This window comes from Littorina saxatilis, linkage group LG5 (genome assembly GCF_037325665.1).
Source record: "Littorina saxatilis isolate snail1 linkage group LG5, US_GU_Lsax_2.0, whole genome shotgun sequence".
Classification (NCBI taxonomy): Eukaryota; Metazoa; Mollusca; class Gastropoda; order Littorinimorpha; family Littorinidae; genus Littorina; species Littorina saxatilis.
In genome coordinates, this window is record NC_090249.1 from 60,434,548 (window position 1) to 60,506,636 (window position 72,089).

The following is a 72,089-nucleotide window of genomic DNA, read 5'->3' on the forward strand; positions in this document are numbered from 1 at the left end:
AATTGGGACCAGTCAAACACACGGTTAGGGAGTTATTGGTGGATTAAGATTCTACAAGGACTTATAGAGGGACATATTAATGGTCAAAGGGAAATAACCTTCTCAGTTGGTGGCAGTGAGAATGGTAAGGACGGGGGTGTTTTTCCTACCTCAGAGGAATTTCTTGGTTTTTTATGCCTTATAGTACAAGAGAGTACAAGAGAACAATGAAAGGACAAAAATACACGGATTGGAAAAGTGCAATGGAGACAAATCAAATGCGAAGAAAAGCAAAACTTGCTGTATTGTACTGTTACTATTATTTAAATTAAAAAAAAGTAAAAATTATGTGTCAGAAGTGGGGTTCGAACCCACGCCCACATTCGTGGACCAGAACACTCAAATCCCAATCAGGGAAGGATAATCCTTGAGTCTGGCGCCTTAGACCACTCGGCCATCCTGACATCCACATACACAAAGAGAAAGTTATAGTTTATAAATAAGTGCAATGAGATAACTCGCTTACCCCGCCTCAAAAAATCAATTTATGATGAATTATTGCACGCAGTACTCAGCACACATATTCTGGGCAATAAAAATTCGATTCTGACTTCTAAATCGTGTCGCCAAAAAGACCGACTCATGCATCTTTTTATACAATGTTTCAGAAATTAAGATTGATGCGCATAGACATAGAGCCACAAAACCATAGCACTATCAAACCAACAGATAGATGCCAGATTTAATACTTTTTATATATTTCATAGTTATTCCAAAGATAAACAACACCAACAAAAGTGCATGAGTATTCAGAAATATATTTATTTTTAGAGTTGGGTGAGTCGACAATTACCATCCACTTGTCAACTTCCGGTCATAAGACCTCTCTTCCAATCCAAAACAAAACGAAGACTTCACGACTGACTGCTTCGCGACTCTGATAATGACAGCATTTGACCTGCTACAATGAACCCATCACATTTTCCTCAAGTCTTAAGAGGAAGTCGGAGTCGCAGCCCATCGCCCGTGTCTCGTCGTCGTGTGCACAGCGATGTCGGGTCTCCAGTGCCAGAGCACGAATTTCCAGGGCTAATGACAGTGGGTGAAAACCTGCTTTCCGTCCCAGACGTAGAAGTTGGAGGCGGCAGATGCGGACGACAGAGAAGTCGCAGCGACAATGTTGTCCGCCCGTCGCAGCATACACCAGGTCGTCGTGGTGTTACTGCGGGTAGGTGTTGAACATCAACAGTCGATTGTTTCTTCTTCTTCTGTTTAACTTTAAGTTTAACACTGGCACAACTTTCATTTTCAAAGTCAAAATGAGGGTAACCGAATTAATATGAGCTGTGACAGTATTCAGTCCGAGTTTGTACTTCTGCTTGACAGAGTACCTTTGTTTACTTGGTACAAAGAATAAGCCCCTCCCCTCTCTCTCTCTCTCACACACACACACGCACACACACGGTTCTATTTACAGTGTTTATAAATGACTTACCAGATGTGGTTAGTGGTATAGTGAAGATATTTGCGGATGATACAAAGCTGTACAATAAAGCAACAAACAGTTCAGTCATGCAAAAAGACATACACTTACTTCAGGATTGGACAAATAAATGGAAATTATTTTTTAATGTTTCAAAGTGCAATGTTCTGCATTCTGGTAAAAAGAATCCCAAATATGACTACGTGATGACTGTCAATGATGCTATTGAAAAAATAAATGAATGTGATGAGGAAAAGGACATCGGTGTTGTTTTCGACAGCAATTTGTCATTCGACCCGCATATTCGAGGAGTTGTGTCAAAAGCTAATCAGAGGATTGGCATTATCAAACGAACGTTCTCATTTCTTGACAAGGACACCTTCTTAAAGCTATACAAAGCCTTTGTGAGACCACTGGTGGAATATGCAAATGTGGTGTGGAGCCCATTCCTCAAGAGACAGTCTCAGACAATTGAGAGGGTGCAGCGTCGAGCAACTAAAATTCTAAAGGAGTGCCGGGATAAGTCTTACGCGGACAGACTCAAATACCTAGACCTCCACTCTCTGAAGGGAAGGAGGACAAGGGGTGACCTAATACAAACATATAGAATTATAAATGGGGTGGATGATATTGACATGCACAAAATATTCACATTCAAGCAGACAGACAACACCAGAAACAGCCAGGGAAAAATCTTTGTTCAACACTGTAAGACTAACAAGCGCAAGTTTTCGTTTTCTCAAAGAGTTGCTAACAATTGGAATGCACTACCCGCTAACATAAAATTCGCACCCACAGTAGACGCCTTCAAAAACTTCTTGGACAATTCTCCAAAATTTCTTAACCTTTTTTACGACTTTGATTGAAAGAATAGGGATTTAGGCATGCAAAGTATCTGACAAAGAAGGGGCACCAATAAGGCCTCGCGGCCTTCGGCTAACAAATATAGCCGCCCCTATATACTACTACTACTACTACTACTACTACACACACACACACACACACACACACACACACACACACACACACACACACACACACACACACACACACACACACACACACACACACACACACACACACACACACACACACACACACACACACACACACACACACACACACACACACACACACACACACACACACACACACACACACACACACACACACACACACACACACACACACACACACACACACACAAACAAGGAAGAGGACAGAGAATGAAATTCAAGGCACAGAAAGCTGGGACTTTCGTCACAAAGCATTCAACAACTCACAAACATTGCACACCCAACACAAATATGGGGGTAAACATCACTGGTTCTCAGAATTAATTGTTCATTATTACATTATGTTTTTTTACACCCCCGGTATAGGGGTGTGTATAGGATTCGGTCGATGTGTTTGTTTGTTTGTTTGTGTGTTTGTGTTCGCATATAGATCTCAAGAATGAACGGACCGATCGTCACCAAACTTGGTGAACAGGTTCTATATATTCCTGAGACGGTCCTTACAAAAATTGGGACCAGTCAAACACACGGTTAGGGAGTTATTGGTGGATTAAGATTCTACAAGGACTTATAGAGGGACATATTAATGGTCAAAGGGAAATAACCTTCTCAGTTGGTGGCAGTGAGAATGGTAAGGACAGGGGTGTTTTTCCTACCTCGGAGGAATTTCTTGTTATTAATGTGTTTTGCTTTATAGTATGATTAAAGCTTGCATTTATTGCAAAAAAGCACAGGGGGCTTCTTTCAGGGCTTAAGGACCGTGGCATTCTAGACTCTTATTTCGTATCGTGATCCAGGGGATGCTGACAGCAGCTAGCTGATACAATAAGATCGATTTTCCATGCGGGTATTTCTTTACATGAACAATTTCTGGCATCTTATACAAACCAGTCACCCTGTTACTCCACCCAGTAAAACCATGTCTAAAGCAAAGAGGTTTGATTACATGATTTGTCAGAAAGTAAGTGGTCTCATGAAATATTAAGTATTGTCTGACCAGTTATCAGTGTATTTTTTAGATTATTTTTAATTTTACATGTTAGCAGGACCACTGTGATATCATTTCCTAGGGGAGTCATTACTCTTAGCAAGCTGGAAATGGCATTAGGCCCCCCCCCAAAAAAAAGGTCTGTTTACGGTAACATAGGGTGAAAAAATAGGGTCGGCAGGTCGGCTTTTTTTTTTTTTCTCCCCTCTCTATGATGTTTCACAGTTCATTTCTTCTCATCAATCCCTGTTTTTGCCCAACATAACTATAAACAGTACTTTGAGCTTACTTCCCTTCTGTCGTCTGCAGTTTGAGCGCAAACAGCTCTATTTTGGATGCGGTTTTTTTTTTCAGACGATCAAAAAAAAAAGATTAGGGTCGGGCCTAAAAACTAGGGTCGGTCGGGTTACCGTAAACAGACCTAATTTTTTTTTGGCATTAAAAGTCTGGTTAGGCCTAAAAGAAAAAGTCAGTGTTTCCGGTTCCACGACCAACTGTTTTTTCCTCCTGACAGTGGAACTTTAAAATGAAAACTTAATTAAAAAATGATACAAGTCACCTTGCAGACTTTACAAGAAAAGCTTATCTTCTTTGACACTGAGGGGTTATAATACAGACTGCATGAGTTGTGGCCAATAAAAAGCCAGTGCATGCACCTAATGGATGAAAATACAATGACTTTAGTCCTGAAAAAAGAATGTAATTTGTAACTGACCAATTAACTTTCAAAAGGTGAGGATGGGGAGTTACAGAGAAGAGAGACACTGTGTTTTTGTCTGTGGAAGATCAAGAAAATAATTAAGGAGTTATTGAGTCGATTGACCAAGTAAGATTGGGTCAGACAACTGCTTCTTTATGCCACCATTGCAATACAATTGCACCGTTGTCACCTGCACACAAAAACGGATTTTGACACAGAACTGATATTCCTTACTGGTGTGAATAATTAGTGTGTATGGTTTTTGTGTGTGTGGTGTGCTGGCTGTTAAGAATTGATTCCCTCTACTAACCTTTAAAACGAAAGAAAGAAAAGAAAAACAACACCAACCAACCAAACGCAAGGAAAAAACCCACACTTAAGGCGTTTACAAACACACAAGTAAAGCATTCATTAGGCAGGGATTAGTCCAGGATTTTTTGCAGAAGTTCACATGACAAATTTTATCATTGGAATATATGTCAATCGGTCTTTTTCTTTAGATCAAATGATCCTCTTTTAACATTACACATGCGCACATACGCATGCACACAAACACACACACACAAACACACACACACACACACACACACAAACACACACACACACACACACACACACACACATCTTTACTCCTGTAGAACTTGAGGTTGTGCACTGGATTCATTTCTGTGATTTAGAAATAGAACAGTGGTTCATATATTATATGGTAGTGACTCCCCACACAAAAGTTATCTAATTATTTATGTGAAATTCACTTGTACAAGTCATAGGGTTTGTTTGGTTTCTGATGAAAGGGACTTAAACTCAATAAAAACAAAGAGACAACTAGACATTTTTTGCTGCTTAAAAATAAATGTACACATGATTTTCACATGTGACGGGTTTTTCTAGTAAACAAAACCTCTAATACTTATAATGATAACTGAAGTTTTAAGTCGATCACCAGAGTACTGCAGCACTGATAATAATGTTTTTGTTTTTTTCAAAGTAACTACAGCTCAAGCACAAGATCAAAAAGTTTAAGTTGTACTTTTGACTTGGTGATAATGAATGCAGCTAATGATAACCATAAAGTTGTATTGGGTCAGAGTTTGTTTAGCATGAGCCAAGGGTAATATGCACAGTTCAAACGTCAAGTGATACCTGTCTTGTATAGTAGGCCACAAGAGACTGGTCTGACATTGACAGCAACAGACCGATGAGTTGAAATACTGGGACTGTTATGATATATATTGATACTGAACTATTATTAGACTTTGATGTGTTTTAAAATGAACTTAACATTATAACCAGCATTCATATAAATTGATGAGCATTTACGCCCAACGAATGGTTGTGTGATGCGCCCGCAGCGTGTTGGCATACATACATGTGCTTGTCACATCCCGCTTTCAGCCTTCACCGCCGGCTAGCCAAGCTGCTTGCAGCACCGGCGAAAAAGAGAGCAGCCTTGCGTAAGTCTCTCCCTGCCAGTAAGCCTCTCCACAACAAGTCCTATGCAAGCTTTAAAGCAACCCTCCACGAGGTGTTGGGTGGTAACTGGGGGCCTTATGTCCCCAGGCAGAATTGCAAGGGCGCGGAGGAGGTTTGGCCCCGAACATGCGGCAGTGCAGGCCCACCGGTGCGTGGACACGCCCTGGCGCCCATGAACCAAACCCCCAGGTATGGGTTACCTACAAAGACTCTACGTCCCAACGGCTGACCAGGCGGACGAGGAGAGTGTACTCCCAACGGCTGTGAAGGCGGAAGAGGACCCTTAGTCTCACATCCCAACGGTAAAACAGGCGGACGAGGAGCTCCCAACGGCTGTTTTAGCGGATGAAGATGCCCCATGTTTTTGCTGCTTTCACAAGCGCCGGGTTGGAAAGACTCGTCAGCCCTGATAGGCAGCTTTCCTAGGAGAAGGACACTCGGAAGACAAACCCGGCCAGATGAGGGCCGATAACCGTGTGATGAGCATTTACAATAAAAGACTGCTTTCCAGCAAATGAATGTTTTCTAATTGTAAGGTCCTCGTAAGACACCCCCCCCCCCCCCTGCCCCCCCCCTCCCCCTACACACACACACATTCATAACAGAGAAAGACTGAAATGAAGTAAGGCGGCTGTGGCGAAAAAGAATTAATACATGTCATACTTAAAAGTAATTTTGACTTTATGGCGCAATGTACGTCATGTGTAACATCCGGCAAGTTCCTTGATCACTAAGACACATACAGTGACAAGTCGATATATACACAGGCTTTTCTGACTCAAAGGAAAGGGGGATAAACCTGTTTGTTCAGGTTTTTAGGCCCGCTTCTGATGTAATGAAGCCAAGACTAGTGTCAGTGCATCTTTTACTGTTTATCTTTCTCCTTCTGATGTAATGAAACCAAGACTAGTGTCAGTGCATCTTTTACTGTTTATCTTTCTCCTTCTGATGTAATGAAACCAAGACTAGTGTCAGTGCATCTTTTACTGTTTATCTTTCTCCTTTCTTGATCTGGTCATTTTGTAAACTTTTTTTTTTTTTAACCAGTTTTATCAGTTTGTCCTTGTATTACATTATCAATACAAAGATATATCCTTGTTTAAAAGAGAAGTAAACACATTTTTTCACCTGCTACAGTGGAACCCCCCTTTTAAGACCTCCAACATTCTGAAAAAAATCAGGTCTGAAATGGGAGGGAATCTTTAAATTGGGGTAAATTTACAGAGGTTATGAACAGACAATCTGAGAAAACAGGGTCTTAAAAGGGAGGGAGTTTGGGGGGGGGGGGGGGGGGGTGTCCTTAAAATGAGGGTTCCACTGTACTTACGATATTTTTTATGTCAGGTGTATAGTTTTCCCAGTGGGCACTTTCTTTTTTGTTGGGAGTTGTAGTCATGTGAGAGGGGGAGGGGTCAGACAGGTGTTGGTGTGTGTGCTGTGCGGACAGCTTCAATGTCATTGTTGTTGGCCAGTTTGACACATTTGTGGCATGCAGCTAATGTTAGTCTACATCAGCTTTAAGCTCCGCCTTTTTTTCTTTCTTTTTTTCCAAATTGAAGGTCAAGATTTGAAGCAGCTGTTTTTCTCGTGTTCAGCTTTGAATGTCTTCATAGTAATAGTTGATGATGAATTCTCGTCTGACGCAGCTTTTTATTCTCGTGTGACATAGCTTCTTAGTTGCCGAGTCTAATCTTTGGGATCTTATTTCACGAAATTCTACTTGGACTTCTCTGTCTCATATTGACATGTATTATTGGTGAACTTTGGTACTGGTACATATCATTGCCAGATCAAGACATGGACATTTGTGTGTACACCGCTGCACATTGCCACCTTTTTCTGTATTTTTTCATCAACTTTAAAACGGTGAACAGGCCCTCAGGGGCTCCAACCACTGATCAAGTCAAGGCAAATGAAAGTGCAGGTTCTTTTGTTTTGAATTCCCGTTTCATTTTGGGTGTTCATTGCTAGGGTTGACCCCACCTGCTGTGTATAGATCTACATGACATTTTGGCCTGTCACTTGGTGATATATTTCTCTGCATGCCTGTGTGGATACATTTCTCAGGATGTGGGTGGGTGTCCTGTGGGTGTCGTGTGGGTGTCCTGTGGGTGTCCTGTGGGTGTCGGGTTGCTATCACACATGATTATGGATTGCATATCATTGTTGTTTTTCAAGCCCTTGTGTTGACACTGAGAGCTTTGACCTTTCCTCTGTGATTTGGCTCTGTTCTTGCCATCCTTACTGTTAGCTTCTGTGTTAACCAGCTCTGCAGGAAACATGTAAAGAGAGTCAAACAGCCAAGAGAGACAATGCAGAATCAGAGAACAGTGGCAGCACATGAGTCTTCGGGTCTATTTGAAGCGTGTTCTGTGCCTATGCACACACGACTTTCATTTTCACAGCCCAACAGAGATAATATTGTTAGTTCATCAGTTAAAACATCATCTGTGGACAGTGGATTTGAGGTCACTAACTCAGACTGCATTTATGGGGCTTCAGGATTGAGCTCAGCAATAACAGTCCAGAGAAGTAATGGATGCGCACATGATGGAGAAAGTGGAGATGCAAGTGATCGACCAGGTGAATTATTATTTGTTTTTCTTCTGTTCTTGTTTTAGAGGGTATCGGTGTAAAAATGGGATTTGCGAAGGGCATTCTTATTTGTCCAACATTAAATGTCGCGAGTGGTTGTTTTCATTTCAACAAAATGAGTTTAGAATGAAAAGCTTTGCTGAACATTCCAGAAGGACTTTTTTAGTGAAGAACACACAAGAGTGCGCAACCAGACGCCCTAATGCGAATGACACAATATCTATATATATAACTGGGAAATAAGGAATTATTCAAAGAAAAACAAAAGTAACCTAATAAGATAAAACAAACACCACTGTCAAAATGTTGGCTTTAGTTTAGTCTGTTTGGTTGATTGATTGGATTTTGTTGTTCTTCCTATTATTTGTTCACATTTTTACATTTAGTCAAGTTTTGACTAAATGTTGAATCGAGACGAGGGTTGTGGTGTATGTGTGTGTGTGTGTGTGTGTGTGTCTGTCTGTCTGTCTGTGTGTGTGTGTAGAGCGATTCAGACCAAACTACTGGACCGATCTTTATGAAATTTGACATGAGAGTTCCTGGGAATGATATCCCCGGATGTTTTTTCGATAAATACCTTTGTTGACGTCATATCCGGCTTTTTGTAAAAGTTGAGGCGGCACTGTCACACCCTCATTTTTCAATCAAATTGATTGAAATTTTGGCCCAGCAATCTTCGACGAAGGCCGGACTTTGGTATTGCATTTCAGCTTGGTGGCTTAAAAATTAATTAATGACTTTGGTCATTAAAAATCTGAAAATTGTAAAAAAAAAAAAAAAAAATTTTTTTAAACGATCCAAAATTACGTTCATCTTATTTTTCATTATTTTCTAATTCCAAAAAACATATAGATAAGTTATATTCGGATTAAAAACAAGCTCTGAAAATTAAAAATATAAAAATTATTATTAAAATAAAATTTCCGAAATCGATTTAAAAACAATTTCATCTTATTCCTTGTGGGTTCCTGATTCCAAAAACATATAGATGTGATATGTTTGGATTAAAACAACGCTCAGAAAGTTAAAAAGAATCGAGATAAAGAAAAGCGTGCTATCCTTCTCAGCGCAACTACTACCCCGCTCTTCTTGTCAATTTCACTGCCTGTGCATCGAGCGGTGGACTGACGATGCTACGAGTATACGCTCTTGCTAAAAGAAATGCAGTGAGTTCAGTTTCATTCTGTTAGTTCGACAGCTTGACTAAATGTTGTAATTTCGCCTTACGCAAATTGTTTCTTGTTGTTGTTGTTGATTGAGTGAGGGAGCTTATTCATATAACTGTGAAGGCATTGTTTTATTCACTTTTAACTCCTGCACTGTGCATGTTCAATAGATAATAATTATCACACAGTCTTTGGCTGTTGTATGTATCACCATACGTGCACATATCACCATACGTGCACATATTTGTTGCCTCGGGGACTCAGATTACTGCACTGTGCATGTTCAATAGATAATATCACACAGTCTTTGGCTGTTGTATGTATCACCATATGTGCACATATTTGTTGCCTCGGGGACTCAGATTACTGCACTGTGCATGTTCAATAGATAATAATTATCACACAGTCTTTGGCTGTTGCATGTATCACCATACGTGCACATATTTCTTGCCTCGGGGACTCAGATTACTGCACTGTGCATGTTCAATAGATAATAATTATCACACAGTCTTTGGCTGTTACATGTATCACCTTACGTGCACATATTTCTTGCCTCCGGGACTCAGATTACTGCCCTGTGCAGACGTTTTCTGCAAAAGAACACTTAATAGATCTATAACACAATGTTTGCTGTTCTACTTATCTCCTTGATCAGCGTTATCATCACCCTTTAACCTTGTTCCATTGAGATCAGGTGAAGTAATAGAGCCCAGGTGTGTGCATAGTAATCTCACTCCAAACAAAATGCATCTGATCTAGATACAGTGGAACCCCCCTTTTAACACCTTCACAACAATCTGAGAAAATCACGTCTTAGAATGGAGGGAGTCTTAGAATGGAGGGAGTCTTAGAATGGAGGGAGTCTTAGAATGGAGGGAGTCTTAGAATGGAAGGAGTCTTAGAATGGAGAGAGTCTTAGAATGGAGAGAGTCTTAGAATGGAGGGAGTCTTAGAATGGAGGGAGTCTTAGAATGGAGGGAGTCTTAGAATGGAGGGAGTCTTAGAATGGAGAGAGTCTTAGAATGGAGAGAGTCTTAGAATGGAGGGAGTCTTAGAATGGAGAGAGTCTTAGAATGGAGGGAGTCAGAATGGAGGCAGTCTTACAATGGAGGGAGTCTCAGAATGGAGGGAGTCTTAGAATGGAGGGAGTCTTAGAAAGGAGGGAGTCTTACAATGGAGGGAGTCTTAGAATGGAGGGAGTCTTAGAATGGAGGGAGTCTTACAATGGAGGGAGTCTTACAATGGAGGGAGTCTTAGAAAGGAGGGAGTCTTAGAATGGAGGGAGTCTTAGAATGGAGGGAGTCTTACAATGGAGGGAGTCTTAGAATGGAGAGAGTCTTAGAATTGAGGGAGTCTTAGAATTGAGGGAGTTTTAGAATTGAGGGAGTCTTAGAATGGAGGGAGTCTTAGAATGGAGGGAGTCAGAATGGAGGGAGTCTTAGAATGGAGAGAGTCTTAGAATGGAGAGAGTCTTAGAATGGAGGGAGTCTTAGAATGGAGAGAGTCTTAGAATGGAGAGAGTCTTAGAATTGAGGTACACTTACAGAGGTTGTGAACAGAACGTCTGAGAAAACTGGGTCCCTTAAATTGGGGGAGGGGGGGGGGGGTCTGAAGAGGAGGGCTCCACTGTACTGTAGTAATCTCACTCCAATCAAAGTACATCTGAACTATACACACGAACACAGAGTGGCTGAGCTGTAATCATGTGAATGGTGTGTCCTGTGACTGATTGCACTGCAGTGGAACCCCCGTTTAAGACCCCCCGTTTAAAGACTCCCTCCCTTTTAAGATCCTATTTCTTCAGATTTTCTGTTCATAAACTGTGTAAATTTACCCCCATTTTAAGACTCCCCATTTTAAGACTCCCTCTTTTTGAAGACTTGCGTTCCTCAGTGTTTTGGGTGTCTCAGTAGGGAGGTTCCACTGTATCGCAAGGACAAAAGGATACAGGTATTGTGCTGGCTTACAACTCTTGTTGCTGTTGATGGTGTTATTGTTTCTTCACACACAGGTGTTGTGTTGCACTTTATGCAGTGTTGTGATATTTAATACAGGTATGTTCTTCTTTTCTTACGCAGCTGTTCATGTGCTGCGTTGGTTAAAACATTGTTTTGTTCAATCGTCTGATATTGATTTCGGGGGCATTTGAACTCTGTGGACATGTATGTTCTTAGTACAGGATCAAATAGTCTTTTGTAATCTTGTGTGTGTGTGGGTGTGTGTGTGTGCCTTTCTCTCCTTTCCTCCCTCATTCTCTCTCTCTCTCTCTCTCTCTCTCTCTCTCTCTCTCTCTCTCTCTTCTCTCTCTCTTCTCTGTCTCTCTCTCACTCTCTCTCTCTCTTTCCCTCCTCTCTCTCTCTCTTTCCCTCTCTCTCTCTCTCTCTCTCTTTCCCTCCCCCCCTCTCTCTCTTTCCCTCCTCTCTCTCTTCTCTCTCTCTTCTCTCTCTCTCTCTCTCTTTCCCTCCCTCTCTCTCTTTCCCTCCCTCTCTCTCTCTCTTTCCCTCCCCCCCCCTCTCTTTCTCTCTCTCTCTTTCCCTCCCTCCCTCTCTCTCTCTCCCTCTCCATCTCTCTCTCTTTCCCTCCCTCTCTCTCTCTCTCTCTGTCCATCTGCCTTTCTATTTTTCTGTCTATATCAGTCTCCACTTCCACTAGTTTCAGCTAAGGTTGTTGAGTCTAAGTTAAACTTTTGGCTTGACTGAAAGAAGGAAGGAAGAGTTATCTTGAGCACTTGACTTGGTGTTGTGATATTTGTACAATGCCTTGCATTTAATTTGGAAGTTGAATGAACTTCCGCCTTCATCCCCTTTAAGGCGGACTCTGCTTCACGAAAACAATACCTAGCTCCCCTTCTCAGATCTGGTCATGCTTGTTCATGGGATATAACATCCTCCCTGCTCTTGGTCACATGCAAAACGCCAACAGCCTGGGTGCTCTGGTCACATGCAAAAGGCGAACAGCCTGGGTGCTCTGGTCACATGCAAAACGCGAACAGCCTGGGTGCTCTGGTCACATGCAAAACACGAACAGCCTGGGTGCTCTGGTCACATGCAAAACGCGAACAGCCTGGGTGCTCTGGTCACATGCAAAACGCGAACAGCCTGGGTGCTCTGGTCACATGCAAAACGTGAACAGCCTGGGTGCTCTGGTCACATGCAAAACGTGAACAGCCTGGGTGCTCTGGTCACATGCAAAACGTGAACAGCCTGGGTGCTAGTGGTCACATGCAAAAGGCGAACAGCCTGGGTGCTCTGGTCACATGCAAAACGCCAACAGCCTGGGTGCTCTGGTCACATGCAAAAGGCGAACAGCCTGGGTCAGTGGGTGCTCTCTATCAGTCTATGTGCACAGTGCTATTTGTTTTAAAGAATTAATTTCGTATTTAAGGCACTGGTAGTGGTACCTTTTTGAGTCACTTGAGAAAAAGTGACTCTATGTAATCGGTCAGTGTTAGTCTGTCCGGCCGGCCGTCCGGCCGGCCGTCCGTAGACACCACCTTAACGTTGGACTTTTCTCGGAAACTATCAAAGCGATCGGGCTCATATTTTGTTTAGTCGTGACCTCCAATGACCTCTACACTTTAACGATGGTTTCGTTGACCTTTGACCTTTTTCAAGGTCACAGGTCAGCGTCAAAGGAAAAATTAGACATTTTATATCTTTTCTCGGAAACTATCAAAGCGATCGGGCTCATATTTTGTTTAGTCGTGACCTCCAATGACCTCTACACTTTAACGATGGTTTTGTTGACCTTTGACCTTTTTCAAGGTCACAGGTCAGCGTCAAAGGAAAAATTAGACATTTTATATCTTTGACAAAGTTCATCGGATGTGATTGAAACTTTGAGGATTATTCTTTACATCAAAGTATTTACATCTGTAGCCTTTTACGAACGTTATCAGAAAAACAAGGGAGATAACTAGCCTTTTCTGTTCGGCAACACACAACTTAACGTTGGGCTTTTCTCGGAAACTATAAAAGTGACCGGGCTCAAATTTTATGTGAACGTGACTCATTGTGTTGTGAATAGCAATTTCTTCCTGTTCATCTGATGCCTCATATAATATTCAGAACTGCGAAAGTGACTCGATCGAGCGTTTGCCCTTCTTGTTTTGAAATTAATTCATAAAAAAAATTCCAACTCACTAAAGCAAGCAGTCAGGGTGTTGATTGTTGGTGTGTGACCAAGTGGAGGGCTGGTCTTATCCTGTGTAAAAGGTATGTGACCAAGTGGAGGGCTGGTCTTATCCCGTGTAAAAGGTATGTGACCAAGTGGAGGGCTGGTCTTATCCTGTGTAAAAGGTATGTGACCAAGTGGAGGGCTGGTCTTATCCTGTGTAAAAGGTGTGTGACCAAGTGGAGGGCTGGTCTTATCCCGTGTAAAAGGTATGTGACCAAGTGGAGGGCTGGTCTTATCCCATGTAAAAGGTATGTGACCAAGTGGAGGGCTGGTCTTATCCCATGTAAAAGGTGTGTGACCAAGTGGAGGGCTGGTCTTGTCCCATGTAAAAGGTGTGTGACCAAGTGGAGGGCTGGTCTTATCCCATGTAAAAGGTGTGTGACCAAGTGGAGGGATGGTCTTATCCTGTGTAAAAGGTATGTGACCAAGTGGAGGGCTGGTCTTATCCTGTGTAAAAGGTATGTGACCAAGTGGAGGGCTGGTCTTGTCCCATGTAAAAGGTGTGTGACCAAGTGGAGGGCTGGTCTTGTCCCATGTAAAAGGTGTGTGACCAAGTGTAGGGCTGGTCTTATCCCATGTAAAAGGTGTGTGACCAAGTGGAGGGCTGGTCTTATCCTGTGTAAAAGGTGTGTGACCAAGTGGAGGGCTGGTCTTATCCTGTGTAAAAGGTGTGTGACCAAGTGGAGGGCTGGTCTTATCCTGTGTAAAAGGTGTGTGACCAAGTGGAGGGCTGGTCTTATCCTGTGTAAAAGGTATGTGACCAAGTGGAGGGCTGGTCTTATCCTGTGTAAAAGGTGTGTGACCAAGTGGAGGGATGGTCTTATCCCATGTAAAAGGTATGTGACCAAGTGGAGGGATGGTCTTATCCCATGTAAAAGCCTGACTAGATCTGAGACTGTGAGGCCGACTGGAGTGGGTCTGCCCCACATCTCTCTCCGGCACGGTTGGCCTAGTGGTAAGGTGTCCGCCCGGTGATCGGGAGGTCATGGGTTCGAACCCCGGCCGGTTCATACCTAAGACTTTAAAATTGGCAATCTAGTGGCTGCTCCGCCTGGCGTCTGGCATTATGGGGTTAGTGCTAGGACTGGTTGGTCCGGTGTCAGAATAATGTGACTGGGGGAGACATGAAGCCTGTGCTGCGACTTCTGTCTTGTGTGTGGCGCACGTTATATGTCAAAGCAGCACCGCCCTGATATGGCCCTTTGTGGTGGGCTGGGGTTAAGCAAACAAACAAACAAAAACCACATCTCTCTCCCTTTTTTCTTTTTCTCCAACCCTGACCTCTCTACTTCCTTGTTACTGACACACTTTCTGCTGCTTGCTGGTACAGTGGAACCCTCCTTGTTACTGACACACTTTCTGCTGCTTGTTGCTACAGTGGAACCCTCCTTGTTACTGACACACTTTCTGCTGCTTGCTGGTACAGTGGAACCCTCCTTGTTACTGACACACTTTCTGCTGCTTGCTGGTACAGTGGAACCTTCCTTGTTACTGACACACTTTCTGCTGCTTGCTGGTACAGTGGAACCCTCCTTGTTACTGACACACTTTCTGCTGCTTGTTGCTACAGTGGAACCCTCCTTGTTACTGACACACTTTCTGCTGCTTGTTGCTACAGTGGAACCCTCCTTGTTACTGACACACTTTCTGCTGCTTGTTGCTACAGTGGAACCCTCCTTGTTACTGACACACTTTCTGCTGCTTGCTGGTACAGTGGAACCCTCCTTGTTACTGACACACTTTCTGCTGCTTGCTGGTACAGTGGAACCCTCCTTGTTACTGACACACTTTCTGCTGCTTGCTGGTACAGTGGAACCCTCCTTGATACTGACACACTTTCTGCTGCTTGCTGCTACAGTGGAACCCTCCTTGATACTGACACACTTTCTGCTGCTTGCTGGTACAGTGGAACCTTCCTTGTTACTGACACACTTTCTGCTGCTTGCTGGTACAGTGGAACCCTCCTTGTTACTGACACACTTTCTGCTGCTTGCTGGTACAGTGGAACCCTCCTTGTTACTGACACACTTTCTGCTGCTTGTTGCTACAGTGGAACCCTCCTTGTTACTGACACACTTTCTGCTGCTTGTTGCTACAGTGGAACCCTCCTTGTTACTGACACACTTTCTGCTGCTTGTTGCTACAGTGGAACCCTCCTTGTTACTGACACACTTTCTGCTGCTTGCTGGTACAGTGGAACCCTCCTTGTTACTGACACACTTTCTGCTGCTTGCTGGTACAGTGGAACCCTCCTTGTTACTGACACACTTTCTGCTGCTTGCTGGTACAGTGGAACCCTCCTTGATACTGACACACTTTCTGCTGCTTGCTGCTACAGTGGAACCCTCCTTGATACTGACACACTTTCTGCTGCTTGCTGGTACAGTGGAACCCTCCTTGTTACTGACACACTTTCTGCTGCTTGCTGGTACAGTGGAACCCTCCTTGTTACTGACACACTTTCTGCTGCTTGCTGCTACAGTGGAACCCTCCTTGTTACTGACACACTTTCTGCTGCTTGCTGGTACAGTGGAACCCTCCTTGATACTGACACACTTTCTGCTGCTTGCTGGTACAGTGGAACCCTCCTTGTTACTGACACACTTTCTGCTGCTTGCTGGTACAGTGGAACCCTCCTTGTTAAGGACACACTTTCTGCTGCTTGCTGGTACAGTGGAACCCTCCTTGTTACTGACACACTTTCTGCTGCTTGCTGCTACAGTGGAACCCTCCTTGTTACTGACACACTTTCTGCTGCTTGCTGCTACAGCACAGTCTCTGGTCATGTGCATGCATTTTCTTGAAAATACAAAACTGTAAAGAGGATTAAAAAATTATATTGAGTTAAAAGATAATCCGTCATATGTCAGCTACTCCTGCTGCATAATTTAGAATATGACAACATACAGTCTGACTGTAGGTCAGAGAGGCTTAGGATATCGTTCAGAATAGAATGGCTGCAAATAGAATGGCTGAATGGCTGCAAATAGAACATTAATGCCACAGTGGAGCCCACCTTTTTACACCTGAAACATTCTGTCAAAATCAGGTCTTGGAGAGGGAGTGTCTGAAAATGGAGGAAAATGTACACTACATTGGGGTGTGCACGTTAAAGATCCCACGATTGACAAAAGGGTCTTTCCTGGCAAAATTGTATAGGCATAGATAAAAATGTCCACCAAAATACCCGTGTGACTTGGAATAATAGGCCGTGAAAAGTAGGATATGCGCCGAAATGGCTGCGATCTGCTGGCCGATGTGAATGCGTGATGTATTGTGTAAAAAAATTCCATCTCACACGGCATAAATAAATCCCTGCGCCTTGAATATGTGCGCGATATAAATTGCATAAAATAAAAAAATAAAAAAATAAATCCCTGCGCTTAGAACTGTACCCACGGAATACGCGCGATAATTAAGCCTCATATTGATTGATTGATTGAAAATGTGGAGGTGGTGAACAGTAAGCCTGATAAAGCATGGTCTTAACATGGAGGAGGAATGGTGGTAGGGGGGGGAGGGGGGGGTTGTGGGAGTTATGTTCTGTCCCCTTTAAGGCCTTAAACAATCTGAGAAAATCAGGTCTTAAAAAGGAGGGAGTCTTAAAATGGAGGTAAATTTACAATGCTTATCTGAACAAGCGAAGTCTTATAATTAAGGAAATCTCAAATGGGGGGGGGGGTTCCACTGTATCATGGGATCAGGAGCTGCTCTCTTCTCTTGTCTTTAACAGGGAGCTAATGAGACTCCGAGGATCTCCTTTGTTAGGAAAGGGGTGTGTGGCTTACAACCTACTTGAGTGGGAAAGTTTGAAAAGGATCTAGGAAGTAACAGTTTCTAATTTTAGTGATCAATTTTTGTAAACATAATACATTTGTTTCAGTTTATGTGACTTTACTCTTTCTGTCAACTAGATCATGATAATTTTAGTGGAAATTTTTTTTATTTTGACATTTTTTTAATTGTTTGATGAACTGAAATATGAATTATTCAGATTTTGCATATATACAGTGTGTTTGGAAACTGAGTTTTAGAGACAACAAAAGAAACTAAAACACATACATGTGCACACTACTCACGCACACACACACGCAGACATGATGCACTCATGCATACACACTTGCATGCATGCATGCACACACACACACTAACACGCACACACAAAAATGATCTGACTCAGTGGATAGCGATCATGACACTCAGTGTGGGATTTTAAGTGTAATACTTTAGAGTTAGGCTTGTCTGGTCATTGAGAGTCTCAATCAGACATGAGCATAGAAACAAAGCTTCATTTCCTCTACAGTTGATTTATGAGGAAAAAAGTGACAATACTTCAGCACACAAGTTATTTTTGTCTTTTGAAATGCATTTTGAAAATGTAGAAACTTTGTGTAACCTTGAGTGTTTGTCAAAAACAAGCTTAAAGGACAGAGAAGAAGACAAACAAAGAAAGAAAAGCAGATGTTTCCTGGCACAGAACTGAGTACATTGTACTTCTTCACAGACAGTTTCTTGAAGCTCATTGTGTTGAAGACGAACGCTAAGATTATTCAGATCCCTTGAGTTATACATTATTGTTTTTACTTGTAAGTGTAGCAAACTTAATTGCTATTAGTGGTCGTATGGGAAATTGGAACGTTTGGACTGGTAAGTGGTGCATCTGTTTTTGAGAGAGAGAGAGAGAGAGAGAGAGAGAGAGAGAGAGAGAGAGAGAGAGAGAGAGAGAGAGAGAGAGAGAGAGAGAGAGAGAGAGAGAGAGAGAGAGAGAGAGAGAGAGAGAGAGAGAGAGAGAGAGAGAGAGAGAGAGAGAGAGAGAGAGAGAGATATGCAGAGGTACCATGTCTCACAGCTAGATCCTAAAAGAGAGGGAGAGATAGTAGTGAATGTGTAAGTGTGTGTGAATGTGTGTGTGTGTGAATGTGTGTGTGTGTGTGTAAGTGTGTGTGTGTGTGAATGTGTGAGTGCAATGTGTGTGTGTGCATGTGTGTGTGGATGCTTGTGTGTGAATGTGTTTGTGTGTGTGTGTGAATGTGTTTGTGTGTGTGTGTGTATGTGTGTGTGTATGTGTGTGTGTTTGAAGATACTGTTCTCTTTCTTTTTCTTGTTCGTGGATAAGAAGAATTCATACTGTTCACCATCAGACAGACATTAGACAGACAGACAGATACAGAGAGAAAAAGAAAGTGCATTTCTTGTGAACTACTGATCTGTCTTCATTTCTGATTCATTCGCTTGTGACTTCCTAGCAAGCGGCCGAACATTCCGTCGAGCTAAGTTTTGTTTACTCATTGTTTATCCGTGCACTTAAAAGACCGGTGGGTCGATATATTTGTGACCGGAACGTATTGTTTTGTCAATAACAAATGTTCCAACTACTTATCTTTCTTGTTTTTTGATTCTTCAGTTTTGACAGTTTCTTTTATATGTAACCTATGTGTAACACATTTGTAGACACAGAGTCACACATGCACACACACACACACACACACACATCCACACACACACACAAACAAACAAACACACACACACACACACACACACACAAACACACACAAAAACAAACACACAGACACACACACACACACACACACACACACACAAACACACAGACACACACACACACAAACAAACACACACACACACAGACACACACACAGTTGATTAAGCCTCCCCCACCCCCTCCCGTCTGTTCAACCCTCCACCTTCCACACTGTGACTGAGGTTTGTTTAAAATACCAGGAGAATGTTTAAGGTTGCAACTTTCCTCTTCCTTGACTCACTGCTTTTCATAATCCTCCTAGTTCGACTGAGGAGGGAATGACAAGGAAAACGCATGTATTGACAGTGTCCTTGTGTCTTGTGTAAGACGTCCTAACTGTCAGCTCTTTAGGTCAAATGTATACAGATAATTCTTTACATTTTGAATAGCAACTTATCCATTGTTTTAGAATAGCAACTGGCAGCTTTTGGTTTAATTCTGTGGCCAGGTTTGAGGACATTAGCTGCTTTGAGCAAAGTTATTGTGGAGTTTTCTTCAGTGTTCATCTATCGACAAGGAACATTTCTTTTTAGCTACTTGGGTTTTTCTGAGTGAAACCTGTGTCATAACAGTGTGAACATAATGAAACCTTTATGGCGTAGATAGTGCCCTAGGTTACATTCAAACAGGATGTAAAAGTATCTGTTCATTTGAGGGTTTTTTTTACACCTTTCAGAGTTTATACACAGTGACCCAAGCATGAGAGTTCACATGTTTATACTTGAACCAAACTTTTTCTCTCTCAGGATTGTTATATCCTGTTTCTTTTAATTATTCTATGGTTTGGGTTGTAGCCTTGCGCAAGACTTCCTTGACAGTCCTTTAAACTTTATGAATGTTTCCACTGTCACAGTGTGTGTTGTGTGAAGACTTTACTGTACCGACTGTTTGGACTGTTTTACTGACTGTTTGGACTGTTTCAGTGACTAGAATTTTAGCAAATGCTTGTGGTTTACAGTGACATAGCAGAAAATCAAAGAGACACGGTCAGGGGTGACAGGAATGATTTGACACAGTTTGTTTTGAATGACAGCCAAAACTTCCTGTGCACCCGATTATACATAACCTACAGTGGAAATCATGACAAGGAAACAGAGTTTGGTTTGTGGAATTTAAAGTGACGTCCATTGCCAGAAACTTTGTTCAACATTGTGTGATCCTGGCAAAGAGAAGAGTGTTACTGTTAGTAGTACTGCCTGGTGTTGTTTAGACATGGCACAGGCATGGGTACAACTGAATGTGAAAGGTAAGTTTCTGTGAATTGCTATATATGTTCTATTGTTGTATTCCTAATGTTTAAAGCTCGGAGGTTATAAGATATGTTTGAACAGGGAGAAGAGGATTTATAATGAATAGTTACACATGTAGAGACCTGCACTACTCAAAGACCATACACCAGCCTCACTTTTCCTCTGTCAAGGTGTGTGTTTGTCCGGGGGGGGGGGGGGGGGGGGGGGGGGGGGGAGGGGGGGGGGGGCGTGGTCGCGGTCGCGGTGATGGGTTTGATGGATGAGTGTCTGTGCACATACACCAGCCTCACTTTTCCTCTGTCAAGGTGTGTGTTTGTCGGGGGCGCGGTGATGGGTTTGATGGATGAGTGTGTGTGTACATGTATGCCCCGATACATGTGTGTGCCTGTGGGTGCCTTCAGTTAAAAGTGTAAAGCTATTTTATGCATTGAACAGCGTGACACAATATAATTAGAACAGTACAATGCACAATCAGTGCTCAGTGCAACTGTGCAATGCAGTTCAAACAGTGCAATGAGTACCAGCTACAGTAGTACTTACTTTACTGCCCGTTATGCCGGTTGGCATGTTAGGGCAGCAGAACCAGCTAGTGCAGTGCAATTACTATTTCAGCTTATGTCTCAACTTAGTCACTGGCATACATTAACATTTACATTGGCTGTTGAGTATGGATGGGTGCTGGTCAAGTCAGAAGTTGTGATTGACTGGTCGAGAGGGGTTTAGACTGACCCTTTGATGTTGAAGATAACCTGCTGATGTTACATTACAATTCCTCTTCTTCCTCTGCGTTCGATGAAGATGTAAATACAATGAATAAGACGAACAGGGATTTGAGGATGAAAGTTCCATGTTCATGTCAATGCTTGTTATTCTCTCAGGTGCCAGGAGACTGGTTCCGCATAACTCTCACTTACTCTATTACACATGTTGTATGCAGACCGCTTACTTCCCTTGGTTTGTCGGATAAGACAAACTGGGATTCTGCTAAAAAGGGCCGTGACAGTTTCAGGCGGTTTTGGGAGTTGACAGATATTCCTCTTGAACACCCTCCCCTCCATCCTCACCTCTGATGAGCAACATGGGATAGATCTGCTGTACATGTATAACTGCAGAGCAACATGGGATAGATCTGCTGTACATGTATAACTGCAGAGCAACATGGGATAGATCTGCTGTACATGTATAACTGCAGAGCAACATGGGATAGATCTGCTGTACATGTATAACTGCAGAGCAACATGGGATAGATCTGCTGTACATGTATAACTGCAGAGCAACATGGGATAGATCTGCTGTACATGTATAACTGCAGAGCAACATGGGATAGATCTGCTGTACATGTATAACTGCAGAGCAACATGGGATAGATCTGCTGTACATGTATAACTGCAGAGCAACATGGGATAGATCTGCTGTACATGTATAACTGCAGAGCAACATGGGATAGATCTGCTGTACATGTATAACTGCAGAGCAACATGGGATAGATCTGCTGTACATGTATAACTGCAGAGCAACATGGGATAGATCTGCTGTACATGTATAACTGCAGAGCAACATGGGATAGATCTGCTGTACATGTATAACTGCAGAGCAACATGGGATAGATCTGCTGTACATGTATAACTGCAGAGCAACATGGGATAGATCTGCTGTACATGTATAACTGCAGAGCAACATGGGATAGATCTGCTGTACATGTATAACTGCAGAGCAACATGGGATAGATCTGCTGTACATGTATAACTGCAGAGCAACATGGGATAGATCTGCTGTACATGTATAACTGCAGAGCAAACAAGGTCGTCATGTCATCAAGTATCATTACTGTGTAATTGCAGAGCTGGAGAACATGGCCAACGTGGAGGTTGTCAACGGTTACCACAGCATCAACGACAACGACCACACCTGCCACCTCGCCTCCCACGGGGAAGAGGAGGGGGCCAATGACCCTGACCCTGACAGAATTTACACCACCCAGCATTGCTTCGTCGACAGCTGCCCCGGCCACTGTGACGGAATGGACGCTCGATCTCGGAGTCGGACTTACGGTGGCACGGAGCAGAATCCTGAAACTCACGACTCCAAGAAATGCTCCGGATGCTTCACGCCTGACCAGGTGGATCAGCTCCGGCGGAGGGTCAAGTTCTTCTTCATGGATCCCTTCAGCAAGTTCAAGGCCAGGCGACACCTGCCGTGGAAGATGGGTTTGCAGTTCCTCAAGATCGTCATCCTCACCATCCAGGTGGGTGCATTTGAGAACAAGCTAGTTAGCAAGCACAAGAATAAACTCCTTATTTAAAAAAAAAATAAAACATTCTTAAGGCATGCCTCACAAAAAACGAAAAGACATCACTCGTAGCGTTACTGTCAAATCTGTCTGTGCTCCCTTGTGAGTGGGATAGGGCGCAAAAAGCTTCCAAAGTTAACCACAAAAGTATGAGGCAGTTTTCTTTCTACGGCTGCTCACTTTCCCCAGGGAGAAAAGAGCTCAAATTTGTAAAACCTCACAGATTCTATGAAATGACCTTATCTTGGCTGGTCTCCTCTCACATCACGGTGAGGGGCGTAGAAAAACTGATCATCATTAGTGTTTGGTTGGTGTCTTTGTGTTGTGACAACTAAATGCAACATCCATCTCTCACACACACGTACACGTCTGTGGAAAGATTGTCAATGGTGATGAACCCTACACTTTATTTTGCAGCTGGTTCAGTTTGGCTACCAGCGCTCGGAGGTCGAAGATTTTCAGTGGTCCTAAGTCATACACTTTATTTTGCAGCTGGTTCAGTTTGGTTACCAACAGTCAGAAGTCAAAGATTGCCAGTGGTCATTAGTTGTACACTTTATTTTGCAGCTGGTTCAGTTTGGTTACCAACAGTCACAAGTCAAAGATTGCCAGTGGTCATTAGTTGTACACTTTATTTTGCAGCTGGTTCAGTTTGGTTACCAACAGCAGGGCCTCACATCCACGTCGGACATCGGACATATGAGGATATTTTTTCCAAATGTCATACATTTTTCATGCAGGAGGACAAATGTCCTATTGTTTTTGTCACAAAGTGGTCAATGTCCGATTATTCTATCATTTGATCCGGACATCGTCAGTACTTCTTAATTTACAGTAGTTTGAATGCTATGTTATCGATGTATTGCGAAACGATGTGTAGCAGACGATATTAGACACTTTGTGCCTCTAGTACCAAAGAGTTTCCAAGGCTCGCAACTCGGAATGCTCGAAGCCAGTTGAGAGTTGCCTCCCTTCGCGCTTTCCCCGAAAATAACAAACATGCCGCCTAAACGAAAACCGCGATCCCAGAAAAGGGACAGAAGAAATTACACTTCAAGTCCCTTCCCTCATCATCTGTCAGTAGCACGGAAACTGAGCTTCCTCCAGCCCCAGAGCAGTTAGAGCCCGATCGCCCAGGTGAGAATGTCGATCGCGATAGTCAAACATCGGAGCCCCACGCGTAACTTCGTCTCAGTCAAGCTGGGCGACATCATTCCCGTGGATGTCGCATGACCCAGAGAGGAAACTTATGTTTTGCACCTCATGTCAGCACACAGGGAAGTCCAACACTTTTACCGTTGGCTGTTCCAACTTTCGCAAATCGGCCCTTACCGATCATCAAGAAACCAAAGACCATGCTGTTAGTGTGCTTGTGCCATCTCTCCAGAGAGACAAGGAGATAGTTGAAACCCGACAGCTGACAAAACAAGAAAAGGGGGCAGCTGTGGCAGTCAAAGCTGCTCACTTTTTGCCAAGAAAAGTATTTTTGTTCTTTTACCCTCGTGCCAAGAAACTAGTCAAGTTTAATCATATTTACGTTTTGTTACGGGAAAAAAATGTCCTATTGATTTGTTTTTGTTCAGGACAAATGTCCTATCACTTTTACATTGGCCAGGACATTTGTCCTATGCTACCTCTCATGGATGTGAGGCCCTGTAACAGTCAGAAGTGAAAGATTGCCAGTGGTCATTAGTTGTACACTTTATTTTGCAGCTGGTTCAGTTTGGTTACCAACAGCCAGAAGTCAAAGATTGCCAGTGGTCATTAGTTGTACACTTTATTTTGCAGCTGGTTCAGTTTGGTTACCAACAGCCAGAAGTCAAAGATTGCCAGTGGTCATTAGTTGTACACTTTATTTTGCAGCTGGTTCAGTTTGGTTACCAACAGTCACAAGTCAAAGATTGCCAGTGGTCATTAGTTGTACACTTTATTTTGCAGCTGGTTCAGTTTGGTTACCAACAGTCAGAAGTCAAAGATTGCCAGTGGTCATTAGTTGTACACTTTATTTTGCAGCTGGTTCAGTTTGGTTACCAACAGTCAGAAGTCAAAGATTGCCAGTGGTCATTAGTTGTACACTTTATTTTGCAGCTGATTCTGTTCGGTTACCAACAGTCAGAAGTCAAAGATTGCCAGTTATAAGTCCTACACTTTATTTTGCAGTTGGTTCAGTTTGGCTACCAGCGCGGGGAGGTTGTGGAGTTCTTTGAGCGCAGTCAGAAGGCGTTGTCTCACCTGATGCTGAAGGACTGGGACCCCAGCTATGAGACAATGCCCTATCCCCCTGCCACGGGGACCTACGCTCTCTACAGTGTGGATGCTCTGTTAGACCACATTGACTATGCATGGGGACAGGTGTGTGTGTGTGTGTGTGTGTGTGTGTTTGTGCGTCTGTGTGTGTGTGTGTGCGTGCGTGTGTGTGTGTGTGTGTGTGTTAGTGTGTGTGTGTATGTGTATGTGTGTGTTTGGAACCCCCACCCCCCCTGTTTATACCACACAAAAATGTGAGAAATGTGTGTCCAAGACAGCAGAAAGTGTTAAGATAGAGGTAAAGTTAGAGATTTAGGAACAAAAATTATGTAAAAAGCAAGATCTTTATAGGACAATCTTGAACTTGAACTAGGGCATCTTGGGGGAAGGGGGGGTGGGGGGAGGCAAGGCTTTGGACTGACCTTCACCTTGGATGAACTTAGGGGAGTAAGCGGTCTTAATGCATACAACATTAATTTTGTTAATAATTTATTCCTTTTTTTTTTTTACAAAAAAATGACGAAGACGAAAAGTGGAAACTAGTTCGTGTTTATGTATTCATGTTGCTGTTTTCTGGTGTGTACATTTTTATTGTTATCTTGGTTTAATTTGTTTCATAATCAATTTCATATGATGCTCTAAATGCTTAAAATAACACCCCCCCTCATTTGTTCAAGAATTTCACATGGGATGTGCATGCTTTTGTTCAGTACCACAACTTGTCTCATCGTGCGCTGGCCTACGTGACCTTGCTGAAGGACAACAAAACGAAGATGGACGTCCCCATCAGGATGTGCACCAGGTTCAACAACTACACCGACTTTAACAACGGCTCATACCTTGTTATGTCTGGAGTGGGTCACAGTGAGTAGGCTTTTCAACTTGGTTTCGGCTTATTCTCGTATACATATGTGTAAAGTTTTAGTGGCTAAAAGACGACTACGGCGACCATGTTCAGCCGAGCACTTACTTGTGAGATCCCTGTCGGGCGACATACGTCTGTAGTTGTCTGTGGTATAAGGTCAACTGCGATCCTCCGTTAGTCGAGAATCTGCACGTCATTTCCACTGCGTCATTCATTCCCTATATTATTTACCTCTACTGTCTTGGTACACCCAACCCTCTTTATAGTCTCAGTGTCTCTTGCATCCCTTCCCGTTTTATCAAAGACCCTTCTTACAATGAATTATTATATCCCAACCCAAATCGTACAGTTCATATTCACATATATGTAGACTAGAGGAATACCCGGCTTCGCTGGGGTGAATCGCGAGACAGAGACAGACAGCGTGGCGGTTCACCACAATCACCTTTGAAGGCGAAGTCCTGTCAAACGGGATTGAGAATTATAGAGCTTATTTCTTAGCCCTATATTATCTGTTATGGCTTCTCAAATGCCAGAACATACTGACTGACAAAAGCCGCTTGACCCCATCACAAACAGAACTCTACAATCCACAGGTGTGCCCACACACAAACACACACACACACAGAGAAGCCTATATATGTATATATCTATATTTATAAATATATAGAGATAGATGACAGTGTATTTTTCGCGTGGCTATAAATTGATTCGACCTTTTCACTTTTACAGTAAGGACAACTTACGGGTACATGCAAGGAAAGCCCACAACTTCTAAGGTGAACAACTCTGCAGAGTCTGCTGTGAAGGGCGACGGTAGTCTCCCTGTCACACTCGACCCCCTTTGAATGAACTTAAATCCCTCCCAGGTGGAATGGGAACAGCACAAAAATGATTCAGTGACCAAATCACCACAATCACTATTGAAGGCGAAGTCCACTCAAACGGGATTGAGAATAACTGTTATGGCTTCTCGAAGGAAGGCTTTGTTTGTTTGTTTGTTTAACGCCCAGCCGACCACGAAGGGCCATATCAGGGCGGTGCTGCTTTGACATTTAACGTGCGCCACACACAAGACAGAAGTCGCAGCACAGGCTTCATGTCTCACACAGGTGTTGCCCACACACACACACACACACACAGAGAAGCCGTATATATATATGTATATCTATATCTATAAATATATAGAGATAGATGACAGTGTATTTTTCGCGTGGCTATAAATTGATTCGACCTTTTCACTTTTACAGTAAGGACAAGTTACGGGTGCAATCGTGACATTCTAAAAATAGTAACGTAGTAACGGGAATATGGATAGACGCCACACGAAGGAAGGGAGATAAACGCTGAAAACACTGGAGAAGAAGAGGAAGAGTTACTGGGAAAAACCAAAATCGGTTCAGCGCTGCGCGCTGAGAGCACGTGTTGAAATATCTCATCGTTGAGGTTGTGTCCGGGGTGTAGCTGAATACGGTCTCCAAATTTGAAAAAGATCCACCGAGAAATTTGGCTTGGCATCGCGGACACACACACACACAGACAGACAGACAGACAGACACAAGTCGGATATATATATATATATAAAATCACTTCTGTTTCTGGTATAAATGAATGTGGACATTTGGGTATACACAAAGGGCTGATTGTAAACACTCATACATTGAGGTGCTAAGTGCTCTGTGGATACAACTTTTATGAGATAATGCTTCCCTATTTGTGATTAGCTTGCTTTGTTTGTTTGCCGGTCACTTCTTGCCGGAAGATGTGAACTGATCACTGTGTGTTTGACTTTCATCTCAGATTGTACCGACCTTGATCCACTGGCAGGACCCAAGAAATATGACATCCGTACATACTTGACACAGCATAACATCTCCATCCCATTTAAAAAGTGAGTATATTTGTGTTGCTCATGCTGTGTGTGTGTGTGTGTGTGTGTGTGTGTGTGTGTGTATTTTTGTTGTTTCTCATGCAGTGTGTGTTTGAGTGTGTGTGTGTGTGCCAGTGATGGGGGTGTTTGTACTACTACTGGTACTGAAGTTTATGGACATGGCGGCATAGTCATGTGAATTAGGTACTTGATTTGAGATGTAGATTGATCTGACAACAGCGTATGGTAATGCTGTAGATTGATCTGACAACAGCGTATGGTAATGCATTCTTATTTTGTGATGCTATTTCTTCCAGGTTGTTGGATCTAACACTGGAGTTTCCTTTCAAGACTTTCCATCTGAACTTGATAGAGACACACTACGGTCCCACATGCTACAATGTCAATGCTACGGTAAGTAGCAACATGTAGTATGCCTCTCTCTCCCCCCCCCCCCCCCTCTTAATCAATGATACGATTTGAATAACTCCTTCTCCTTAATCAGTGATGTGATTTCCATAACTCTTTTTTGTATAACTTTATCAGTTTAACATGTTTCTCTCTATAATGTAACATATCTTTGTTGTATTCAGATTAAATTCACAAACTCTGATTTGAATAATTCTTTTCTGTTTATCTTTATATTTTAAAAATGTTTCTCTTTATAATGTAAGGTATCTTCGTTGTCTTCAAATCAAATTCACAAATAAATAACTCCTTTCTGTATGTTTTTTTTCTGTTTAAAATGTTTCTCTCTATAATCAACATATCTTTGTTGTTTTCAGATCAAATTCACAAACCAGGAGCAGAGTGGTCAGATACTAATTGCGTTGTTACTGCACAACTCGGAAAGGAAGTGCGTAGGCAAGATTATGTCCCTTGATGCAAAAGGTGAGTTGCTTGTGTCCTTGCTACATAAATGAAACCTATAAATGCGCGCAGGTTTTTATCAGATTGCAGCATTTTCAACATGAATTTTAAGATTTGTTCAGACCCCCTTACCTAGAATTTCAGGGATTATTGCTTATGGGAGGCCTCTTCATTTAGTGTCTACAATAGACAAGTTCCGGAAATAACTGTCGGGTTCGTATGGGTTGTGAAGGAGTGAATACTCTTGCTTTTAGTGAGTCAAACTTTCCCACATGACATATAATAGACGAGTCGCTAGCGAGGGGCGTGTCTGAAACACGTGGAAAAGGAGAACGTGTAGAAAGCTTGCCTCACAAAATGCAAGAATAATCACTCTTTCACAACCCATACAAACTCGAGTTATTTTGGGAATTTGTCTATTGATGCTTCTTATTGGGGAGTGTGGCCTGTGATGAAGTTGAACGAGTTGCTGTATGTTCATTTCATGCCGCTTGCCCTGCTTCATTGAGTGTTTTGGCAGTTGTAGTTTGAATGACTGGAGCAGCATGGTGTTCAGTAATACAGTGTTTTGGCAGTTGTAGTTTGAATGACTGGAGCAGCGTGGTGTTCAGTAATACAGTGTTTTGGCAGTTGTACCGTAAAAGTCGACCTATAAGACGCACCTGGGTATAAGCCGCAACCCCCGATTTTTAAAAAAAATTCAGAAAAATCCATACACAAGCCGCTCCGGCATACAAGCCGCGCCTAGAAGCAAAGTTCAAGTCAAGAAACATCGAAAGTCAACGAAAAAAACACACACACACAAAAACGAACCGGCTAACTTGTCAGATGCTGAAAATCCGCTGAAGTCGGACTCCTCAGTGTCGGAGATGAACAAGTTCAGAATGGCTTCTGGCACAGAGTCACCGGAAGTGTCACTCTCGGCCTCACTGTCAGTGGCTGTCGTGTTGTCTGTCGCGTCGTCTGCTCCAGTGATGATCTCAGCCTTTCTGAAGCCGTTGATGATCGTTGACTTTTTGACGGCATCCCAAGCTTTCAGGACCCACTGGCACACATCTGCAAAGGTTGCTCTACGCATGCGGCCAGTCTTTGTGAATGATTTCTCGCCATCCACCATCCACCTCTCCCACTCATCCCTCATCACCACTTTGAAGGGCCGGTTCACACTGATATCGAGGGGTTGCAGGTACTTTGTTGTGCCACCCGGGATGATAGCGATGATGGAGTTGGTGGCAGTGACTGACTTTTTGACCTTCTCAGTGATGTGTGCACGCATGCTGTCCATGACTAACAGAGCTTTAGTGCGACGGAAGAAACCCCCTGGCCTTTTCCCATAGCATTCTGTCAGCCAGGTGTCCATCATCTTCTCATCCATCCACCCCTTCTTGTTAACCTGCACGACGATCCCCCTCGGAAACTTTTCTTTCGGCATTGTGATTCGCTTGAAAATCACCATCGGCGGAAGCTTTTCACCCGAAGCCGTGCACGACAAAACACAGGTGAAGTGTGTTTTTTCATGTCCCGTTGTTTTCAGTGCCACAGAAGACTCGCCCTTTTTGTTTACTGTGCGTGTCAATGGAAGGTCAAAGGTCAACGGAACCTCATCCATATTTATGATGTTCTGTGGGCCAATCAGATTCTCAGCTACCTGCTCTTGTGCGTAGTTTCGAAATGACATCATTTTCTCCTGGAAGTCTGGCGGCAGCTGTTGGCACAAAGTTGTACGTGCACACAGTGACAGACCTTTGCGCCTCAAAAATCGGCAACACCAAGATTGACCGCCTTTGAAGTCGTCTATCTTCAGACGTGTTGCAATGGTGCGTGCTTTCAGACGAAGCTGAACAGTTGAAACACCGCGACCATCCGCACGTTGTGTGTTGACCCAGTCCTCCATTTCGTTTTCTAATTGGGGCCAGCGTGCCTTGCAACCACGGAATGCTTTTGTGGATTTCTTGCATTTCACAAGTTCGCCTCGTTGCTTTCGCCAACGCCTAATCATGCTTTCATTGACGCCGATTTGTTGAGCAGCAGCGCGATTGCCTTTTTCAACAGCCAAGTCTATGGCTGCAAGTTTGTAGGCTGCATCATAGGCCTGCCTCCGTGTTTTCGGCATCGTGGTCAGTTGTACGTTGCTTTGTTTTAGGAGATGTGCGTGTTGCTGTTCTCTGTAGTAGCAATGCGAAGTGATCGATCAAAACCGGTGTATGCCAACCCATTACTGTGTGAGTTATTGTCATGCTTCAAACTTCCGAAAAGAAGGTGAGTGAGTGAATTGAGGTAAACACAGCTGATTCAAGGCCATTACACAGCGGCGATCCAACTTCCGGAAACTAGGTCACTGAGCGAAGTCAGATACACGCCACTGATTCAGAAAAAGTCATTCATAAGCCGCACCGCCTTAAAAGCCGCAGGGGTCCATTTAGGAAAAAAAAGTCGCGGCTTATAGGTCGACTTTTACGGTAGTTTGAATGACTGGAGCAGCATGGTGTTCAGTAATACAGTGTTTTGGCAGTTGTAGTTTGAATGACTGGAGCAGCATGGTGTTCAGTAATACAGTGTTTTGGCAGTTGTAGTTTGAATGACTGGAGCAGCGTGGTGTTCAGTAATACAGTGTTTTGGCAGTTGTAGTTTGAATGACTGGAGCAGCATGGTGTTCAGTAATACAGTGTTTTGGCAGTTGTAGTTTGAATGACTGGAGCAGCATGGTGTTCAGTAATACAGTGTTTTGGCAGTTGTAGTTTGAATGACTGGAGCAGCGTGGTGTTCAGTAATACAGTGTTTTGGCAGTTGTAGTTTGAATGACTGGAGCAGCATGGTGTTCAGTAATACAGTGTTTTGGCAGTTGTAGTTTGAATGACTGGAGCAGCATGGTGTTCAGTAATACAGTGTTTTGGCAGTTGTAGTTTGAATGACTGGAGCAGCATGGTGTTCAGTAATACAGTGTTTTGGCAGTTGTAGTTTGAATGACTGGAGCAGCATGGTGTTCAGTAATACAGTGTTTTGGCAGTTGTAGTTTGAATGACTGGAGTAGCATGGTGTTCAGTAATACAGTGTTTTGGCAGTTGTAGTTTGAATGACTGGAGTAGCATGGTGTTCAGTAATACAGTGTTTTGGCAGTTGTAGTTTGAATGACTGGAGTAGCATGGTGTTCAGTAATACAGTGTTTTGGCAGTTGTAGTTTGAATGACTGGAGCAGCATGGTGTTCAGTAATACAGTGTTTTGGCAGTTGTAGTTTGAATGACTGGAGCAGCATGGTGTTCAGTAATACAGTGGAACTCCCCTTTTAAGACCTTGATTTTTCTGATTTTTTGTTTATAAAATCTGTAAATTTACTCTTTTTAAGAACTGATTTTCCTGGAGTCTCTTTGTTTATTATCATGACCAAAATATACCTGTTATGACAGGACACCTACAATGTAGGGACACTTTTGACTGGTTCTTTCATCACAGGCACCACTGTATTATATTAGTAGTAGTAGTAGTACAGTCGGACTTGTCTATAACGGCCAACCAAGACACCAAGCAGAAGTCTTCATCTTGGACAGGTGGTCACTATGGAAAGGACGAGTTCTATAGTGTAATCTCCCTTTAAAGACCTTGACAAATCTGAGAAAATCAGGTCTTAAAAAGGAGGGAGTCTAATTTACACAGTTTATGAACAAAAAGTCTGAGAAAACATGGTTTTGAAAGGGAGGGAGTCTGATAGTGGGGGGTCTTAAAGGGGAGGGAGTCTGATAGTGGGGGGTCTTAAAGGGGAGGGAGTCTGATAGTGGGGGGTCTTAAAGGGGAGGGAGTCTGATAGTGGGGGGTCTTAAAGGGAGGGAGTCTGATAGTGGGGGGTCTTAAAGGGGAGGGAGTCTGATAGTGGGGGGTCTTAAAGGGGAGGGAGTCTGATAGTGGGGGGTCTTAAAAGGGAGGGAGTCTGATAGTGGGGGATCTTAAAGGGGAGGGAGTCTGATAGTGGGGGGTCTTAAAGGGGAGGGAGTCTGATAGTGGGGGGTCTTAAATGGGAGGGAGTCTGATAGTGGGGTGTCTTAAAAGGGGGGTTCCACTGTATAGGGGAAACACTTGTCGGGGATCGTTTGGGATGGTCGTAAGGGCAGGTTGGAATGTATTATTATTATGATGAGTCAGCATGATGCAGACCTGGGAACCCATATGATTTCGCCGTATTTTGTATGCATGATTGTCTAGAATACGAGCAGTACGGTTAGTGGACAAAAATACGCCGAGAAAAAATCCTAGACTCCTTTGCTTCACAAGCTCATCCCAAAACCAATCGAACATTTTGACACATGATTACAATTTGTGTCAGTAAACATCGAAAGAAGCATTTGTTTTAAACGTTTTGGTAAATTTGATAAACGGTGCAACGGACGCGTGTGAAATATGTTTGAATTACGGATGTTCAAATGCTGTGTGGAGTACGCTGATTTTTCTGAAATACACCAAGTTTGCTTGAGAATACTCCAAGTGCAAAACAGGGGTTCCTAGGTCTGATAACAGTTGATACTGATGGTTTCAGCGGAGGAATTGGATTCCCAGAGGCGGAGCGTAGCAGTGGACTCTGTGGTGATCATCGTCTGCAGTCTGTCCACCGTCCTCTGCATTCGATCCCTCGTACGCTCCTTCAAGCTCAAGCGGGTGAGTCATATTTGGTATATCGGATTGTTTTGCTTCGTTCATGGGCTGAAACTCCACTCGTGCAAAAACATGAGTCGATTTTTTACTTGTATTATCTTTTTTCCCCGTCATTCAGGTAGCATACGCCGGGGCGTGCTATACCTGGGGATAGTGTGCAGTGACAGAATCGCACTACCCATTCTTGTTTTTTCCTGCATGTGTGTATTTGTGTTTTCCAAGGCCTGACACTTTCACTGTGACCTTGGAATGTTTATCCTGCGCATGCGTGCACACAGGGTGTTGTGACACTAAGGAGAGTCTACACAAAGTTGACTCAGGGAAATAAATCCCTTGTCAAATGTGGGTGTCAAACCCATGCCACTAGCGACAACTGGTTATATATATACGTGTATTCTCATTATGTGTTGACATTTGTACACACTTTCTTCTTTCTCTCATTGTCACTGTGTGCATAAATGTAGATAGCAAGTTTGTATACATCGCTCTTGTTACCAGGAACAATTGTTATTATAAGTGTTCAGACAGACAAATGAAAAAATAAAAAAGACTTAGCTGCGAGTATGCCTGTCCACTCTACAGACTTTTGGGACGATGTACTTGTGAATGTCTAGTTTTGTCAAATATTAAAAATTCCATTAACTAACAATTTTTGTTTTTTTTATTCTGGATTTTGGAACGTTGGCAGTCTGTCTGATTTTGTATTTATGATAATTGGAAGAAAAAGTTTGCATTGTGTCGAAACATTTTCCTTGCTAGACGCACACAGCTAATTGTTTCTTCTGTTTCAGAGGGTTGAACAGATGTTCAAGACTCGTTATGGGAAGACGCTGTCGATGTCTGATCGCATGGAGTTCGTCAATCTGTGGTACTTCCTCCTCATAGTCAACGACATCTTCACCCTTGCTGGCTCTGCCTACAAGATTCAGCTAGAAACCAGAGTGAGTGTGTGACCTTTGTTATATTCTTTGTCATTCAAATGTTATGATGTGGTCACGATATTTTTATCCGATATTTGTTTTGGGTATTGACAACAATGTCCTTCCCTTTTCAACTGTATTTTTTGTTATTTTTGGCTCACGTAAGTGTAGCCTATGCGATCGTAACTTTGTCTGTGTGCGTGCGTGTGTATGTGCGTGCGTGCATGTGTATGTCTGTGGTAGAAACTCTAACATTTGAAGACGTCACATTACATTGACGTCACATTATGACGTAAGAGGGTTAGACGTCACGCGAAGGAAGTACTGAAAGTCTCGGTCATTATTATTTTGAGCGGGCCGAGACTAGTTGGCAGTCGTGTCCCTGTAAGTAGGCCAGAGACTATAGAGTATACACTCTATAGTCTCTGAGTAGGCTACATGCAGACAGACAGATCTAGATCTAGTGTCTCGCTTTCTTGCACAGTTTCACCTATGCTCTTTCTGTGTGTGTGTGTGTGTGTGTGTGTGTGTGTGTGTGTGTGTGTGTGTGTGTGTGTGACAGAGTGATTGAGTTTGTGTTACTGTTTGTCGATTTCTTACGTGAGCCTTGATGGCTTCGCCTCTTGTTACTGAGTGCTCTCTTCTTTTTGGGCATTCCCCTACAGGCATGTATGTTGTCAAAGATGGGCATTCCCCTACAGGCATGTATGTTGTCAAAGATGGGCATTCCCCTACAGGCATGTATGTTGTCAAAGATAGGCATTCCCCTACAGGCATGTATGTTGTCAAAGATGGGCATTCCCCTACAGGCATGTATGTTGTCAAAGATGGGCAAATTTGAAATCATTAAAAAGCAGTGTGTATGCGTGTATATATGCATAATGATAGCTAGGCATTCTCGTTTTTTTGTTACAATGGAACGCCTCATTTAAGATCCCCCCAATTGAATACTCCCTCCCTTTTAAGACCCTGTTGTCTCACACTCTGTGTTCATGACCTCTGTAAATTGTCCCCCATGTTAAGACCACCTTCACTTTAAGAACGGATTTTCTACGATTGTTGGAGGTGTTCAAAGTGGGTTTCCACTGTATTGACTCTGTTTCACCTCACTTTGGTATGCATGTTTCAGACGGTGACGATCACGTCCTTCAAGTATGACCTGTGCAGTCTGATGCTGGGTCTGGGCGGTCTGCTGGCCTGGATCGGCTGTCTCAGATACCTCAACTTCTTCAAGACATGCAACGTAAGTTAGCGGGGACCAGAAGGGTTGTGGGGAAGCAGTGTTGTCCCAGACTCCGAGGACAATAGGTCGGTTGACCTGGATCAAAAATATGTATACAGACCTGTGCTCATCTACGGTTTCTCCGTAATTTCTCCGATTTTTATATGCAGAATACGGTGCTACGGATTTTTAATTAAAATTCTGAAATTCAGATGTTTTACTCACACACAAAAAATTTGTACTTTTTTTCTGTTTTAAGATGTTTTGACCAATTTGTTGGCCTTTGCGCTGAAAAGACGTTCTCCGATTTACCGGAAGCGCGCGTGTTCTCAGCATTGAATCTTTGTTCTTAGACTTAGTTCGTCCAGCGTCAGCGTGGCAACTTGTGATTGAAGTGAAACATGGAAAAGAAAAAAAGAGTGCGAGATTCAGATAGTGAAGAGGAGACACCAGCTCTCTCACCAAAGAAGAAGAAAACAGCACAACAGTGCTGGAAGTCCAGTTATTCTCAAGACAGTCCAGTGATGAATGAATGTCAGAATGACGAGACCAAAGACATTTTCAGAACAAATGTTACAACAGTGTTGATGTTTCACCTTGGCTTGTTAATAAATAGTAATTCCCATTCTACTGCGTCATAGTGTTTCAGTTTGTGAGCAGAATTATGTCTTGAACTGTCGTTACAGCTTACTACTCATCTACTGAAACATTTTAAAAACTACTGAAATTTGGTTTGTTTACTACTGATGAGCGTTTTGAGTGTGCACAGGTCTGTGTATAGGTCCAAATGCTTTGGGCTGAGAAAGATTAGGTAGAAATACGGCAGACTAGCTGATGGATAATTACGTGTTGTGTTATTGAGTGTGTGTGTGTGTGTGTGTCTTGACTGTGTGTGTGTCTGACTGTGTGTGTCCGTGTGTGTGTGTTTCTACATAAACCAGTATGCAGAAGGAGACCGATTCTTTAATCCGTGTGATATTTTGGCCAACTTTGTGAGTGTAACCTGACAAAAAGTGTACATTTCAACAGATCCTGATTCTGACGCTGAAGACTGCGTTTCCCAACATGCTGCGTTTCATGGTGTGCGCGCTGACCATCTACTTCGGCTTCATGTTCTGTGGATGGGTGGTGCTGGGACCATACCACATCAAGGTACAACACGCACACGTTGGCCGTTTTTCTCACACAGTGGAACCCCCCTTTTAAGACCTCCACACATCTGAGAAAATCCGGTCGAAAAGGCGAAAATACAACATTTAGTCAAGCTCAGTCGAACTCACAGAATGAAACTGAACGCATTGCATTTTTTCCGCAAGACCGTACACTTGTAGCATCGTCTGTCCACCGCTCGTGGCAAAGGCAGTGACATTAACAATCCAAAAAAGCGTCGTAGCGGTTGTGCTGAGGAGGATAGCACGCTTTTCTATATCTCTATTCTTTTTAACTCTCTGAACGTGATTTTAATCCAAACATATCATATCTATGTGTTTTTGGAATCAGGAACGGACAAGGAATAAGATGAAATTGTTTTTAAATCGATTTCGGAAATTTTATTTTAATCATAATTTTTATATTTTTAATTTTCAGAGCTTGTTTTTAATCCGAATATAACATATTTATATGTTTTTGGAATCAGAAAATTATGAAGAATAAGATAAACGTATTTTTGGATCGTTTTATAAAAAAATAATTTTAATTACAATTTTCAGATTTTTAATGACCAAAGTCATTAATGAATTTTTAAGCCTCCAAGCTGACATGCAATACCAAAGTCCGGCCTTCGTCGAAGCTTGCTTGGCCAAAATTTCAATCAATTTGATTGAAAAATGAGGGTGTGACAGTGCCGCCTCAACTTTGACAAAATGCTGGATATGACGTCATCAAAGACATTTATCGAAAATATGAAAGAAACGTCTGGGGATATCATACCCAGGAACTCTCATGAAAAATGTCATAAAGATCGGTCCAGTAGTTTACTCTGAATCGCTCTACACACACACACACACACAGACACACACACACATACAGACACACACACACACACATACACCACGACCCTCGTCTCGATTCCCCCCTCTATGTTAAAACATTTAGTCAAAACTTGACTAAATGTAAAAAGGAGGGGGTCTTAAAATGGAGGTAAATTTACAGAGGTTCTTATCAGAAAGTCTGGAAAACAAGGTCTTGAAAGAGAGGGAGTCTAGAATTGGGGGGGGGGGGGGGGGGGGGGTCTTATTAAGGGGGTCCACTGTACTTAACTGTGCCAAACATTATTGCAACAAATTTTTCACACCAACTAAAGCATTCATTCCTGTGTCACTTCTTTCAAACGTGAAAGGGCATTTTAGGCACTCAACTTGGCTATGTGAAGCCAAATCAATTATCAATACAGAACAGGTTGTTTTGATTTAGAAAGTTAACTAAACAACAAAAAGTATTCTGTAAAGATAATTGACTTGGCTTTCTCTATGTACGTTAAAGTTGCCAAGTTGTGCCTATTCTGAATTTTTGTAGATTGTTTAATTGGTTTGATCTTTCCTGTCGGTTTTTCGTCAAGTTTTAGTTAAGATATATTGACAGTTTTGTAAAGATATAATATTTATTGTCTGTTGACAGTTTCATCCAGTTTTAGTAAAGATATAACATTGTTTTCTATTGACAGTTTCATCCAGTTTTAGTAAAGATTTAACATTGTTTTCTATTGACAGTTTTGTCAAGTTTGAGTGAATATGTAACATTTTTGTCCTGACAGTTTCGTCAGCTGAGCACCACATCAGAGTGTCTGTACTCGCTGGTGAACGGCGATGACATGTTTGTGACGTTCTCGGCCACCGTGACGGACAACATATGGGTGTGGTACTTCTCTCGCGCCTACCTCTATATCTTCATCTCTCTCTTCATCTACTGCGTCCTCTCTCTCTTCATTTCCGTCATCATGGACACATATGAAACACTCAAGGTGAGATGGGGGTGGGTGGGTGGAGGGGGGGAATGGTGAGAAAGTGTGTGTGTGTGTGTGTTTTTTTGTTTTGTTTGTGTGTGTGTGTGTGTATATGTGTGTGTGTGTGTATATGTGTGTGTGTGTTAGTGCATGTGTGTGTGTTTGTTAGTGCATGCATGTGTGTGTGTTTGTGTGTGTGTGTGTGTGTAAGTGTGTGTGTAAGTGTGTGTGTGTCTGTGTGTGTCTGTGTGTGTCTGTGTGTTTATGCATTGCTATTAAACTCCGAGGAATAGGTTTTGAATGAAAGTGGAGGTTTTGTTTTGAAGTAATGAGCTTAGAAGCTTCTATTTTCGTTCTTTTTTTCAAGTTGGTTAGTAATCTGAGTATGTTTTGAATGTAGTCTCCATATAATATAATATATGAAATCTGCCTTTTAGTTTCCACTGCTTTTAACGTCAAATAATTCTAGATTTCCATCAATACCTGACTACCTTGATAATGAATAAATTGATTGATTTGTGGCAATATCCAGAATAAGCTGCACGTGAACTTCATTGTCGCACTGAATGAATGTGAAAATGTTCACTCTTCATTCAGAATGGGATTTCACTTCCATGGTGCCATATCTGCAGTATGCCTTTGTTTTGTTTGTTAGTTTGTTTGTTTATTTTGTATTTATGTATTTATTTATCCACTTATATATTTGTGCACCAGGAGTACAACGAGAAAGGGTTTCCCAAGACTGAGCTGCAGAAGTTTGTGGAGCAGTGTCACGACCCCATCCAGTCCGGTCTGTACCGCCGTCAACACACCGAGAACAAAGCGTCCGACTTCTCCCTCATCGACTGCCTGGCCTCCTGCTGTCAGAGAAGGTGGGTGTGGGGTCTGTGTGTGTGTGTGTGTGTGTGTGGGGGGGGGCAAGTGAGTAAAAGACAGAGAGTGTTTGTGTGTGTGTGTGAGAGAGAGCGGAGGGGGGGATGTTGTTGCCTGCACACAAACACTCTCTCTCTTTTACTCACTCTGGGATCTGTGGGAGGGTGGAGGGGGGGGGAGTGAGTAAAAGACAGAGTGTTTGTGTGTGTGTGAGAGAGAGCGGAGGGGGGGATGTTGTTGCCTGCACACAAACACTCTCTCTCTTTTACTCACTCTGGGATCTGTGGGAGGGTGGAGGGGGGGGGAGTGAGTAAAAGACAGAGTGTTTGTGTGTGAGAGAGAGCGGAGGGGGGGATGTTGTTGCCTGCACACAAACACTCTCTCTCTCTTTTACTCACTCTGGGATCTGTGGGAGGGTGGAGGGGGGGGAGTGAGTAAAAGACAGAGTGTTTGTGTGTGAGAGAGAGCGGAGGGGGGGATGTTGTTGCCTGCACACAAACACTCTCTCTCTTTTACTCACTCTGGGATCTGTGGGAGGGTGGAGGGGGGGGGAGTGAGTAAAAGACAGAGTGTTTGTGTGTGAGAGAGAGCGGAGGGGGGGATGTTGTTGCCTGCACACAAACACTCTCTCTCCTTTACTCACTCTGGGATCTGTGGGAGGGTGGAGGGGGGGGGGGAGTGAGTAAAAGACAGAGTGTTTGTGTGTGAGAGAGAGCGGAGGGGGGGATGTTGTTGCCTGCACACAAACACTCTCTCTCTTTTACTCACTCTGGGATCTGTGGGAGGGTGGAGGGGGGGGAGTGAGTAAAAGACAGAGTGTTTGTGTGTGAGAGAGAGCGGAGGGGGGGATGTTGTTGCCTGCACACAAACACTCTCTCTCTTTTACTCACTCTGGGATCTGTGGGAGGGTGGAGGGGGGGGGAGTGAGTAAAAGACAGAGTGTTTGTGTGTGAGAGAGAGCGGAGGGGGGGATGTTGTTGCCTGCACACAAACACTCTCTCTCTTTTACTCACTCTGGGATCTGTGGGAGGGTGGAGGGGGGGGGAGTGAGTAAAAGACAGAGTGTTTGTGTGTGAGAGAGAGCGGAGGGGGGGATGTTGTTGCCTGCACACAAACACTCTCTCTCTTTTACTCACTCTGGGATCTGTGGGAGGGTGGAGGGGGGGGGGAGTGAGTAAAAGACAGAGTGTTTGTGTGTGAGAGAGAGCGGAGGGGGGGATGTTGTTGCCTGCACACAAACACTCTCTCTCTTTTACTCACTCTGGGGTCTGTGGGAGGGTGGAGGGGGGGGGGGGAGTGAGTAAAAGACAGAGTGTTTGTGTGTGAGAGAGAGCGGAGGGGGGGATGTTGTTGCCTGCACACAAACACTCTCTCTCTTTTACTCACTCTGGGGTCTGTGGGAGGGTGGAGGGGGGGGGGGGGGAGTGAGTAAAAGACAGAGTGTTTGTGTGTGAGAGAGAGCGGAGGGGGGGATGTTGTTGCCTGCACACAAACACTCTCTCTCTTTTACTCACTCTGGGGTCTGTGGGAGGGAGGAGGGGGGGGGGGAGTGAGTAAAAGACAGAGTGTTTGTGTGTGAGAGAGAGCGGAGGGGGGGATGTTGTTGCCTGCACACAAACACTCTCTCTCTTTTACTCACTCTGGGGTCTGTGGGAGGGAGGAGGGGCGCAGGGCTGCTAGCACACAGAGAACAAGGCCTTGGCGTGAGATGTTTGTGTGGTGGTGGGGGAGGGGGAGTAAGTTAGGGTGAGAAAGTGTTTGTGAGAGGGGGGTGGGGGTGGAGCTGCTAGCACACAGAGAACACAGCCTCCAACTTCTCCCTCATTGGCTATTTAACCTCCTGTTAGCAGAGGAGATGGGTGTGAGATCTGTGTGTGTGTGGGGGGGGGGGGGGGAGTGAGCTAGGGTGAGAAAGAGAGAGAGGGTGTGCATGTATGTATTGGTTGGGTGCAATTCCACACATCAGCACATAAATGTATACATTGGTTGGGTGCAATTCCACACATCAGCACATAAATGTATACATTGGTTGGGTGCAATTCCACACATCAGCACATAAATGTATACATTGGTTGGGTGCAATTCCACACATCAGCACATAAATGTATACATTGGTTGGGTGCAATTCCACACATCAGCACATAAATGTATACAAACAAGTACGTATGTGTGTCATCATGTCATATACCGTTTCAGATTAGTGATATAGATGATTGTATAGATTGTATGATGGGTGATTGTTGAAGCAATGCGCTTAGTCTGCATGTGTACAGGCTGTACACAATTTTAAACAAGAAATTCCTCCGAGGTAGGAAAAACACCCCCGTCCTTACCATTCTCACTGCCACCAACTGAGAAGGTTATTTCCCTTTGACCATTAATATGTCCCTCTATAAGTCCTTGTAGAATCTTAATCCACCAATAACTCCCTAACCGTGTGTTTGACTGGTCCCAATTTTTGTAAGGACCGTCTCAGGAATGTATAGAACCTGTTCACCAAGTTTGGTGACGATCGGTCCGTTCATTCTTGAGATCTATATGCGAACACAAACACACAAACAAACACATCAACCGAATCCTATACACACCCCTATACCGGGGGTGTAAAAACACTATTTTGAAATGAGTGGTTTTATTGTATGTCAGACATCTTCAAAGTCCAGGATTTTGATACACCACTCACTTTACTTATATTATTCTTATCTGTTTCAGAAATAAACACGTCCATGATGCAGGGGAAAGGTCACGGCTGCTGACACGGACTATATGAAGGACCAATAGAAACACACCAAGCTTTGTTCCACTCTGATCGTGAATAACCAATAGAAACACACCAAGCGTTGTTCCAATCTGATCGTGAATAACCAATAGAAACACACCAAGCGTTGTTCCAATCAAATCATGAACAACCAATAGAAACACACCAAGCGTTTTTCCAATCTGATTATGACCAGAACTCATGCAGAGCCTTCTAAAAAACTACAGCTTGGTCTCATTTTGTGTTCCAACGTTTATTTTTCAGGACAGTGTTTTGTGACTCAGTGTAGTATACTCTTCAAGTCAATGAAAGGTGGTAGTTTGTCGAACACAAGTCACAGAAGACTCATTTTGTCTCCCAATGTTTACTCAGACAGAGGACTTCCGTGTTTTCTTCATGCAGTGTAGTATACTCTTCAAGGTAATGAAATGTGATAGTTTGGAAGAAACAGTAAAAAAAAGTCTGTAACAATCAAAACAAAGATGATGGTGAACAATCGCTCTCTCACCTTCCAAGAGTGAGGGATGAGAATATTTCTGCTGGGTGTGGGCGTCAGACAGAGTAACATCTGCTGGGTGTGGGCGTCAGACAGAGCAACATCTGCTGGGTGTGGGCGTCAGACAGAGTAACATCTGCTGAGTGTGGACGTCAGACAGAGTGACATCTGCTGGGTGTGGGCGTCAGACAGAGTAACATCTGCTGAGTGTGGACGTCAGACAGAGTAACATCTGCTGGGTGTGGGCGTCAGACAGAGTAACATCTGCTGAGTGTGGACGTCAGACAGAGTAACATCTGCTGGGTGTGGGCGTCAGACAGAGTAACATCTGCTGGGTGTGGGCGTCAGACAGAGTAACATCTGCTGGGTGTGGGCGTCAGACAGAGTGACATCTGCTGGGTGTGGGCGTCAGACAGAGTAACATCTGCTGGGTGTGGGCGTCAGACAGAGTAACATCTGATGGGTGTGGGCATCAGACTGCTGGGTGTGGGCGTCAGACAGAGTAACATTTGTGTGAAAAGTTTAATGTCTTTAGGATGATGTTGAAGTGATGTCAGCGTACATAACAAAACGAGAATATGAACAGTGATGTGAAGTCATGTCATCTTACATGCCAAGATGAGAACGGGAACAATGATGTTAAAGTGATGTTCACGTTCATGACAAGATGAGGATGTCAGAGTGATGTGAAGGGATGTCATAGCAAGACGAGAGTGGAGACGCTTTGCCTTGCTTGGTGTACTGTGTGTACAGGAGAAACTGCAAGAAAGGAAACTTTGCTTTGTTGTTATCAGTGCTCACCTGCTTGACGAGAAGAATCTACTAAAAACATACTGCTCTCAGCTACTTGCGTAAAGCACAGACGGTTCAGCGGCACAGTGTGTTTAAAAAATTAGATTCACAACCTTTGCCATTCTTTGTAAGAAAGACTCAAGTTGTGATGGAAAGAGTGGAGATATAATGCCAAGCAAGCGTTACTGTGAAGCTGAGAAAGTCATGCGAAGCTTGGCATCAGGAATGGCATACACACTGATGTTGTCATTTTTAAAGTCAGTTGGAGAAACGTGATACATTTTAGCTCCTTCTCGAATCAAGGGTTAAATCTAGCACCAGAGTCACCACAGAATGATGCATTAACGGCTAGGCCACAACACCTGTTACTTTCCATTGTAAAATTCACTGATTTCTTTTTGCTGTCTGCACATTTTTGTAAAATGAATGGGCATCATTGTAGTCCCTTTTAAAAAAAATATCTTCTTTTTTTAAACACAGTGACAGTGTTGAAACTGAAAAGGCCCATGCACAGAAACAGCGCTTTACAAATTGAGGGAAAGTTTTCTTACTCTTGCCAACTTGTGTGCATAATCACTGCATGGAACAATGAGTGAAAAGAGAAGAAGCAAGAATCAAGTATTGAAGACAGCGTTCACAATGACAAATCTGGGTATTAACCCTTACACTGGTGCAATTCTCCAACACATGTTACATAGCCACTGGTGAATTAACAGAGAGAAAAATAAAGAAAAACGGTCATACGTTTTCGCATCCATGGGAGGTAATCGGAACCGACCAAACAGACTGAGCCAGTAGCGCGACATATGTTGCGACAACCAGCCTAAGGGTTAAGACAGAAGTTTACAAAAGTGTGCACAAGTGGTATATTTCTACAAGTGAAAAGAGACGAGCAACAAGAATCAAATGATGAACACGGTGTTCAGATTGAAATGTCACAAACACAAAGATAGCACAGGATGAGTGAAAGTGTCCCTCCCAATGATTGTACATAATCACTGCAAGATGAAGTAGTGAAAAGCTTGAAATGAACAGAGAAGGAAAAACGATATTCAAATAATGAACACGTAAGTCTTCAGACTGAAAAGTCACATGCAGGAAGACCGTATGTAACGGAATTAAAGTGTTCGTTCTCTTCACAGTTTTTGTACATAATGACTGCATGGTGGAACGAGTGAAAGTGTGTCTGTTCTTCACAATGGTAGTATGTATATTATTTCTGCATTTCAAACTGTGTGAAAGAGTTTCTAGTCTTCACTGTGTATGTACATATAATCAATGCGTTATCTTCACAATTGGGTGCTTGTTGTATTTTTGTACTTGTACACACATAGTTTTGCTGTGCCACGTTTTCAGCACTATCTAAATGTTAAGCAAGACATTCCACAAGCGTAGTGCACTTTGGTTATGCAAGTAAAATGCAATGATGGGTGAGGGGGGGGGGGGGGGTGGAGTAGGGAAGAGAATGAAGGGAGACAGTCAGAAGTGGGGGTGGTGCTGGATGGATGGGGGTGGTGCTGGATGCATGGGGGTGGTGCTGGATGGATGGGGGGTAATTTTCTGTGAATTTTGTTGTTGTCCAGTTTCGTTTGTTTCGTTGTAGACGGAAAGTTTGGATGTATTGCTGTTAAAGTGGATTTTGGTTTGCAGGGTTGTAGTTTGCTTCATATTATCATGTTTCATCATGGTTTGGTGTGTTCAGACAAGGAGGGGTGAGATTGAATGGTAGAAAGAGGCAGGCTCAGTTTAGATCTGTGGACCCAAAGAAAATGTTTGAATGCTGGCTCATTTTGGGGGCAGGGGGTGTGGGATGGGGATATGGGTGGAGGAGAAGACTCACAATGTAAGATGTGGGTGGTTCTGGTCTGATGGGGACAGGGGGAGTGGGATGGGGATATGGGTGGAGGAGAAGACTCACAATGTAAGATGTGGGTGGTTCTGGTCTGATGGGGGTCATTTTGTGTGAAATTTGTTGTTGTCCAGTCTTGTTTGTTTTGCTTTAGACAAAGGTTTTGATGGGTGGGGGAGAAGATTGAAAATTGTTAGACTGTCAAATTGTTGTGAACACAGGGAAGAGAGCCAATAATGACTAGAGATAAGGATGCCTTGTTGATTAATTGCTGCCTGTATAGAGAAGTTGTGCGTAGTGATGTAAGCTTTGTCCATAGTCAGCTGATACGGGTCATTTGTTTCTTATATATATGTATTCATGGAGGGAGTGTGATGTTCTGAACTCAGATAGAACTTGTAAGGAGGAATACATTTATCAGCATTTGCTCAATATGTGCCAAAGTTTGCTTCTTTCTTTCTTTTTTTCTTCTTTTTTTTTGTCTTTTTTTTTTTTGTCCGACGAGAACATATTGGAAAACAATTAAGAACATTTATAAAACCTAACAGTCCCTAAAAATTATGTACCAGCTTTTACAAGACTTTTGATTCTCTGGTTTTTTTTCACATGCTAGGTAGAATGTTGTATGTCCTTTTGTAAACACTTTCCTTAATTTAAAGTCCCACCAAGAATGATCATCTTGTAAAGATGATACACGTACAACCCAGTCATACTAGTGATAGAGAGAAAGGTGCACAGACACTAACAATGAGAAGTTGATAAACGGCAGTGAAATTTGCAGGAATTTATTTACCTGTATTCTTTATTTTTAATTGCATTATGTATTAAAACAATCTTTCTGTCTGTCTTATTTATTAATTACTTGTTATCTATTTATATATCTATTTATATATCTATTTATATATCTATTTATTAGTGGTGTACATGCATGATCAAATTTGCTCTGCAAGCAAAGGGCGGTTTAGAGATATTACAGTACCAAATACTCATTCCCAGTCCAGTCCCTCTAAATCAACAGTGTAAAAATGTGTAATATGTTTTGTAGCTGTTTTCTGCATATAATCAATAAGTTTTGCTCTCAGTTCACTATTTTAAAAAAACAACTCGTGTAAATCTGGTACAACACAGCAAGCCATGTAGTATTCTCTATTTATTATCTTTTTTTGTTCAAAAGATGACCACTTGTTGTTGAACTAGGTTTTTGTTTAAAATCTTGTATTTTTTGGAGCACCCTCGCACCGTTGAACATAGAAAAGCATGATTTATTTTTTTATTTTTTTTATCGTGCTCTGTGTGTGTGTGTGTGTGTGTGTGTGTGTGTGTGTGTGTGTGTTTCAAAATGTGAGTTTGTGTGTATGTGTGTGTGTGTGTGTGTATGTGTATGTTTGTGCGTTTCAAAATGTGAGTTTGTGTGTATATGTGTGTGTTACTGTTAGTGTGTTTGTGTGTCTGTGTAGCTTGCCATGAGTGCCTTAGAATACATCCAAAGATTCATGCATCTGCAGCATAGTTGCTTGCGTTTGACATTGTAGTCACAGCTGAATTTTAAGCTGACTGTTAGTTGTCCAGTTTGACTGTGAAGGATTTGCGATAAAATTGTATCATCTAAATTGTGTCAACAACTTTGTCTGTGTTAGAAGCACATTTTGTGCAGCCTTGTTCACTATTTAAAACATTGACCTGCTATACGTGTTCTGCAATATTGAGAAGGTGTATTAATTTGTATGTAATGAACAGTTGACTTTGAAAATGTCAAAAGAATTGCTCATTGTCACTCCAGTTTGGTAAATTGTGTTGTTTTCAAAGAATGCTGAAGTGGCTGGTTCCTCGCTGTTTTGGCATTTGAAGGCATTAAAAGCACATGCAGATAATTTGGAGTGAAAAAGTGTTGGTTTTAATAGTTTATGTGCTATGTACCATTTACTCATGCAGTTATGTATGTTGGCAGAAACAGACACTAAAACTGACAGACACACTGACAATCATATCGGATGGATTGGTATCGGACTCTCTCTCTCTCTCTCTCTCTCTCTCTCTCTCTCTCTCTCTCTCTCTCACACACACACACACACACACACACACACACACACCCACACACACACACACTGACACACACACACACACACACACACACACACAACATAATGAGAGAGAGAGGAAGAAACGGAGAAAGAGGGCCGTCATAAAATGAGTACGTAGTGAGAAAAGATGTAACAACATGTTGACAATCTGTCGGCCTGAAGCTAAAACATCAACACTAAATTAAGTAGATGTGCAACGCCAAGGCACTGCATACCCCAGCGAAAGACAAACCTCTCTCTCTCTTTCTCTGTCTCTCTCTCTCTGTCTGTCTGTCTGTCTCTCTCTCTCAAACACACACACACACACGAACACATACACACACACACATACCCCAAGTTACACACGTACACACATACACACTCACACACACGCACTCGCTCACACACACTTCATACACACAAAACACACCACCATACGCACATATAGACAGACGGACATATACACACCTTTACAAACACACACCCACCCACCCACTCTCTCTCTCTCTCTCTCTCTCTCTCTCTCTCTTTCTCTCTTATACAAACAGACACCCCCCCCACACATACACACACACACACACACACATGTACATACGCACGCATGTACGCACGCACACACCCACAGACACACACACACACACACACACCGTGCACACACACACACACACATTGACTCACACAAATCTTATACACACAAAACACACACTTATACGCACATAGACCGGCACGGTTGGCCTTGTGGTAAGGCGTCCGCCCCGTGATCGGGAGGTCGTGGGTTCGAACCCCGGCCGGGTCATACCTAAGACTTTAAAATTGGCAATCTAGTGGCTGCTCCGCCTGGCGTCTGGCATTATGGGGTTAGTGGACTGGTTGGTCCGGTGTCAGAATAATGTGACTGGGTGAGACATGAAGCCTGTGCTGCGACTTCTGTCTTGTGTGTGGCGCACGTTATGTCAAAGCAGCACCGCCCTGATATGGCCCTTCGTGGTCGGCTGGGCCTTAAGCAAACAATCAAACACATACGCACATAGACAGTCGGACACACACACCTTTACAAACAAACACATATACACACTCATACACACACAAACTCATGCACACACACATTCAAACACACACACACACACTCTCTCTCTCTCTCAAACACACACACACACACACACACCCACGCACACAAGTCACACACAGTGACACACACATACTCACACTCACTCATGATCACACGCACTCACTCACTCTCTCACAAAAAACTTCATACACACACCCATACGAACATAATTATGGACAGACGGACATACCCACCTTTACAAACAAACACACATACACGCACACACATACACTTATGCCCACACACACACTTACACACACACGAGTACAGACTCATGCACGCGTGCGCACACACACACACACACACACACACACAAATACACACACACACACACCACACACATACGAGTACAGACTCATGCACGCGTGCGCGCACACACACACACACACACACACACACAAATACACACACACACACAAACACACACACACACAAACAGTAACACTAACACATGTGCACAAAATGAACACAAACACACACACTGCGCGAGAGAGAAAGACTACAGGGAGGCATGACGTCATGATGCATTAATTGACGTCAAAGACTTTCGACCGTGACGTATTCTTCTTACGCGAGCTTTATCCATAGACTTGGAAACTACGGGATTTCTACCCGTCCAAAACGGCCTTGGGTGGCGTTTGCTGAAAAAATGGGGGCGACTATTGCACCCACCGTATTTTTGTTAGTATGGTCCCCATTTTTGGTGAACTTCCATCTCCAACTGTAGCACGTAGCCGGGCACAAAGAATCCTTCTTTATCATGTATTATTCGGTATGCACATTTCTCAAATCGATTACAGTATAGCGTTCACGGGATACCAAAGATTTTAGTCAAGCAGTATGTAAGAAATGTTCAGTCCTTTGTACTGGAAACTTGCATTCTCCCAGTAAGGTCATATATTGTAGTACGTTGCAAGCCCCTGGAGCAAATTTTTGATTAGTGCTTTTGTGAACAAGAAACAATTGACAAGTGGCTCTATCCCATCTCCCCCCTTTGCCCGTCGCGATATAACCTTGAACGGTTGAAAACGACCTTAAACACCAAATAAAGAAAGAACACAAAATAAACAGCCAACATTGAGACTACAGGTACTCACGCTTGGCTAGCCTAAACCCAAAGACTGAGACGGGTACAGCTCTTCTCCACGAAGCTTGCAAACGTAGTGTCTAATTAACCTATTTTCTTCATTTGTGAATACATTTTCAGAGTGAACATTGCATGTCGACATTTTGTCGACAATGTGGAGATTTAAATGACCTTTCTCATTAATAAGTTTTTAAGCTTCCAAGCTGAAATACAATCCCATAGTCCGGGCTTCGTCAAAGATTGTTTGACCGAAATGTCAATCAATTTCATTGATAAAGAGGGCGTGACAGTGCCACCTCAAATTTCAATAAAAGCCGGATATGACGTAATCAAATACATTTATCGAAACAAAACAAAACTTGTCTGCTGATACATCTTGAAGAATTGACAAAGATCAGTCGGTCCAGCAGTTTTCTCGGAATTGCTCTGCACGCACACACATACACTAATACACACACACACACACACACACACACACACACACACACACCACCACCACCACCACCACTCCCGTCTCGATTCCCAGTCTGTGTTAAAACCTTCAGTCACAACTTGACTAAATGTAAACATGAAAAAAGAAAGAAGGCGGGGCTGTGTCCCTGGGATATCAGAGAAGGAATCTGAACGCATAATAAAGTATCAATGTGCAAGTCCAGGTTCTCCCTGGTAAGTAACCCGAACAAACAGAGTCTCATTTCACAGGCACGCAACACCACATACCTCAGTGAGTCTACTTTCACAGGCACACGACACACAGATACCCAATGGGCAGAATATACCTGCACAGTTTCAGCGGCACAGATGACTCACTGCATAATATCTTTGCCGCGATAGGGATTATGACGAGTACTTGGCCTGTTTTCCTTTTTGGCAACATGTAGCGGGCTGGGATAATCTGCAGTGCGTCTGGGATAATCTGCAGCCCCTAAGTGAGCCTAATTTCACAGGCACGCCACACACAGATACCTTAGTGAGCCTAATTTCACTGGCACGCGACACACAGATACTATACTGAGCCTAATTTCACAGGCACGCGACACACAGATACCTTAGTGAGCCTAATTTCACAGGCACGCGACACACAGATACCTTAGTGAGCCTAATTTCACAGGCACGCGACACAGATACTATACTGATCCTAATTTCACAGGCACGCAACACACAGATACCTTAGTGAGCCTAATTTCACAGGCACGCGACACACAGATACCTTAGTGAGCCTAATTTCACAGACACGCGACACACAAATACTATACCGAGCCTAATTTCACAGGCACACGACACACAGATACCTTAGTGAGCCTATTTCACAGGCACGCGACACACAGATACCTTAGTGAGCCTAACTTCACAGGCACACGACATGCAGATACCTAAGTGAGCCTAATTTCACAGGCATGCAACACGCAGATACCTAAGTGAGCCTAATTTCACAGGCACACAACACACACATACCTAAGTGAGACTAATTTCACAGGCACACAACACACACATACCTAAGTGAGCCTAGTTTCACAGGCACACAACACACACATACCTAAGTGAGCCTAATTTCACAGGCACACAACACACACATACCTAAGTGAGCCTAATTTCACAGGCACACAACACACACATACCTAAGTGAGCCTAATTTCACAGGCACACAACACACACATACCTAAGTGAGCCTAATTTCACAGGCACACAACACACACATACCTAAGTGAGCCTAATTTCACAGGCACACAACACACAGATACCTAATTGAGCCTAATATCACAGGCACACGACGCACAGATACTATACTGAGCCTAATTTCACAGGCCCACAACACAACTCTGTGGTCCCTGACCCCACAGAACCTAATTTTACAGGCATACGACGCACGGATACTTCACTGCAGACAGAAATGTCACTGCTGTCTTGGTCAACCATGATGTGCTGAGTTGAAAGCATGAAACACACTAAAAGAAGTGACTGTTGGGGATCGTGCTGGCTCTGTTTAATCAATATCTTTACAACAACGATTTATGGCTTATAAAAACACTTACGAGTAGGGCCTAGCTACTAGCTATGCTAACTTGGTTTTTCTGTCCCCAGAACTAGTATCTATTTTGGACATGACGTGGTAATATGCTAGGCTAGCTGATACTTCATTGCTGATATAGGACATATATGCATTATCATTTAATGCTGAGTTGAAAGAATCAGAAAGAATAATAATGGGTTTCGCAAACAATCTCTCCCGAGTCCTCTCTCTCTCTCTCTTGTCATTGTCATTGTCTCTCTCTCTCTCTCTCTCTCTCTCTCTCTCTCTCTCTCTCTCTCTCTCTCTCTCTCTCTCTCTCTCTCTCTCTCTCTCTCTCTCAGTTATCAGCCCCTGTCATTTCTGACACCCTCACTTACATTTATAATCTCTGTTTAGAAAAAAACTATTTTCCAATAGCCCTCAAGCAGGCTAAAATCATTCCTCTGTTTAAATCTGGCGAAAAGAAAGACCCCTCAAATTACAGGCCGATTTCTATACTGTCAGTATTATCAAAACCACTGGAACGACATATAAACAAACACCTATTATCGCACTTTGACCTCAATCAATTATTTCACCCTAACCAGTCTGGATTTAGAGCTCATCACTCCTGTCACACTGCCTTAGTCTCTCTTGTTGATCAGTGGTTGGAAAAGATCAACGATAATGAATTTTGTGGAGCTGTTTTTGTCGATTTTGCCAAAGCTTTTGATGTAATTGATCACAAGTTGTTACTGAGGAAACTCACATTGTATGGACTCGGGATTGATTCTGTTGAACTTATAACTTCTTTTCTTATTGACAGGCAACAGGCTGTATACGCAAACGCCTCAGCATCAAGTATGCAGGATGTACGATATGGCGTACCACAAGGGTCAGTTTTAGGCCCTCTCCTCTTCTCTATATACATAAATGACCTTCCCCTTCACATTGAGAATTTATGTGAACTTTTTGCAGATGACACAACCATACATTCTAGTAACACAAATTTAAGTCGTTTATCAGAAACACTGCAAGAAAGTTTAAACCAGTTGAGTGAATGGACTGAGCTAAATCACATGTCCCTTAACCCCCAAAAAACAAAAAGCATGATAATAACAACTAGGCAAAAACGCCAGAACATAACCTCAATATTTTACGATCTAACGGTTAATAATAAACTTGTTGAAAAAGTCGACCATCATAAAGTTTTGGGAGTGACCATTGATAACAACCTGTCTTGGTCACACCACATCGAACAACTGTCTAAACAAGTGTCCAAGAAGGTCTATCTATTATCTAGAATCAAGCACTTTCTGAATTTGGAAGCCAGGAAATTATTCTTTAATGCTCATATTCAGTCTGTTATTGACTACGCGTCTACCTTGTGGGACTCGGCAAGTGAAAATTCATTCAAACCACTAATTAGATTACATAAACGAGCGCTTAAAGTAGTCTTATTAAAGAAAACAACCCTATCTGAGTTAGACTACATGAACTTAGGCATTCTTCCTCTGAAGGCAAGGCTAAGTTATAATAAAGGTACCCTTATGCATAAAATTATTCATGGATGTGTACCTCAAACCATATTTTCCAAATTCACGTTAAAAACTTCACGCCAATTGATGAGACTGAACATGCCTCTGCCTAGGATTGACCTATTCAAATCTAGTTTAGTCTATTCAGGTAGCAGTCTCTGGAACACTCTTCCGACAATCCTACGGCAAACTAGCAGCACAAACGTTTTTAAGACCAGATATACGTCTTATCTCATGAAGTATAAATAAACATCTGTTGTCGCTAGAATGGTTGTTAAAACCAACAACCGGTGCTTTTTAACAATGTATTATTATTTTTATATACACTGATTCTTTCGAATGCAGTGTATGTCAATGGGCATGGCACTTACGACGTTGTTGCGTCAGTGCAATCTACCCTATAATTCTTAACTCATGTCAAATGAACTTACATTTTTCATTTAAGCAATGTATTGTATGTAAATTGATGATATGTTCTTACTTTCATTTCTATCATAATCATGTAGCAGTAGTTTGTTTCCTTTACTTGCTTATTCTTTAGCAATTTTAGACTAGTCCCTCTTTAGGGCGAGGGCCAGATGTAAAAAAGCAGATCACTGCTTACTCTATTACCCTCGTAAAATAAAGAATTGTTCTTGTTCTTGTTCTTGTTCTTGTTCTTGTTCTCACACACACACACACACAGACACACACAGAGACAGGCACCCACACACACACGTACGCACGCACACGCACGCACGCACGAATACGCACGCACACACGCACGCACATGTTTGAAGATCATGCGCTCGAACAAAAGCAAGAACATTTCAGGTTTAGCTGTAGAGTCTGTCCGTGTACTTTGATATTCTTCCGGGTACACACACACAATGTTCACACTGAGCGGAGGAGCACCGACGTCCTGTGACTTGGCCCCGTGGAAAGAGGTGCAGATTACACCAACAATTGAAAAGGGACAATTTTCGTATAAGCCTACTCACCGCAAATCCCTGTAAGGCCGGGAAGCTGCTGTATATTCACAAGTACGGGGAAAACTATCAGTTCATGCTTCGGACTACACTGATTTGTGTGTGGAGGGTGCTTTATTATCGTTGAAAAGTTATGGCCGGGAATCGCGCTAGCGCTGGTATGTGGTTGAAGCTGCAAACTGCAGGTAAGTTTGACTTTGAAAATCAACTTTATTGATATATTTTTCTCAATGTATCTTACTTTGTTTAGGACTTTCAAAAGATAGTTTCGATCCCGTGCAAACAATTGCGTATACCACGTGACCACAGATTTGACCATCCTCCAACTTGGAGACATACAAAAACATATCGGTTGGGCTTCTGATTGTGCAGCGTGTGAATTTGTCACTGTAATTTCTCAAACTGGCGTAGGTACTGTATCAGTTAGGAGTTGTCTCCTCCGAAAACGGCGTATGGCTGCCTAAATGGCGGGGTAAAAAACGGTCATACACGTAAAATTCCACTCGTGCAAAAAACACGAGTGTACGTGGGAGTTTCAGCCCACGAACGCAGAAGAAGAAGAAGAAGAAGTTAGGAGTTTGGTTTAAGTTTTCACACTTTGGTTGGTTAATTTGTTTGTTATCGTCCTTATATGGCAATTACGGACCGATGGAGGTTTGTTTCCTCTCTCTGAAAAGGAAAATATTCAAGCCCGCCATTAAATTGTTTCAGTGACAAGTGCAAGCACACTATATAGTGTAACTGCAACACGTTTTCTCACAAATATTATGTCAGCGTTCTTCGGTCGAGTCATGCTTTTAAAGTTACAGGCGGCAAAGGACAACGCCTGCTATTGAACTGTGACAAGAGCAAGCAACTTAATATCTCAACTGACACCCTTTCTGATTGTATGTGTTCTTTAGTCGAGTCAGACTTATCAAACTAAGGCCTATATTTTATTTGCCGTTCAATAGCAAGGGTTGGAAACTTGTGTAATTTCTGGGAACACTGACGGTATATGCCTGTGTCAGCTTTCTTCAATGCAGCTTTTGTGTGTGTATGTATACGTACGTATAAGGGATATTTGCTGTGACTTTGCTTTCTAGTGCAGCCCAGTTAATAATAGGTCACACGGTCGGCTGACTGCAAAGAAAAATTTGCAGACAAGACAAGCGTAGAGAGAAAGACACACACTGACACACACACACACACACACATACACACTGACACACACACACACACACACACACACTGACACACACACACACACACTGACACACACACACACACACTGACACACACACACACACACACACACGCGCGCGCGCGCGCGCACAGTAAGATAGAGAGGCCCCGAGACAGAGACGGGAGAAAGGAACAATAATTGATTCTAGCTGTAATGTATTGTCGTGCCGAATTCACGTAATTGCCGACTTCGCAAAATCTGCAACATTTTTGCCCATTTCGCGTAATCAGCAAAACGCTGCCCATTACGCGAAATCGGCAGCGTTTTGCCGAAAACGCGGAAAGGCTTCTAAATTTTGCATATTTTGCGAAATCTGCAGCCACTGTTTGGTTTTAAAGTTCTCAAATGCCTGGGATATCATCACACTTAGACAACTAGATACTCGAATGGATAGATATTGCAGTAATCAATAAGTTATGACAAGTTATTGCAGAAAGTGTAGTTTTCGTGCATTTCCGGAGTTATGCTCGACACAGACCAACATAGACCATAATGAACATAGTAGGGAGGTAAAGCAATGTTAATGCAATGTTCAGGTGACACAAAAAGTAACAGACTGGCTGTCGCTTTTGCGAAATGGGCACATTTTAGAAGCATTTCCGCATTTTCGGCAAAACGCTGCCGATTTCACGTAAATTGTCATGGGCAGCGCTTTGCCGATTCCGCGAATTCGGCAATTCCGTGAATTCGAATTGCCGATTTCGCGTAATGGGCAACTTGCCTATTACGCGTAATCGGCTGCCGATTCCGCGTAATCGGCTGCTGAATTCGCGAAATAGGCAAGTTTTAGAGGCGTTTACGCGATTTTGGCAAAACGCTGCCGATTTCACGTATTGGGCAGCGTTTTGGCGATTACGCGAAATGGGCAAAAATGTTTCCCATTACGCGGAATCGGCAATTACGTGAATTCGGCACGACATATATATATTTTTTTTATTTTGCACATCAGTCATACGAGCTCATTTCTTTCAGTCAGGACAGACATCCCCAGGCCGAGGCACAACATCAACAATAGCGACGACCACCACCACAACTCTGACGCCGAGCAAGGAGAAGCACACCCTGTCTCACCACCTCCTCACCCCCCTGCCCCCTCACCCCAACACCCAACCACCCCAGACATTGAAGATGGAGCAAGCTCGCAAGTGCGCACAGACGGCCAGTGCGCAGACGGAAGCAGAACTGATACGTCCCACCCGGAAGGGAATGATGGGACGAGATCGTCATCGGACGCCTTGAAGAAGCTGCAAAGACGCGTCAGGATATTTTTTATGGACCCGTGGAGCAAGTTCAAGGCCAGACAAGGCCGCTACTTTCCTGCCAAACTGATTGTCCAGATAATCAAGATTGGCTTGATAACGGCTCAGGTTTGACGTTTCCTGATCAAGCAGAGAGAGAGAGAGAGGGGGGGGAGGAGAGAGAGAGAGAGAGAGAGAGAGAGAGAGAGAGAGAGAGAGAGAGAGAGAGAGAGAGAGAGAGAGAGAGAGCAGATAATCAAGATTGGCTTGATAACGGCTCAGGTTTGACGTTTCCTGATCAAGCAGAGAGAGAGAGAGAGGGGGGGGGGGGGGAGGAGAGAGAGAGAGAGAGAGAGAGAGAGAGAGAGAGAGAGAGAGAGAGAGAGAGCAGATAATCAAGATTGGCTTGATAACGGCTCAGGTTTGACGTTTCCTGATCAAGCAGAGAGAGAGAGAGAGAGAGAGAGAGAGAGAGAGAGAGAGAGAGAGAGAGAGAGAGAGACAGAGAGAGAGAGAGCAGATAATCAAGATTGGCTTGATAACGGCTCAAGTTTGACGATTCCTGATCAAGCAGAGAGAGAGAGAGAGGGGGGGAGAGAGAGAGAGAGAGAGAGAGAGAGAGAGAGAGAGAGAGAGAGAGAGAGAGAGAGAGAGAGAGAGAGAGAGAGAGAGATTGCTCTGTGAACTCTGACAGCTATGCAAATGTTCAATTGTTTTAATTGAATGAGCGTGAACACCAGAGCTGAATGGAGAAGAGGGGAAGGGGAGGGTAATCTGGGGAGGGACATTCCTACTGTTTTGCATGGCTAAATACTAAAGTCAGCTTATTCTCCAATTTGTACCTTGAACTCGATTTGACCAATGCTATTTTCTCCTTTTCAACTGTTTGACATAATCCATTTTGAACAAGAAAATGTCGGTTGCAGATGGTGCAGTTTGGAAAACAACGTTCGGAGATCGTGGAGTTTTTTGACCGCACCGAGACAGCCTTGGACCATCTGCTGCTGAAGGGCTGGGACGCGAGCTACGAGACCATGCCCTACCCCCCTGCCACGGGCGAGTTCGCGGTCTACACAGTGGATGACCTCCTTGACCACCTCGAGTACACGTGGAAACAGGTACGAGAATAATTAAGAAAGAGAGAGGGGAGAAAGAGAAAGAGAGACTGAGAGAGAGGGCGAGAGAGAGAGAGAGAGAGAGGGGGGGGGGGGAGAGGGCGGAGAGAGAGCTTCTTCTTCTTCTTCTTCGGCGTTCCAGGATTTTTGGCCTCAGGTCAGACTTCAAGTTTTGTAGCTTGAATAAAGCTAGTGGTCAGGATCAGGGAGTCTTTGGTGCCCCAGAGTTGCTCCTGCAGTGTGGCACCTTGTGGCCAGTGATCTGTTCTGGCTTCCTGGTGGAGCGGGCAGGTCTGCAGGATGTGCTCCGGGGTCTGTGGGCCTGTTTCGCACAGGCAGTTCGGTGTGTGCGACAGACCAAGGCGGTGCATGTGGGCACGCAGTCGACAGTGTCCAGTCCGTAGGCGGAAGAGGATGGTCTGCTGATGGCGCTGTAAGTTGGGCATCTGATCATCAGATGGCAGGCTGTGTTGGGCATTCCAGGTGGTTTGGTAGTGTCTTTTCACCAGGGTTTTGGCTTCACTGTAAGAGACTGTTGGTCTTGTCTGCTCCAGATGGCTGCCAGTCTTGGCCAGTCTGTCCGCTTCCTCGTTCCCTGAGAGGCCACAGTGAGCAGGGATCCACTGGACAGCGACGTTTGTGCTCTGGGAGAGAGTACAAAGAAGACGCTGGGTGTCTCGTTCCAGCTGCTCTTTGGGCGACTGCAGGCTTTGGACGGCGGATCTGCAGTCGGTCAGGAAGACGGCGTGAGAGGGTGGGTGTTCGCTGACCAGGCTAACTGCTTCTCTGAGAGCGGTGAGTTCTGCCCGGTAGTTGGATGACAGCTCTCCGGCAGGCAGGGATCTTGAAAGGGTGTGTCCGTCTGGGTAGCGTACCAGGATCCCGCTTCCTCCGTTTTTGATGGCACCATCTGAGGACCCGTCAGTGTAGATGTGAGTCCATACTGAGGCGTTGTAGTCCTGGTGCATCATCTCCAGCGTGAGGTTCTTGAGGACTGCGTCCTGCTGCTCTCTCTTGCTGGTCACTCCTGGCATGTCAGTAACAAAGAGCACCTTGCTGAGCTGGCTGTTCCACTCTTCAGCGTCTTGGAGGGGCTCTTGTTCTTCAGGGGTGCGTGGTAGGAAGCTGGTTTGGGTTCTCTCTAGCTGCTTGGCCAGATGGTTGAAACTGCTTCTTTTCAGCCTGTTCTTCGTCAGCTGTTGGGTGTGCTGGTGTGCTGGGTGAGAGGGGAGTCGTTGCAGCTTCTCGTACTGCACGATGACCTTCTCTTCTCGTCGGTGGTCCAGGGAAGGGAGTCTGGTGGTGGCTTCAAGGGCGTGTATGGGCGTAGTTTTCAGTCCCCCTGTGATGATGCGCATGCTTGCGTTCTGCACTTTGTTGAGCCGGCTGGTGTTGCTCTTCGCAGCTGTGGCCCAGGCTGCAGCTCCATACTCCATCACAGGGCGGACGTGTCCCGTATACACCTGTCTGAGGATGTTGCTGCTGGCTCCCCACTTTGTGCCAGCCAGTTTCTTCATGATGGAGAGTCTTCTCGTAGCCCTCTTCTCCGCCTCTTTGATGTGTGGGTTCCAGGTGAGCTACTTGTCTAGCTTGATACCTAGGTAGGTAGGGGTGTCTTCCTGTGGTATTGCCTGGTTGTGGATGGTCAGTTGGAGGGTCTCTTTGGAATTGGAGAGGGAGAAGCAGGTGGCTACGGTCTTGAGGCTGTTCACGGTGACACACCAGTCTGTCGCCCACTTAGAGGTGATGTTGAGGGCCTCCTGCATCCGGACTTTGGTGGTTGCGGTGGACTCGGCAGCGCTCCACATCGCAAGGTCATCGGCGTGTAGGGCTTTGGAGATGTGTCTGGACAGACTGTTGGTGATGTCGTTGATGAAGACGACGAAGAGGGTGGGGGATATTACTCCTCCCTGGGGGACTCCTTCCCTGATCTTCACAGCGTAGCTCAGGTTGCCGTCAAGCTTGACTCTCGCGGTTCTGTGGCACAGGAAGCTCTTGATCCAGTTGAACATTCGTCCAGCGATTCCTGCCGTCAATAGCTTCAGGAGGAGGCCTTCCTTCCACACCTTGTCGAAGGCCTTGGAGAGGTCAATGAAGGTGGCAATGACTTTCTTCTTCTCCTGGAAGGCATTCTCTATTGATTGGGTGAGGTAGATCAGCTGGTCTTCAGTACTCCTGTTCTTCCTGAAGGCAGACTGTTCATTGGTGATCAGGTTGTTGGTTTCCAGGTGCCACATCAGCCTCTTGTTGATCATGCGCTCGAGGGTCTTGCCGAGGCAGCTGAGTAGACTGATTGGTCTGTAGCTTGTCTTTTGCTTGCGGTTCTTGTCCTTCTTCAGGATGGGTATGATGATGGCCTCTTTCCATGCTGAGGGGAAGACTCCGGATCTCCACGACTGGTTCAAGAGCTCAAGGAGCTTAGTTCTGGCAGCAGGCCCGAGGTGCTTGATCATCTCGTTGCAGACTCCATCCTTTCCGGGCGCTTTCTTGCACTTGAGTCTTTTGATCGCATCGACGAGCTCTGCCATGGTAAGATCTGAGGTCATTGGTGGGGCTGCATTTCTCTGCTGTCGGAGTCTGGTTTCAAGTTGTTCTGCAACTTCCTTCTTTCTTTGGGGTGGGACTTTGATGGTGCTCTCGGTCTCAAAGACGTCGGCAAGGAGATTTGCTGCTCTTTTTCCAGTGTGGAAGGTTCCGCTGTCTTCTAGTACTGTAGGTCCCCGCGTGGCCATGCTGTCTTCGTTTAGAATTTTGGTGAGACGCCAGAGTTTCCCTGTGTCTGAATCGAGGCCAATGGTGGAGGTGATTTCCTGCCAGCTTTGTTGCAGTTCTTGTGTCTTGGTCTTGTTGAAATCCTCCTTCAGTTGGTTGTGCATGGTCGTTGTTTCAGCGGATGGGGACTGCTCCATGCTTTCTCTGGCTTCTGAGAGTCGCTGGTGCAGGCAGGCCAGCCTTTGACTCCAGTAAGGTTTGTAGTCCTTCCTGAAGCCACGGGGGATGGACTTCCTGGCAGCCGCTAGGATGGTCTGTGTCAGCTCTTTTACGTTGTGGTTGATGTCCTCCGTGAAGGTGATGTTGCGAAGGCTTTCTGCGTGGAGCTGGTACTTGGTCCATTTGGCTTTCTTGAAGTTCCAGCTGGCTTTCTTTCTGTGGTACTCCAGGATGGTCTGCATGTCAGCAATGGAGAGGGTGATGGGTAAGTGGTCACTTCCTCCCAGTTGGTGGAGAGAGAGCGAGAGAGAAAGAGAGACAGACAGACAGAGGGAGACAGAGAGAGGATTAAACAAAGAGAGGGAGGGATGGGGGGGGGGGGGGAGGAGGCAGGTGACTGAGAGTGTGGTCAAATGCTGTTTCTGGGACATATTTCCACCAATGAATGAGGATAACAGTACGTCACGCTCATAAGAAAAATGCCTAACTCAGTGTTGGGCCTTTCTTCAGTGAGACTACAGGGGAAGCTACTGGAAGGGTACCTGTCATGTGAAGGTGAGACTACAGGGGAAGCTAGTGGAAGGGTACCTATCATGTGAAGGTGAGACTACAGGGGAAGCCACTGGAAGGGTACCTGTCATGTGAAGGTGAGACTACAGGGGTAGCTACTGGAAGGGTACCTATCATGTGAAGGTGAGACTACAGGGGAAGCCACTGGAAGGGTACCTGTCATGTGAAGGTGAGACTACAGGGGAAGCTAGTGGAAGGGTACCTGTCATGTGAAGGTGAGACTACAGGGGAAGCTAGTGGAAGGGTACCTGTCATGTGAAGGTGAGACTACAGGGGAAGCTAGTGGAAGGGTACCTGTCATGTGAAGGTGAGACTACAGGGGAAGCTAGTGGAAGGGTACCTATCATGTGAAGGTGAGACTACAGGGGAAGCTAGTGGAAGGGTACCTGTCATGTGAAGGTGAGACTACAGGGGAAGCTACTAGAAGGGTACCTGTCATGTGAAGGTGAGACTACAGGGGAAGCCACTGGAAGGGTACCTATCATGTGAAGGTGAGACTACAGGGGAAGCCACTGGAAGGGTACCTATCATGTGAAGGTGAGACTACAGGGGAAGCTACTGGAAGGGTACCTATCATGTGAAGGTGAGACTACAGGGGAAGCTACTGGAAGGGTACCTGTCATGTGAAGGTGAGACTACAGGGGAAGCCACTGGAAGGGTACCTGTCATGTGAAGGTGAGACTACAGGGGAAGCCACTGGAAGGGTACCTATCATGTGAAGGTGAGACTACAGGGGAAGCCACTGGAAGGGTACCTGTCATGTGAAGGTGAGACTACAGGGGAAGCTACTAGAAGGGTACCTGTCATGTGAAGGTGAGACTACAGGGGAAGCTACTGGAAGGGTACCTATCATGTGAAGGTGAGACTACAGGGGAAGCCACTGGAAGGGTACCTGTCATGTGAAGGTGAGACCACAGGGGAAGCTACTAGAAGGGTACCTGTCATGTGAAGGTGAGACTACAGGGGAAGCCACTGGAAGGGTACCTGTCATGTGAAGGTGAGACTACAGGGGAAGCCACTGGAAGGGTACCTATCATGTGAAGGTGAGACTACAGGGGAAGCTACTGGAAGGGTACCTATCATGTGAAGGTGAGACTACAGGGGAAGCTACTGGAAGGGTACCTATCATGTGAAGGTGAGACTACAGGGGAAGCCACTGGAAGGGTACCTATCATGTGAAGGTGAGACTACAGGGGAAGCTACTGGAAGGGTACCTATCATGTGAAGGTGAGACTACAGGGGAAGCTAGTGGAAGGGTACCTATCATGTGAAGGTGAGACTACAGGGGAAGCTAGTGGAAGGGTACCTGTCATGTGAAGGTGAGACTACAGGGGAAGCCACTGGAAGGGTACCTATCATGTGAAGGTGAGACTACAGGGGAAGCTACTGGAAGGGTACCTGTCATGTGAAGGTGAGACTACAGGGGAAGCCACTGGAAGGGTACCTATCATGTGAAGGTGAGACTACAGGGGAAGCCACTGGAAGGGTACCTATCATGTGAAGGTGAGACTACAGGGGAAGCTACTGGAAGGGTACCTATCATGTGAAGGTGAGACTACAGGGGAAGCTAGTGGAAGGGTACCTATCATGTGAAGGTGAGACTACAGGGGAAGCTACTGGAAGGGTACCTGTCATGTGAAGGTGAGACTACAGGGGAAGCTACTGGAAGGGTACCTGTCATGTGAAGGTGAGACTACAGGGGAAGCTAGTGGAAGGGTACCTATCATGTGAAGGTGAGACTACAGGGGAAGCTACTGGAAGGGTACCTGTCATGTGAAGGTGAGACTACAGGGGAAGCCACTGGAAGGGTACCTGTCATGTGAAGGTGAGACTACAGGGGAAGCTACTGGAAGGGTACCTATCATGTGAAGGTGAGACTACAGGGGAAGCTAGTGGAAGGGTACCTATCATGTGAAGGTGAGACTACAGGGGAAGCTACTGGAAGGGTACCTGTCATGTGAAGGTGAGACTACAGGGGAAGCTACTGGAAGGGTACCTGTCATGTGAAGGTGAGACTACAGGGGAAGCTAGTGGAAGGGTACCTATCATGTGAAGGTGAGACTACAGGGGAAGCTACTGGAAGGGTACCTGTCATGTGAAGGTGAGACTACAGGGGAAGCCACTGGAAGGGTACCTGTCATGTGAAGGTGAGACTACAGGGGAAGCTACTGGAAGGGTACCTATCATGTGAAGGTGAGACTACAGGGGAAGCTACTGGAAGGGTACCTGTCATGTGAAGGTGAGACTACAGGGGAAGCCACTGGAAGGGTACCTGTCATGTGAAGGTGAGACTACAGGGGAAGCTAGTGGAAGGGTACCTGTCATGTGAAGGTGAGACTACAGGGGAAGCTACTGGAAGGGTACCTATCATGTGAAGGTGAGACTACAGGGGAAGCTACTGGAAGGGTACCTGTCATGTGAAGGTGAGACTACAGGGGAAGCCACTGGAAGGGTACCTATCATGTGAAGGTGAGACTACAGGGGAAGCCACTAGAAGGGTACCTATCATGTGAAGGTGAGACTACAGGGGAAGCCACTAGAAGGGTACCTATCATGTGAAGGTGAGACTATAGGGGAAGCTACTGGAAGGGTAGCTATCAGTGAGACTATAGGGGAAGCTACTGGAAGGGTAGCTATCAGTGAGACTACAGAGGAAGCTACTGGAAGGGTACCTATCAGTGAGACTATAGGGGCAGCTACTGGAAGGGTACCTATCAGTGAGACTACAGGGGAAGCTAGTGGAAGGGTACCTATCATGTGAAGGTGAGACTACAGGGGAAGCTACTGGAAGGGTACCTATCATGTGAAGGTGAGACTACAGGGGAAGCTACTGGAAGGGTACCTGTCATGTGAAGGTGAGACTACAGGGGAAGCTACTGGAAGGGTACCTGTCATGTGAAGGTGAGACTACAGGGGAAGCTAGTGGAAGGGTACCTGTCATGTGAAGGTGAGACTACAGGGGAAGCTACTGGAAGGGTACCTGTCATGTGAAGGTGAGACTACAGGGGAAGCCACTGGAAGGGTACCTATCATGTGAAGGTGAGACTACAGGGGAAGCTACTAGAAGGGTACCTATCATGTGAAGGTGAGACTACAGGGGAAGCCACTGGAAGGGTACCTGTCATGTGAAGGTGAGACTACAGGGGAAGCTACTGGAAGGGTACCTATCATGTGAAGGTGAGACTACAGGGGAAGCTAGTGGAAGGGTACCTATCATGTGAAGGTGAGACTACAGGGGAAGCCACTGGAAGGGTACCTGTCATGTGAAGGTGAGACTACAGGGGAAGCCACTGGAAGGGTACCTGTCATGTGAAGGTGAGACTACAGGGGAAGCTACTAGAAGGGTACCTGTCATGTGAAGGTGAGACTACAGGGGAAGCTAGTGGAAGGGTACCTATCATGTGAAGGTGAGACTACAGGGGAAGCTACTGGAAGGGTACCTATCAGTGAGACTACAGGGGAAGCTACTGGAAGGGTACCTATCAGTGAGACTACAGGGGAAGCTACTGGAAGGGTACCTATCAGTGAGACTACAGGGGAAGCTACTGGAAGGGTACCTATCATGTGAAGGTGAGACTACAGGGGAAGCCACTGGAAGGGTACCTATCATGTGAAGGTGAGACTACAGGGGAAGCTAGTGGAAGGGTACCTATCATGTGAAGGTGAGACTACAGGGGAAGCCACTGGAAGGGTACCTATCATGTGAAGGTGAGACTACAGGGGAAGCTAGTGGAAGGGTACCTATCATGTGAAGGTGAGACTACAGGGGAAGCCACTGGAAGGGTACCTATCATGTGAAGGTGAGACTACAGGGGAAGCTACTGGAAGGGTACCTATCATGTGAAGGTGAGACTACAGGGGAAGCCACTGGAAGGGTACCTATCATGTGAAGGTGAGACTACAGGGGAAGCCACTGGAAGGGTACCTGTCATGTGAAGGTGAGACTACAGGGGAAGCCACTGGAAGGGTACCTATCATGTGAAGGTGAGACTACAGGGGAAGCCACTGGAAGGGTACCTATCATGTGAAGGTGAGACTACAGGGGAAGCCACTGGAAGGGTACCTATCATGTGAAGGTGAGACTACAGGGGAAGCTACTGGAAGGGTACCTATCATGTGAAGGTGAGACTACAGGGGAAGCTAGTGGAAGGGTACCTATCATGTGAAGGTGAGACTACAGGGGAAGCCACTAGAAGGGTACCTATCATGTGAAGGTGAGACTACAGGGGAAGCCACTGGAAGGGTACCTATCATGTGAAGGTGAGACTACAGGGGAAGCTACTGGAAGGGTACCTGTCATGTGAAGGTGAGACTACAGGGGAAGCTACTGGAAGGGTACCTATCAGTGAGACTACAGGGGAAGCTACTGGAAGGGTACCTATCAGTGAGACTACAGGGGAAGCTACTGGAAGGGTACCTATCAGTGAAGGTGAGACTACAGGGGAAGCCACTGGAAGGGTACCTGTCATGTGAAGGTGAGACTACAGGGGAAGCTACTGGAAGGGTACCTATCATGTGAAGGTGAGACTACAGGGGAAGCTACTGGAAGGGTACCTGTCATGTGAAGGTGAGACTACAGGGGAAGCTAGTGGAAGGGTACCTATCATGTGAAGGTGAGACTACAGGGGAAGCTAGTGGAAGGGTACCTATCATGTGAAGGTGAGACTACAGGGGAAGCCACTGGAAGGGTACCTGTCATGTGAAGGTGAGACTACAGGGGAAGCTACTAGAAGGGTACCTATCATGTGAAGGTGAGACTACAGGGGAAGCCACTGGAAGGGTACCTATCATGTGAAGGTGAGACTACAGGGGAAGCTAGTGGAAGGGTACCTATCATGTGAAGGTGAGACTACAGGGGAAGCCACTGGAAGGGTACCTATCATGTGAAGGTGAGACTACAGGGGAAGCCACTGGAAGGGTACCTATCATGTGAAGGTGAGACTACAGGGGAAGCTACTGGAAGGGTACCTGTCATGTGAAGGTGAGACTACAGGGGAAGCTACTGGAAGGGTACCTATCATGTGAAGGTGAGACTACAGGGGAAGCTACTGGAAGGGTACCTATCATGTGAAGGTGAGACTACAGGGGAAGCTAGTGGAAGGGTACCTATCATGTGAAGGTGAGACTACAGGGGAAGCTAGTGGAAGGGTACCTATCATGTGAAGGTGAGACTACAGGGGAAGCCACTGGAAGGGTACCTATCATGTGAAGGTGAGACTACAGGGGAAGCTAGTGGAAGGGTACCTGTCATGTGAAGGTGAGACTACAGGGGAAGCTACTGGAAGGGTACCTATCATGTGAAGGTGAGACTACAGGGGAAGCCACTGGAAGGGTACCTGTCATGTGAAGGTGAGACTACAGGGGAAGCCACTAGAAGGGTACCTATCATGTGAAGGTGAGACTACAGGGGAAGCTACTGGAAGGGTACCTATCATGTGAAGGTGAGACTACAGGGGAAGCTACTGGAAGGGTACCTATCATGTGAAGGTGAGACTACAGGGGAAGCTAGTGGAAGGGTACCTGTCATGTGAAGGTGAGACTACAGGGGAAGCCACTGGAAGGGTACCTATCATGTGAAGGTGAGACTACAGGGGAAGCTACTGGAAGGGTACCTGTCATGTGAAGGTGAGACTACAGGGGAAGCCACTGGAAGGGTACCTATCATGTGAAGGTGAGACTACAGGGGAAGCTACTGGAAGGGTACCTGTCATGTGAAGGTGAGACTACAGGGGAAGCCACTGGAAGGGTACCTATCATGTGAAGGTGAGACTACAGGGGAAGCCACTGGAAGGGTACCTGTCATGTGAAGGTGAGACTACAGGGGAAGCCACTGGAAGGGTACCTGTCATGTGAAGGTGAGACTACAGGGGAAGCCACTGGAAGGGTACCTGTCATGTGAAGGTGAGACTACAGGGGAAGCCACTGGAAGGGTACCTATCATGTGAAGGTGAGACTACAGGGGAAGCTACTGGAAGGGTACCTATCATGTGAAGGTGAGACTACAGGGGAAGCTAGTGGAAGGGTACCTGTCATGTGAAGGTGAGACTACAGGGGAAGCTAGTGGAAGGGTACCTATCATGTGAAGGTGAGACTACAGGGGAAGCCACTGGAAGGGTACCTGTCATGTGAAGGTGAGACTACAGGGGAAGCTACTGGAAGGGTACCTATCATGTGAAGGTGAGACTACAGGGGAAGCTACTGGAAGGGTACCTGTCATGTGAAGGTGAGACTACAGGGGAAGCTACTGGAAGGGTACCTATCATGTGAAGGTGAGACTACAGGGGAAGCCACTGGAAGGGTACCTGTCATGTGAAGGTGAGACTACAGGGGAAGCCACTGGAAGGGTACCTGTCATGTGAAGGTGAGACTACAGGGGAAGCTACTAGAAGGGTACCTGTCATGTGAAGGTGAGACTACAGGGGAAGCTAGTGGAAGGGTACCTATCATGTGAAGGTGAGACTACAGGGGAAGCTACTGGAAGGGTACCTATCATGTGAAGGTGAGACTACAGGGGAAGCCACTGGAAGGGTACCTATCATGTGAAGGTGAGACTACAGGGGAAGCTACTGGAAGGGTACCTGTCATGTGAAGGTGAGACTACAGGGGAAGCCACTGGAAGGGTACCTATCATGTGAAGGTGAGACTACAGGGGAAGCTACTGGAAGGGTACCTGTCATGTGAAGGTGAGACTACAGGGGAAGCCACTGGAAGGGTACCTGTCATGTGAAGGTGAGACTACAGGGGAAGCTACTGGAAGGGTACCTATCATGTGAAGGTGAGACTACAGGGGAAGCTAGTGGAAGGGTACCTGTCATGTGAAGGTGAGACTACAGGGGAAGCCACTGGAAGGGTACCTGTCAGTGAAGGTGAGTCTACAGGGGAAGCTACTGGAAGGGTAGCTATCAGTGAGACTACAGGGGAAGCTACTGGAAGGGTAGCTATCATGTGAAGGTGAGACTACAGGGGAAGCCACTGGAAGGGTACCTGTCATGTGAAGGTGAGACTACAGGGGAAGCCACTGGAAGGGTACCTGTCATGTGAAGGTGAGACTACAGGGGAAGCCACTGGAAGGGTACCTGTCATGTGAAGGTGAGACTACAGGGGAAGCCACTGGAAGGGTACCTGTCATGTGAAGGTGAGACTACAGGGGAAGCTACTGGAAGGGTACCTGTCATGTGAAGGTGAGACTACAGGGGAAGCCACTGGAAGGGTACCTGTCATGTGAAGGTGAGACTACAGGGGAAGCCACTGGAAGGGTACCTGTCATGTGAAGGTGAGACTACAGGGGAAGCTACTGGAAGGGTACCTATCATGTGAAGGTGAGACTACAGGGGAAGCTAGTGGAAGGGTACCTATCATGTGAAGGTGAGACTACAGGGGAAGCTACTGGAAGGGTACCTATCATGTGAAGGTGAGACTACAGGGGAAGCTAGTGGAAGGGTACCTGTCATGTGAAGGTGAGACTACAGGGGAAGCTAGTGGAAGGGTACCTATCATGTGAAGGTGAGACTACAGGGGAAGCTACTGGAAGGGTACCTGTCATGTGAAGGTGAGACTACAGGGAAAGCTAGTGGAAGGGTACCTATCATGTGAAGGTGAGACTACAGGGGAAGCTACTGGAAGGGTACCTATCATGTGAAGGTGAGACTACAGGGGAAGCTACTGGAAGGGTACCTGTCATGTGAAGGTGAGACTACAGGGGAAGCTACTGGAAGGGTACCTGTCATGTGAAGGTGAGACTACAGGGGAAGCTAGTGGAAGGGTACCTGTCATGTGAAGGTGAGACTACAGGGGAAGCTACTGGAAGGGTACCTGTCATGTGAAGGTGAGACTACAGGGGAAGCCACTGGAAGGGTACCTGTCATGTGAAGGTGAGACTACAGGGGAAGCTACTGGAAGGGTACCTGTCATGTGAAGGTGAGACTACAGGGGAAGCTACTGGAAGGGTACCTGTCATGTGAAGGTGAGACTACAGGGGAAGCCACTGGAAGGGTACCTATCATGTGAAGGTGAGACTACAGGGGAAGCTAGTGGAAGGGTACCTGTCATGTGAAGGTGAGACTACAGGGGAAGCTACTGGAAGGGTACCTATCATGTGAAGGTGAGACTACAGGGGAAGCCACTGGAAGGGTACCTGTCATGTGAAGGTGAGACTACAGGGGAAGCTACTGGAAGGGTACCTATCATGTGAAGGTGAGACTACAGGGGAAGCTAGTGGAAGGGTACCTATCATGTGAAGGTGAGACTACAGGGGAAGCTACTGGAAGGGTACCTGTCATGTGAAGGTGAGACTACAGGGGAAGCGACTGGAAGGGTACCTGTCATGTGAAGGTGAGACTACAGGGGAAGCTACTGGAAGGGTACCTATCAGTGAGACTACAGGGGAAGCTACTGGAAGGGTACCTATCATGTGAAGGTGAGACTACAGGGGAAGCCACTGGAAGGGTACCTATCATGTGAAGGTGAGACTACAGGGGAAGCTAGTGGAAGGGTACCTATCATGTGAAGGTGAGACTACAGGGGAAGCTACTGGAAGGGTACCTATCAGTGAGACTACAGGGGAAGCTACTGGAAGGGTACCTATCAGTGAGACTACAGGGGAAGCTACTGGAAGGGTACCTATCAGTGAGACTACAGGGGAAGCTACTGGAAGGGTAGCTATCAGTGAGACTACAGGGGAAGCTACTGGAAGGGTAGCTATCAGTGAGACTACAGGGGAAGCTACTGGAAGGGTACCTATCATGTGAAGGTGAGACTACAGGGGAAGCTACTGGAAGGGTACCTATCATGTGAAGGTGAGACTACAGGGGAAGCTAGTGGAAGGGTACCTATCATGTGAAGGTGAGACTACAGGGGAAGCCACTGGAAGGGTACCTATCATGTGAAGGTGAGACTACAGGGGAAGCCACTGGAAGGGTACCTATCATGTGAAGGTGAGACTACAGGGGAAGCTACTGGAAGGGTACCTATCAGTGAGACTACAGGGGAAGCTACTGGAAGGGTACCTATCAGTGAGACTACAGGGGAAGCTAGTGGAAGGGTACCTATCATGTGAAGGTGAGACTACAGGGGAAGCTAGTGGAAGGGTACCTATCATGTGAAGGTGAGACTACAGGGGAAGCCACTGGAAGGGTACCTATCATGTGAAGGTGAGACTACAGGGGAAGCCACTGGAAGGGTACCTATCATGTGAAGGTGAGACTACAGGGGAAGCCACTAGAAGGGTACCTGTCATGTGAAGGTGAGACTACAGGGGAAGCTACTGGAAGGGTACCTATCATGTGAAGGTATGCAAAAGCTTTTTTGGGTTATTATGCAGTTGTGCTGAATGAAAATGTTGCTGTCAGATCTTTATCGATAGCTTGTTCATTTCAATGCTTGTTATTGGCTCAGGTGCCAGGAGGCTGGTTCCACATGGCATACCTCTCACCTACTTTTGTTGCACATGACGTATGCATTTAGACCGCTTATGTCCCTTTGTTAATCAGATCCTATTTCCATCAATTCCCTTTCTTATCTTCCATTCCTTTGAACTGTTTTTGAGTTCTCATTGATGCCATTAAAAAGTTTTCTAGGCAAACTTGTCCAAGAGTTATCCCCATGAGCACACAGAAGGATGTTCAGCCTTCTTTCCAACGTCTTCCCGCTGACTTGAAATGGAAATCCGAATTGTACAGCGATCGAAACTCTTCTCAACCCACTGTAGTCAGACGATGCCCCGGAGACAGTAAACAGTTAGAGGCACAGTCCTTCTCATGAAGATAGTTCCGGTGTACTGCACGAAAAATTGACTCCGGAGTAAACATTTCGTGCGAAATTCTTACTCCGAGTACACCTTTCGTACGAGAAAAGAACTCCCCAAGGAACGAAAAAAGTACTCCCTCCACGACATTTTGACTCCCCAAATTTTGACGTCCAGTAAAAATCTAGTACGCGAAAATGGGATGCGGGCGAAGGGATAATGCCAAAATGTGATCTCGCGCAAAAACATGTGACACTGGGCCGGTATGCGCGAGCAGAGGTTAGAGACTGTCGTCCCGGATGAAGTGTACACCCCATGCTGTTTATCCCGGATGAACTGTACACCCAATGCTGTTTATCCCGGATGAACTGTACACCCAATGCTGTTTATCCCGGATGAACTGTACACCCAATGCTGTTTATCCCGGATGAAATGTACACCCAATGCTGTTTATCCCGGATGAACTGTACACCCAATGCTGTTTATCCCGGATGAAGTGTACACCCCATGCTGTTTATCCAGGACTAAAGTCTCTAACTTCCACTCCTTGGCGGAGGTGCACGAAGCGAAAGTGGGTGCCACCCAAACGGGAGAGAACAAACCGCGGGTCCTAATTCGTTGAAATTACAAGAAATTTCAATTTCAACCAATCCAATACCGCGGCTGGCTCCCACCGGGTTGGTTACTTTCTCGTGCACCATATCTCTGCATACCGGCCCTGGTCACTATCTCAGATCTGGCCAAGCTATGGGATAAGGCCAACCGTCTATTTGGACTCGCACCCAAAAGAAGAACAAGAAGAACAATAAGGACAAGAAGAGCAATAAGGACAAGAAGAACAAGAAGAACAAAAATAAGGACAAGAAGAACAATAAGGACAAGAAGAACAAGAAGAACAATAAGGACAAGAAGAACAAGAAGAACAAGAAGGACAAGAAGAACAATAAGGACAAGAAGGACAAGAAGAACAAGAAGAACAATAAGGACAAGAAGAACAAGAAGAACAATAAGGACAAGAAGAACAATAAGAACAAGAAGAACAAGAAGAACAATAAGGACAAGAAGAACAAGAAGAACAATAAGGACAAGAAGAACAAGAAGAACAATAAGGACAAGAAGAACAATAAGAACAAGAAGAACAAGAAGAACAATAAGGACAAGAAGAACAATAAGGACAAGAAGAACAAGAAGAACAATAAGGACAAGAAGAACAAGAAGAACAAGAAGGACAAGAAGAACAAGAAGAACAATAAGGACAAGAAGAACAAGAAGAACAATAAGGACAAGAAGAACAATAAGAACAAGAAGAACAAGAAGAACAAGAAGAACAATAAGGACAAGAAGAACAATAAGGACAAGAAGAACAATAAGGACAAGAAGAACAATAAGAACAAGAAGAACAAGAAGAACAAGAAGAACAATAAGGACAAGAAGAACAATAAGGACAAGAAGAACAATAAGGACAAGAAGAACAATAAGGACAAGAAGAACAATAAGGACAAAAAGAACAATAAAGA

General features: G+C 44.7%; 2 protein-coding genes and 1 non-coding gene across 5 annotated transcripts in view; 2 read left to right on the plus strand and 1 right to left on the minus strand.

Annotated features, from left to right (window-relative positions):
- Nucleotides 1-329: 329 nt before the first annotated feature.
- Trnal-caa (transfer RNA leucine (anticodon CAA)) lies at nucleotides 330-443 on the minus strand. Its single transcript has 2 exons — nucleotides 406-443; nucleotides 330-375 (listed from the first exon to the last, which is right to left on the minus strand). It is a non-coding gene; the product is annotated as a tRNA-Leu (tRNA).
- Nucleotides 444-844: 401 nt separating this feature from the next.
- On the plus strand, nucleotides 845-42,833 carry LOC138967614 (mucolipin-3-like). 3 transcript variants are annotated; one of them, XM_070340218.1, is made up of 15 exons: nucleotides 845-1,207; nucleotides 8,142-8,222; nucleotides 22,207-22,610; nucleotides 24,816-25,007; nucleotides 25,613-25,766; nucleotides 27,568-27,658; nucleotides 27,955-28,051; nucleotides 28,423-28,528; nucleotides 33,034-33,152; nucleotides 33,941-34,090; nucleotides 35,199-35,312; nucleotides 36,321-36,443; nucleotides 38,044-38,250; nucleotides 38,947-39,104; nucleotides 41,818-42,833. In XM_070340218.1, exons 1-15 carry the CDS (start codon nucleotides 946-948, stop codon nucleotides 41,873-41,875), a joined length of 2,316 nt encoding a protein of 771 aa, XP_070196319.1. In that variant the 5' UTR covers nucleotides 845-945; the 3' UTR covers nucleotides 41,876-42,833. The 3 variants fall into 3 exon arrangements, with proteins under 3 accessions (XP_070196319.1, XP_070196320.1, XP_070196321.1); XM_070340219.1 differs by lacking the exon at nucleotides 8,142-8,222; XM_070340220.1 differs by lacking the exons at nucleotides 845-1,207; nucleotides 8,142-8,222 and adding an exon at nucleotides 19,299-20,361.
- A 10,820-nt stretch (nucleotides 42,834-53,653) lies between these two features.
- Nucleotides 53,654-72,089, plus strand: part of LOC138967615 (mucolipin-3-like) — a 36,132-nt gene continuing 17,696 nt past the window's right edge. Inside the window, exons 1-3 of the mRNA XM_070340221.1 lie at nucleotides 53,654-53,936; nucleotides 55,949-56,343; nucleotides 57,141-57,332. Of these exons, the coding sequence (XP_070196322.1) occupies nucleotides 53,885-53,936; nucleotides 55,949-56,343; nucleotides 57,141-57,332 (639 nt within the window). The 5' untranslated portion in view covers nucleotides 53,654-53,884. The remainder of the gene's footprint in view (nucleotides 53,937-55,948; nucleotides 56,344-57,140; nucleotides 57,333-72,089) is intronic.

Excerpts from the sequence above, each read along its gene's own strand:
- LOC138967614 (XM_070340218.1), top strand. The coding sequence starts at position 946 with ATGAACCCATCACATTTTCCTCAAGTCTTAAGAGGAAGTCGGAGTCGC. Across the intron at positions 1,208-8,141 it reads TCGTCGTGGTGTTACTGCGG|GATTGAGCTCAGCAATAACA; the intron begins GTAGGTGTTGAA and ends ATGGGGCTTCAG. Across the intron at positions 25,008-25,612 it reads TTGACTATGCATGGGGACAG|TACCACAACTTGTCTCATCG; the intron begins GTGTGTGTGTGT and ends GCTTTTGTTCAG.